The sequence below is a fragment of the Saccostrea echinata genome, unplaced genomic scaffold, assembly GCF_033153115.1.
Source record: "Saccostrea echinata isolate AGI-Se365-2 ecotype Australia unplaced genomic scaffold, CSIRO_AGI_Sech_v1 ptg000051l, whole genome shotgun sequence".
Lineage (NCBI taxonomy): Eukaryota > Metazoa > Mollusca > Bivalvia > Ostreida > Ostreidae > Saccostrea > Saccostrea echinata.
Window position 1 is genome coordinate 244,699 of NW_026889800.1, and position 72,089 is coordinate 316,787.

General features: G+C 34.6%; 1 protein-coding gene and 1 pseudogene across 3 annotated transcripts; both read right to left on the reverse strand.

Moving 5' to 3' along the window:
- Nucleotides 1-10,968: 10,968 nt before the first annotated feature.
- Nucleotides 10,969-25,114, reverse strand: LOC133203753 (collagen alpha-5(IV) chain-like; annotated as a pseudogene).
- Nucleotides 25,115-25,141: 27 nt separating this feature from the next.
- On the reverse strand, nucleotides 25,142-48,687 carry LOC133203647 (uncharacterized). 3 transcript variants are annotated; one of them, XM_061339419.1, is made up of 10 exons: nucleotides 48,174-48,687; nucleotides 47,398-47,438; nucleotides 44,434-44,589; nucleotides 33,521-33,584; nucleotides 33,016-33,095; nucleotides 31,405-31,479; nucleotides 28,735-28,797; nucleotides 26,591-26,672; nucleotides 26,119-26,276; nucleotides 25,142-25,282 (listed from the first exon to the last, which is right to left on the reverse strand). In XM_061339419.1, exons 5-9 carry the CDS (start codon nucleotides 33,069-33,071, stop codon nucleotides 26,178-26,180), a joined length of 375 nt encoding a protein of 124 aa, XP_061195403.1. In that variant the 5' UTR covers nucleotides 33,072-33,095; nucleotides 33,521-33,584; nucleotides 44,434-44,589; nucleotides 47,398-47,438; nucleotides 48,174-48,687; the 3' UTR covers nucleotides 25,142-25,282; nucleotides 26,119-26,177. The 3 variants fall into 3 exon arrangements, with proteins under 3 accessions (XP_061195403.1, XP_061195404.1, XP_061195405.1); XM_061339420.1 differs by lacking the exon at nucleotides 47,398-47,438; XM_061339421.1 differs by lacking the exon at nucleotides 44,434-44,589.
- Between the last annotated feature and the right edge of the window lie 23,402 nt (nucleotides 48,688-72,089).

A 72,089-nucleotide genomic window follows, 5' to 3' on the forward strand; every position in this document is an offset into this window, starting at 1 on the left:
TTATACAGAGGAATGTAACGACGAATTGTCTGTCTTTTTGTTTTTAATTTGTAGATTGTTTTCTATGAAAGGATTCCATGTTTAATTAGAACACTTTGCCCTCCTTCAAGTAAAATTAGGAAAAAGTTAGCTCTTGGCGGCAATTTAAGTGCTGCAAAGGAATCCGAATATCCAACGAAAATTATTTAGCTATAGATCCAAAAAGTTTCTCTGTTTTTGCAGTATGTAACAATTCAGCCAAGCGTAAATAAGTGATATTCAAATCAGTCAGTTTCAGTTGAAATAATATCAAAGCTACAATTAATTGGAATTGGAATAATATCATGAATATCACAGCTACAATTAATCGGAAAGTGTTAACGGAGCACAGAGACAGATGGAGAATTTGTTCATAAACAAAGAGAAAAAGAACTTAACAAAGTAGAACACACGTTCTTTTCCCCTTCGCTCTCCTCTTTTTATTTAAAACATGATTGTGACGTAAACCTTTTGTTTGTGTTGTCCATTCCATAGCTCAATGTTGAGCTAACTCCTCAAACAATCCATTAAGTTACCTGTAAGTGTCCATTCTTTTTGAAAAACTGTCCATTCTTTTAAGAATGGACAGTTTTTTTCAAAAAGAATGGACAGTTAAAACAAACAGAATGGAGAGTTACAGGTAAACTTTGGAATGTGTTCAAGAGGAAAACAAAAACAAATACATTAAATACTTTTTAATTTACATAACAAAAAGAGCGCGGAGATTAAAGTTAATCCAGAACACAATGTCTGCACAGCATCCACTCGATTTTACTCTTTTAAATCCATGAATGATGCACATTATTTCAATACCCAAAACTTGATTTTCATAAAACTTGAATTCAAATGACACAAATTCACATTTGATTTAAATTTCGGAAAAATCATTCCCTCGAGGAGAATTCATTTTCAGATAGAAATACGTCTAATATTAAATCCTCCACCCAGAAAACAGTTTGCAACATGAACACTACACTGCCGCAGTTAATATTTCGGTAGAAAATAAATAAAAATGAAACATTTCCAGATTTCATTTGAAAAACATTTCAGGTAGAAGATTAGCTCATGGCTAATCCAACACTCAGAACATAATTTGCATCTCACCAATACACTGCTGCAGTTAATATATCCTCAAAAATAGAATTCAATTAAAACATTTCCAGGTTTGATTTGAATTTGATCATCTGTATATGTCGTCGAAGTTCATTTTTGGGTCAAAATTTGGCTAATATTTCTTTTACTTTTCTGTTTCCTGATCCAAATATCACTAATTTTGTGCATATTTTGGTTTATAAGATTTTGATTCTGTCATAAACTCTCTCCATCACAGAAAAACATGTATGCCTTTACAACGCAAACTGTAAACTGATTCTGAAGCATCACATACTTGTATAAATACTAGTATCCCACAAAATCCACCTGTAACTGTCCATTCTTAAGACAAAGACCTTTTGTTATTTGCATCTGGAAACACAATAGCTATTCAACAAATTGCTCTGTATCCCTAAGTAGGAGAAAGGCCTCAAACTGTCCATTCTGTGAGAGAAAGAACTAATCTCGGGCCTACGACCCTCGATTAGTTCTTTCTCTCGCAGAATGGACAGTTTTCGGTCTTTCTCCTTTACATACACGGACTAAATACTATGATTATTGATCAGAAACACTTGTTATGCGAGCGATATTGCGCACGAACTACTTAATTTATCAACAGTTATCAATTTTATGATCATAACGATTATAGATTTTCGTCTTAACAAGATTAAAAATCGAACATTTATTAGGTCTTGCCTTGAATTTGGAGAAGTTTGATAATTTCTTATTAAATGATTTATTTCATAAAAGTACCCATTTGTTTTCAATGATGAAAAAAGAACAAGGTTTAACGAATGCGTCATCCCTCTTGAGTTCTACACTATCACTTTTCTGGATGCCTAGTGATCGCTCGGAGCTTGAAAAAACGTGCCAATTTTAATTATTCAAATAACATATCCCGCGGGTTATGAACACAGTTCAACTGACGGTTAAAGTTTTTCTGCGTTAGAAAATATGAAAATTCTTTTAAAAAAACAGAAATGATAAATAAAAACATTACCATTTTATTATTGAGTATAATTTTTTAGCAAACAATTATAAGAAAATATATACATTTGTAGATTTCACTTATCATGCTCTTCCCACACTGTATTAAATTGGCATCGTCATTATGTCATTCATCAAGGAACAATTCCTGGTGGGTATACATCCAAGGTACTGTGTATTATTTAGTACTCATCCTTACTCCTCACAAAAATATAAACTGATATAAAGGAGAAGCTTCACATACTTTACTGTGATCCAACATGTTTGAGAAGGAGTGTAAATCAAATGTGGATTCGCAAAAACTCCAAAGAACTTTTAGAAAATTTAAAATCACACAATTTTTCAAAAGCCAGTAACATCAAAAAGTTTGACTTTTCAACGTGTTTATATAACCAATCCTCATGATAAATTAAAAACTAGTCTTTTTAATATCAAAGACAACTCCTTCTTTAATAAAATTAGAACTTGGAAATATATTTTTATTTTGTGATTGTTCATCTACAAAATTACTCTATTTGTTGAAAAATCAATCTGATTCTACGCACAAGTGCTCTGAAGTTGAAATTAAAAGGATGATGGAGTTCGTCATTGGCAACATCTATGTAGTCTTTGCAGACCAGGCCTAGGTCTTCCAATAGTCTGTTGGAAATCCAATGGACACTAATTATGCTCCTTTATTCACCAACCTATCTTTATATTCCTATTGTGGCGGTCAGACGAGTTTGATCACCGGTGGCCAGATGGCTCATTTTGTAGAGCTCCGATATCTTGACTAGAGATTCAAGGGGCGCGGGTTCGAACGCCGGTCGATCTGGTCCGTCGCATTTTTCTCTTTTCCGGATACACTATGAAGCATAATTTATTCAAAAACTACATGAGAAAAAAAAGGCTTGCTGTGGCCTTCAACTCGACATTCAGATATATCGACCACGTTTTATTAATTAACTATGGTTACGTTCCATTCATATGTCGATTCAATATATGCCAGTGAACTCGAAATACGTGACACAACCGAGTCTGCCATATTTGTTTCATATTTGGATGTTTTACTGATTATGGTTGTTTTACTGATTATGGTTGTTTTACTGATTATGGATGTTTTACTGATTATGGATGTTTTACTGATTATGGATGTTTTACTGACTAAAGACGATAAACACCATCTTAAACTAGACTGTATGACGAACGAAATCACTTCAGTTTTTCAATCGTCAACTTCCTTATTTATGTAGTAATATTCCACTATCACTTACATATACATATTGTGTTTAACGATACTCAAGGACGTGCTCTGAGTACGATCACCTTTTAAACCGAAGCAGGCTACTGAGAAATAAGTTGTTTAAAGTCAGCATTTCTGAAATTCTATGGTCGTTACATGTATAATAATCTTGTTAGCAAATTCAACCTCCCATCGACCGTTCACGGTAGCTCAGTCGGTAGAGGGCTCGCTCTTGATCGGGAGGTCGTGAGTTCGGATCTCGGCCGCGACTGACCGAAGTCGATAAAAAATGGGTAGCAACTGTTCCTTCACCATGCGCTCGGCACTTTGAAGTGAAAGTTGCGGGTCCTACGGATAAAACCTTAAAAATCGAGGTCCCGTGTCACGGCAGGCGTTGGCACGATAAAGATCCCTCACTGCTCAATGGCCCTGAGTGCCGAGTAAAAGTCAAAATTTGAAGCCCTTCATTGGTATATGGTCTCTATATGAGTGAAAAATTCTCGAATGGGACGTAAAAAAACATACAATCAATCAATCAATCAACCTCCCATCTCTCGAATTTTCAGGGGTCCGTGTTTTATACCCTGTTCACAGATTTATATTGTCTGTAGGTTTTTTGAGATCAATCACTCTTTCTTATCTTATCTCTTTCTTATCTTCACTTTTTTCATTAACCTAATTTCCTTTATCGATAGGCAAAATGTTTAAGATTTTAATCATTATAAGTTATAATTGAGGACAAATATAAATTTTAAGTTTGTTTTATGAAATATGCAGTACAATTTCATAGTTACTTGTGAAGCAACACAATCAAACTGATCTTTAAAAAATTTGTAACCTTCAATTGAATGTAACGACAAACTGAAACTTAATGAAATTGGACCATTAACTTTTAAAGAGAAAATTCTGAATAATAAGACATTTTATAGTCTAAGGCCATAAATTTTAGCAAAAATGGATCATAGTGACATGCTACTCTATGTTAATATACAATCCATCCATAGGACATAACATAATTATCTCATCATCTATGTTAATATACAATCCATCCATAGGACATAACATAATTATCTCATCATCTATGTTAATATACAATCCATCCATAGGACATAACATAATTATCTCATCATCTATGTTAATATACAATCCATCCATAGGACATAACATAATTATCTCATCATCTATGTTAATATACAATCCACCATAGGATATATCTTAATTATCTCATCATCTATGTTAATATACAATCCACCATAGGACATATCTTAATTATCTCATCATCTATGTTAATATACAATCCACCATAGGACATATCTTAATTATCTCATCATCTATGTTAATATACAAACCATCCATAGGACATAATTACCTCATCATCTAAAGACACAGCACAAAGGCCAGAAAACGGGGCAAATAATAAACTTTTAAACTCAGACTGTCTTGAAAGTCAAAATTATAAAAATTACCTTTAGGTCATTATTTCCAAAAGGGCAAAAAGTGCAGAAAACGGTAAAATATGACATTTTTTTCGAAGTTTTAGAGGAATTATTTTCGTGAAAATAGGTTAATTGATATGAAACTCAACTTGTTATAATTAGAGATTTAAACCAGAAGTCTCTGACGAGACTGTAGCTCTACTGGTGGTATTTATAAAGGAAGATAAAACTAATAATGTCTTGCAAACAATTTGCCTCATTCTAAATTCGCCCAGTCACAGTTCTGTTTAAAAAAAATAATTATTATACTGTTTTCTTTGAATTTGGCCCGTTTTAAATTCACCCACCTGTGAGTAGGGAGAAAAGGGCGAAAATAGGACGGAGGTAAAAATTTCCCTGTTTACAGTATGAATCAACAAATTAAAATTTTTGTCAAAGATATTGGATTTAATTATTAAGCTACTGAAATCTCTAAACTCCAAGTGTACTTAAAGAAACTATTTTTTTTTATTCATTTATTGTGATTGTGATGGATTGAAATACAGCTGAAATTGTACACAGCAGAAATGATTTGTTACATATACATACAGTTTTTAGGAGACAGTATATGCTTATTGTAGCAAACACGTTCATAATAAATTCATAAATACAGTGAGGCGATTGTCCTTCCACATTGCTTCCACATTGCTTCAAAATATTTTTTTCTTTAACTGTGATCTCATTTTCAGAAGTTTATTGAAAAAAATTAAATTCTTTCAGGTACATATCATATGATTATGAAACCAAAACATAGTTACACTCAACTAGAAGAGACAGAAAAGACCTGTGTTATCTGTTGGAAGATATTTAGTCAAAACAGAAATATAAGGCTTCACATGAAAAGTCATGCAGTTTCCGTCAGGTTTTCTTGTAAATTGTGTAGGAGAAAATTCACTTATCGCCTTTAGCTTAACATCCATAATCAATTACATTACAACCCAGCACTTTTCTGTTATGTCTGTTGTCAGGACTTTGATAAACTTTACCGATTTGTTCTCCACAAGAAAAAGGATCCTAAAATGCACAAAAGGAAATCCTATCCAAAGGGAAAAAAACCTTCACACTATGAATCCTGGAAACCAGACAGCATCTTATAAGTATGTTGTCTGCAAGGAAGAATTTAGGTACAAAAATTGGTTAGACTATCATCAAATGACAACTTTGGACTTGAAGCACAATAGATTTTGCTTTGTGTGTGGAAAAATGTTCAAACTACCACGAATGTTGAGAAAGCACATGAAAACTCACCCAAAAGAACCAGAAAAATTGAGAAAATCTTTCCTTTGCCACATCTGTGGTAAGCTTTTCATACAAAAAATAAACTAGTGTTCCCATATAAAGGCCCACACTGTGAAAGAAATTAAAAACCCTGGAACACAAACGCGGTCCCCAGACAAAAATTCTGTGTATGAGTGCGGTCTCTGTATCAGGGTGTTTTCTAGGAAGAAAGAAATGTTGATGCACAGAAAGGTACACGAAAGACCTGTCAGTCACAAATGTGAAGTTTGCAATGCTGTGTTTGCCAGTCTGTCTGCGTTGAGCCACCACGAGTATAAAGTACATCAGATTGAATTTAAGCGAATTTGATAATCAGCATTGCTTACATAAAAATTGAATTTAGGGGGAAATGTTTTTTATTTAACAGATTCGTACATGTAGATGCTAAATGAGTACATATTAGTATACACTAATGTCAACATATTGATCACTGTTAATTATTATATGAAATATTATATATATATATATATATATATATATATATATATATATATATATATATATATATATATATATATATATATATATATATATATATTACAATACAATATAGTAGAACCATTGACAACTTTTGTTCTTTTAAAATGTATTGAAAATCAAGGTAGTTAGAGAAAAGATTATTGAAGGTTGAAGTTTAAAGCTGAGTTGAACTTGTTACTACAGCAAAGGAGAGTTCAACTTATCACTAGAGCAAAGCAAAAGCGGATCCAGCGCCGGCCCACTAGGAATGCGCCCCCCCCCCCTTTTTTTTTTTTAATTTTTGTTGTTGAAATTTTGTTTGTATAACAAGCATATACCTTCGGTTTAGTCCAGTTTAGTACATAAGTTGATAAAATGATACTACTGGGCCCCGGGCCCGTCCTGGACTTGCCACTGCAAAGGAGAATACATGTATATGGAAGTTTATGAAGGTTAAGGATGATGTTTACTCATGGTTTTAGTTGACAGAAATGGATTGTTATGAAGTACACTTAAATCAAAATTTGCTGTAAATTGAGAAAAAAAAAACAAAATCGATATAAAATTGTATTGCTTATTATTTAACAAAAATATGCAAGAACAATGGTTAATATACTGTGATGCAAAGGAAAATTGGACCAATTTTTTAATCTTCACTATTGCACAATTTTTCTTTTCTTCAGATATTATTCTGTAGGTTACAGTGACCTACATTTTGAATTTTGCAGGTATCAACTGAAAAAGTTTTAGATACTTATGTTGGGTACTGAATTTTAAGATCATCAAATCTTGACAGTTGATGCATCCTAAGGTCTTGGAGTATATCAACCAAAAGTAGGCCACATTGACCTACTTTTGAAATTTCATGGCTATATCTAAATATTTTGGACAAGAGGCTAAGAGAACCAATAAACCTTGTCAATTGAAGCATCTTGGGTCCTTAGAGGATTTCAACCAAAAAGCTGCTATAGGACACAGTGAATTACGTTTGGGATTTCACACTTTCATCTCAATAATTAGAATAAGATGCTTAAAATCATCAAATTTTGTCAGATGATGCATCTTAGGTCAATGGACTGTTTCAACTAAAAAGTAGGTCCTAGTGACCTACTTTTGGAATGCAATACACATGTATTTAGGGTGCTATGTTGAGGCTTCAAATAATCAAACTTTGTAAGTTGGCATATTTGGTTCCCTGTATTGTGTAACCCCCAAAATAAGTCACCATGACCTCATTTTAAAATTTTAAAGATATACTCGTATATCAATATTTTAATTAATACATGTACATGTACGAGGCTAAGAATCACCAACTCAATCACCAATTTTTGTTCATGACGAAATAAGTCATGGTTACAATGTATCTACTTTTGGAATTTTAAGGCTGTATCTAAATATTTTTGGATAAAAAGAGATTTAAAATCTAATTCTTTCAGTTGATACATCTTAGTCAACAGACAGTATCAATTAAATGTAGGCCACAGTAACCTACCCTCTAAATTTCTGGTTGTATCTCAATATTTAAAGTACAAAGAGCCTTAAATCATTAAATTTAGTTAGTTGACTCACTTGGGTCCATGTACTATGTCAACCAAAATGTAGGTAACTTAATTTGACCTACTTTTGGGATTTCATTTTTGTATCTGCATATTTCAGATCATAATTAAGAGGCTTAGAATCAATTAACCTTGCCAGTTGATGCATCTTCACTGGGCTCTTGAGTGTGATATCAATTTGAAAAAGTAAGTGACAGTGAAGTATGTTATAGAATTTCAAGGCTTCAACCAAATAATTTTTATACTGAGTGGCCTAGAATTGAAGTGATAGGGTTGTAAAATTTATCATAAGAGTGATTTTAGGCTCTTGGGCCTCTTACATTTGGAGAGATTTATTGCATCTTTATTTTTTTCTCATTTGTGATGTGGACATCAAGTTTATTAAATACCATATACTGTATACAGGGAAATTTTTGCCCCCATTTTAATTTTCGCCTCTTTTGCCCTACACACAGGTGGGCTAATTTAAAACAGGGCAAATTAAAAAAAAAAAAAACAGTATAATTTGTTAAACAGAATTGTGACTGAGCGAATTTAAAATGGGGCAAAATTGTATGCAAGTGTGAAAAGGCGAAAATAACATGGGGTAAAAATAACCCTGTATATATACAGTAGCAGGAATTTTTAGCAGGGTGCTAATTTTGGCTTATTTTAGCAGTTTTGAAGTAGCCCGCTAATAGTTTAATCACTAAATTTGCATCCTTGCAAATAAGTACTGAATAGTAGAAACATAACTTTGGTCAGTTTGTTGTTAAGCATAATAATTTTCATCTGGTGTTGGTTTTTACTCAAACTCTTGCCCAGATCGGTACCCAAACGTATATTAAACGTACTGGAAACTCGCTAAGAAACAAACTTCCTCTCTTTTACAACGCCACGGAACTGTGTGTCTGCCAAAATTATTAGCATACCTTTGAGCAAACAAAACGCCAAATTTCACACCCGCTGTAGAAACAGGATATAATGTATACAATAAATACAACATCTTGACCTACATTTTGGTTGACACACTCCAAGGACCTTGAATGCATCAATATTAACAAAGTTTGATGATTGATCATGATTCTAAGCCACTTAATATCTGAAATACAAGAGTACTTAAATAATGCATAGCCATGAAAATCCAAAATAAGTCACCGAGACCTACATTTTTGTTGATGTGCTGCAAGACTTAAAAATGCATCAACTAACAATGATTGATAACCCTAGGCTTCACAGTGTCCAAAATATGCATCTAAAACAATCTGAAAATGTATGCCTATAAAATTCAAACAACAAATAACAATTTTAAATCCACACTTCCTCAGGAAGGTCTCACATAAGTTTTTTTTTTCTGGACCAGTGGTTTTAGAGAAGATTTAAGTTTTTCTTTTATATTTCAAATCATAACATTCATTTGCTATTGTGGTCTCATCTTACCTCTGGGGGTTCATGATTGGAACAATTTCTCACATAAGTTGCACATTTTATGGCCCTGTGGTTATTGAGAAGAATTTTTAATAACCCCATCCTATATTTGCCCTTTCTTGATTATCTCCCTTTGGATGTGGATTTGGTCCTTCATTTGAACAATTTTTAAAATCCCCTTTACCAAAGGATACCTTGTGCAAACTTGGTTAAAACTGGCCCCTGTTCTCGAGAAGTCGTTACTGATAAAACTTTATGTACAGAGAGATGACAGAGAGACAGATGGATGCCAGACAAAGAGTGATCAAAAAATCTCATTTGTGCTTTCAGCTCAGGTGAGCTAAAAAGTTTATGCACATTGCACACCTCTCATCCACAAATGGCCACTAGCATAAGCTCTTTGAGCTTTTGGTTCAGAAAAGCTTAATAAAAGGCCCAGGAGCCACATCATTCACCTTAGCACATTGGCTAGGAAAAAGCACAAATCAGTTCAGTATTGAGAAGTTTACATGGGGGGACTTGAATTTTGAACTACCTGAGGATGCTTCCATATCAATTTAATAAATGGTTTTGCTGTTCTTGAGTGGAAAATTTTTAAAGATTCCTGTGAAAAATTTTGATCCCCCATTGTGGCCCAACCTACCCCTGGGGGTCAAGATTTGAACAAACTTGAATCTACATGACTTGAGGATGCTTCCACATCAATATGACTAAATAGGCTTTGCTGTTTTTGAGATTTTTTCCTATGTATTCCTTTGAAAACTTTGACCCCCCATTGTGGTCCTTCATTTGAACAATTTTTAAAATCCCCTTTACCAAAGGATACCTTGTGCAAACTTGGTTAAAACTGACCCCCAGGTGTCATGATTAGAACAAACCTGAATCTACATGACCTGAAAATGCTTCCATATCAATATGACTAATCATGGCTTTGCTGTTCTTGAGAAGAAGATTTTTAAAGATTTTTTCCTATATATTCCAATGTAAAACTTTTACCCCCCATCGTGGCCACACCCTACCACCAGGGGTCATCATTTGTACAAACTTAAATCTACACTATATAAAGAAAGATTCATATAAGTTTCAACATTTTTGCCCCCCTGGTTCTTGAGAAGAAGAATTTTAAAACATGCTTCCAAATTTTCACTATTTCTGAATTATCTTCCCTTGAATGAGGACATGACCCTTCATTTGAACAAATTTGAATCCCCATCACCAAAGGATGCTTTGTGGCAAGTTTTGTTGAAATTGGCCCGGTGGTTCTTTAGAAGAAGTCGAAAATGTGAAAAGTTTACAGGTGGATGGACAGACAGAGGGACAAACAGACTACTGACAAAGTGTGATCAGAAAAGCTCACTTGAACTTTCAGCTTGGGTGAGCCAAAAAACTCACATGCTTTAAGCTCAGGTGAGCTAAAAATCATAACCTTATTTAGCATGGACTCCACTCAATTTACACAACACTAATGCTCCTCTTTATTTTTATTCAATATTATTTTATGCTAAGAAATACAGTATTTAATTTCAATATTTCAACAACCAAAAAGATACAATGGTTAGAAATAATTATACATGGCACAGTTCATCTTGTGGTCACCTTATCTAGAATGTATTCTGCTTTCGTTTGTTTTCAAAAGTCTTCTAGAATATTTCCCTGATTCTGCGCACAATGATTTCTCCAATCATTTTATTTTCTATTTAATATTACACTTTTCATTAACATGTTAATGCACTTATTCACAATGTTTGAGCTGTATTCAAGGTCTTAATAACACAAAAAAGCAAAATGTGTTGCTAATCCTGAAGCAGGTGTAAACTTCCAAGTCTGCAGAGCAAACCAAGATGAAACAGTGTATCCCTAATTTCTTCTTGATCTTTTCTAACAAAGAAGTTGTAAGGCTTTGAGTAGCAGATTACACTTCTCTCATTTTCCACTGAATGACCGTGTGCTAAGTTTGATAAATGCTCTCTGTCCAACTTCAAACATGTGAAAATGATCTGCAATATTGATATAACCATATTATATTTATCTTATACAAGCAAATGTGAAAACAAAAAAACTTTACATGGACTGATTTCAGTATGTTTCATACACTGACATCATAAGTACTTGTTTGTACACTGAGCCTTTCCCATGGCATGACTTATCATGCCATTGCTGTTCTTGAGAATAAGATTTTTAAATATTTTTCCTATGTTTTACTATGTCAACCTTTGATTGCCCATTGATGCCCCACTCTACTACCAAAAAGCTAATTTTTACAAAAGTTTCGTCTTTTCTAGCCCAGTGGTTGTCTTAAATGACCTTAAAGGACACCCATCCTATTCTTGCCTTTTTTAATTATCCCCCCTTGCATGAGGATGTGGCTCTTCAATTGAACAAAGTTCAAAATGTGAAGATGTGAAAAGTAAACAAAAGACATATGGCCAATTGACAAAATTTAATCAGAAAAGTACATTGAGCCTTTCCAGCATTGATATTAATTTAAATTTACTAACCATGTTCTTAACACAAATTATTCCTAAATTTGTATCTTGTAAAGCAGACTTTTTCCATTCCACTAAGAGCTCTCCTCCATGCCACCCTAACAAGCTCTCTAAAGACTGGCCTGTAAACTTCAAGTTTCTGATATTGAAATCAGCGGTAGATTTTTCATCATGTGAAAGTGACCACCTCTTCACCTGAAATTAGATTTTTAATGTGCTTAGTTTTAAAATTTACAAATCTGATTATTAACCAGAAATCTATGATGACACTGCAGCTCTACTTATTTGTAATAAAAATAAATGAAAACAGTTTACAAGCACCTGCACCTAGTTAAATGTACAGAATCATGCAGCCTGATGTTTTTAATCTTGAAACAATTGCAAGTTTTGACATCAAATGAAATGTAGGCATAGCAGTTTGATAGATAATTTCACACAATTTATCCTTTTTTAGCTGGGTTCAATGCTCAGAGAGCATTAACTAGCTACTGTCACTGTGTGTCAACTGGATATGCTGACTACACCACTGCCCAATTAAATTTACAAAATACAGTAAAACCTCATTATATCAAACTTGATGGGATGAGGAAAAAGTTCGAGATATCCAAGGATTAGGATTCGAGATATCGAGGGTAAAATACTGAAAGAATAAGTAGTTGGGACTTCCAAATCACTTCGACATATCCATGACATTCGAGATATCAGTGTTTGAGATACCGAAGTTCAACTGTATTTAAACATTTTAGTACAGCTAGTACTTACCATAATATGTTTACAGTATACATTACTCAAAATTATAATCATTAACAGAGAGCATTTAGAACTTTCATACTTACCTCTCCTACAGTCACTGTCAGTAGAGATGAATTACTTTTAAAACCACTGTGACATTCCCCCTTCAACCTGTATCTCAGATCTGGAACACTAGTTCTAACTACTCCATCAACCATCATTTGCATTGTCGGTAAAGCATCTCCTCTCCTGCAAAATTTGAATTGACTTCCTTACTTCATTTAATAAAAATACCATTTTCTTTTTAGAATTTGATAAATAAGAAATAATATTCAAAAGATGTCTCATAAAATAAAATATGCTTCAAGATATGGTACTGTATGTTTTAAATATTTTTTTTGTAACTCACGATAAAATCATCAAATGTAATTTGTCATAAAATGTTTCAAAAAGAAACAAACTGTTTTGTGATGAAAACAATAAAACACAATCTAATTCGAGAATTTGTGTCCCCCGCTTAGGGATAAAAGAAGAGCATGCGCAGTTCGGGGGGGGGGGGGGGAGGGGGACTCCATCCCTGGATTGTAGAATTATTAAATGAATACATGTATACTGAAGGAAATAGAAAATGCTAATATGGATATAAAGATTTGATTGCTTATTCTTTAATATGTGTATAGAAGATTCTTTTTATATAGAATATTTATCACACAGTAATAATGATTTTATGAGTTTGTGCAAGCCAGACGTCATAACTTTTTCATTTCACATGTTGAATACTATCATTTAGTAAATCCCCCCCCCAAAAAAAAAAATTTAAAAAAAAGGTATCGTCCAAGATTTGACCCCAGTACCTCTCACTTGCTAAGCAAGAATCATTCCCCTAGACCACGGATGCCACTTGATTATACAAGAAATTAAATGCAAACATTAGGTCACATATAATGTTTATTTATATTCAAGTTCGATATTGTCAAATTTTTAGTCAATACATGGTGTCTAATTTAGCCTTCACTAAACAGTTCTAATAGAATATGCAATAACTCTCCACATGCCCCTGTGCTAAAAATAGTCCCCAGGACTTTTAATACAATAAAAAAAAAACGGGGCGGGACACTTTGAGAGGGGCCAGAGAGGCCATAGGGAGTTAAGGTATAAAATTTCATTGCAAAAGCTCAAAAGCTTCTTGAGATATCGCCCGGAAATGAAAGTGTTACACACAGACGGAATGTATGAATTTACGACCTTGAACCTTGACCTTTTGACTTTAAAATCAATAGGAGTCTTCCTTAGGCCACATGGAGTTGTTATGTAAAATTTCATTGCAAAAGCTCAAAGGATTCTCGAGATATTGCGTGGAAATGAAAGTGTTAAAACAGACAGAATTTATGACCTTGACCTTTGATCTTCTGACCTCAAAATCAATACAGTTCTTCTTTAGGCCATAGGGAGTTGCTATGCAAAATTTCATTGCTAAAGCTCTAAGGGTTCTTGAGATATTGCGCAGAAACAAAAGTATTACAGACAGACAAAAATACAGCTGGATGGATGGACTGACAGACAGCTAGACCCAAATTAATATCCCCCACTTTCAGTGAAAGCAGAGGACAAAAAGATAGGAAAACATGCATGCTGTCCTTGAATTTTGTAATTCGAAAGCTGTTCATTTAAACATGCAACAAAGAGGGATTTGCTATTCTAAGCATCTTAACCTTAAAGAGTTCACCTTGACACTGTTATCTACCAGTATAAGGCAAAGCCTCACCTCACACCAAATAAATGTTCTGGTAGTGTTCATCAAGTCTAGTAGTGTGCATCCTTAGATGTATCAATGCATCTCCCATGATAGCTTGTTTATCAAAGGGCTTAATACAATTATTGGGAATGAAACTTGCTACAACTAGAGGTACAATGAGCAAGCTCATAAAATAGTACCACCCCCCCCCCCCTCCCCCCTTGAACCTTGAACTTGCTAAAAAGACCTTGGTTTAAAAAATGACAAATCCTTTGGTCATGAATATTCTTTTAGAATTATGGAATAGTTGTTGACTAGGTGTTTCCTTTATAACCCCCAAATCTTCAATTGCTGGGGATAAAAAAAACTTTATTCATTCAAAAAATGTAGGTCAGATCCAGCTTCAGAAGCAAGCCTAGTAGTGTGCATCCCTAGATGCATCATCCATACATGTTTAGTCACCATAGGGCTTAGTTACTTTGGAATAAGATCTGTTCAAAAACATTAAGCTGTAACCCTTTCACAAAATGTTTAACTGTAAGTCTCATTGTAAGAGACAACTTATTTTGTTTGTGGTCCTTCATTTAAATAAACATGAATCCCACTCACCCAAGGACGCTTTGTGACAAGTTTGGTTTAAGTGGCAAACTTTGACCAACTGACTCCAATTTTTTCTCTCCAGAAACCACTTTAATTCATAAATTGCAAGGAACAATCCTTAATAGTTTCAGAATTGATTGGATGTGTAATAGGAGTAAACTTTAGAACACCATTTTCATTAGTGGTTCTAGAATATTTTTGTATACATTCTCCTATATTTTCATGTTTATTATTTCCCAGGTTCTTATTTTGATTTGAGATTCTGCTTGGTCTTATTTCCGAGCTTATTTGTACCTTATTTCAACACCTCATGTCAATTGTAATGAAAACACCAGCTCCAATAAACAACAAAATTTATTAACCTTTGTATATTTACATCCACTGAATATTTTCTCTTTATTTCTAAAGAAAACCATTGCCGTTTATAGTTCATGAAGAACACTAGGCATATCACCTGTATGGATTTCTTGATCAGTGGCTGTTCCATCAATGAAGCATACTATGACGTACATATCAATAATACAATAATTGATTACGCATTTTTTTCTGCAACAGCTGCGACATTAATTCCCATACTAACAACCAAAGAAACCATTTTATTGTTTAAATAGACAAACCAAAAAAAATTATAGTATAAATAAAAAACAACTGTAAATTCCTGCCTTGTAGAAAAATCCTAACAACCGTATAAAAATCACCCCCCAACCTAGCCGAGGGAAAAGGCCTAGGCAAATTTAGAAACAAAAGGATCATGGGCCACAATGAGTAATTTTGGCCTTGCTGTTTTTCACCTGATTTCTCCCCCCCCCCCTTAGTACTTATTGTGGCCCTGCCCTACCCCCCTGGGTCATGATTAGAACAATTTAAAATCTACACTACCCCAGGATCCTTCCGCATAAGTTTCAGCTTTTCTGGCCCAGTGGTTCTTGAGAAGAAGATTTTTAAAGATTTTTTTCTACATATTTCAATGTAAAACTTGGATTCCCTATTGTGACCCCACCCTACCCCCAGGGGACATCATTTGAACAATTTAGAATCTACACTACCCCAGGATGCTTCCATATAAGTTTCAGCTTTTCTGGCCCAGTGGTTCTTGAGAAGGAGATTTTTTAATGACCCCACCCAATTTTTGTATTTTCTTGATTATCTCCCCTTTGTAGGGGACTTGGCCCTTTATTTTAACAATTTAAAATCCCCTTCACCCAAGAATGCTTTGTACCAAGTTTGGTTAAAATTGGCCCAGTGGTTCTTGAGAAGTAGTTGAAAATGAGAAAAATTTACAGACTGATGGATGGACAGACGGACGGACAGCTGGACGGACGGACGACGGACAACGGGTGATCAGAAAAGCTCACTTGAGCTTTCAGCTCAGGTGAGCTAAAAAAAGAAATCTTTTAAAAAACAATTCCTGTCATTTGTACATTAAAATACGAAACTAATGGCAAGAAGCAACATGCAATTTTCCAAATGTGAGCATTTGAAAGTGTATTTGTGAATTTTCATTTGTTTATGTATGTTATCATCTTATAGAATTTAAAAACAAAATGACTTGCTTTCACTCCTTACTTATTCTATATACTGCCTCAGTAAAAAGGCTCTACCTTTTAATCTAGGGGGGCCCTCATAACCAGTCCAGGAAATCCCTTAGGTCCAGCACATCCAACTTCTCCAGGAATGGAATCTCCAAATTCACCAGGCAGACCATCTTCCCCTTGTAGTCCAGGCAAACCATCCAAGCCCTTTAGTCCTGGGTCTCCAACAATACCCTGGAAATATCAAAAATATTTATATATTCAAACCATAAAATTTCTTTCCATAATGCCATCTCCTTATTCTATCTTTATCCTCATTCATGATGACATGATTTCAATTTCAATTTTGTGATTTACTGGATAAGAGTACAATAGACATAGCATAGATTAAGTAGATTTGTAATCTTTTTAGTATCTTTTTAAAAATAAACAGTTTCCTGTAAATTTTCAGGCAATTATTGCTAGAACTATTGACATTATATCATCCATTCATCATTTATTTTAAAAATTACATCTTTTTAAACAAAGCCCAACAGATTGTTAATTACAGTGTATCTAAAATGGTTGTATACCACTTTATGATTTCTTTTAACTAGAAGAGAAAGGTGTCAGTAAATACAAAACTCATTAATACTATCCACAATGTACTTTTTCTCATTCATTTATTCTGTGCATTATCTATACATGTTTCTCCATATCATTCTAGATCCATACAGTTGAAAAAACGTAAAGCAAGAAGAACTTGGAAGAAATTGTCAGACAACAAAGTCTCACCATTTAAGTCCTACTTCTCAAAAGCTAACAGACAATGAAACAAAATTTGATTTTTCTCTTATTTGAAGTAGTGACTTTTACCCTTTCTCCAGGTATCCCAGAGAAACCTGGGGGTCTGTGGGGGCCACCAGATCCTGGTGATCCTGCTCTGCCAACTGGTCCCCTTGGTCCCTGCTCGCCAGGCTTCCCCTTCATTCTTAGAGTGAAGGGGACTTCCAAATCCCCAGGCTCACCTTTAGGTCCAACCCTTCCAACTTCTCTAGGAAAACCATCTGAACCCTGCAAGTTTTATCCAACTTCAGTGCAGTTTCCAAAAAAACAAAATTATGATAAACCCTTATACAGGTAAAAAATTAAATCAGCTCATCTGAGGTCATGAATTGAACAAATTTGAATCTACATCATCTGAGGATGCTTCCATTTAAATATAACCAATCATGGCTTTGCTGTTCTTGAATAGAAGATTTTTAAAGATTTAACCTATGTATTCCTATGTAAAACTTTGATCGCCCATTGTGGCCCCACCCGACCCCCGGTGGCTTGAATCTACACTATCTGAGGATGCTTCCATGTAAATACGACCAATCATGGCTTTGCTGTTCTTGAGAAGAAATTTTTAAAAGACCTTTCCTATATTTTCCAATGTAAAACTTTGATCGCCCATTGTGGCCCCACCCAACCCCCGGGGGTCATGATTTGAACAAACTTGAATCTACACTATCTGAGGATGCAACCATATAAATATGACCAATCAAGGCTTTGCTGTTCTTGAGAAGAAGATTTTTAAAGATTATTCCTACATATTCCTATGTAAAACTTTGATCGACCATTGTGGCCCCACCCGACCCCCAGGGGTCATGATTTGAACAAACTTGAATCTACACTACCTGAGGATGCTTCCATGTAAATATGACCAATCATGGCTTTGCTGTTCTTAAGAAGAAGATTTTTAAAGATTTTTCCTATATATTCCTATGTTAAACTTTGATCGCCCTTTGTGGCCCCACCCGACCCCCCGGGGGTCATAATTGAACAAACTTGAATCTACACTACCTGAGGATGCTTCCATGTAAATATGACCAATCATGGCTTTGCTGTTCTTGAGAAGAAGATTTTTAAAGATTTTTCCTAATATTCCTATGTAAAACTTTGATCGCCCATTGTGGCCCCACCCGACCCCCGGGGGTCATGATTTGAACAAACTTGAATCTACACTACCTGAGGATGCTACCATATAAATATGACCAATCATGGCTTTGCTGTTCTTGAGAAGATTTTTAAAGATTTTTCCTATATATTCCTATGTAAAACTTTGATCGCCCATTGTGCCCCACCCGACACCCAGGGGTCATGATTTGAATAAACTTGAATCTACACTACCTGAGGATGCTTCCACATAAGTTCCATATTTTCAAGAACAGTGGTTCTTGAGAAGAAGATTTTTTAATGATGCCATTAATTTTTCACGAATTCTTAATTATCTCCCCTTGGAAGAAGGCGTGGCCCTTCATTTGAACAAACTTGAATCCCCTTTACCCAAGGATACTTTGTGGCAAGTTTTGTTGAAATTGGCCCAGTGGTTCTTGAGAAGAAGATGAAAATGTGAAAAGTTTACAACAACAATGACAACGACAACAACGACGACAGACAATGGACAAATTTTGATCAGAAAAGCTCACTTGAGCCTTTGGCTCAGGTGAGCTAAAAAAAATCAAATGCTGAGGGGAGCATTCCAACAATTTTGTTATTGAACTGTAAACCGGTCCAATCTTTAAAATTTTTAAACTTCTTACATTACATCTACAGTAAATTCTCAATAAACCACCACCTTTTGTAATTTAGAATTCAATGTGGTATAACAAATTTGGGATGAATTGAATTTCCCATCTTTAGGGAAACATGAAGTAGAGTTACCATTCTTGAAAATAAAAAATTTAGTGTTTATTTTCTTTGTAGTATTTATTATAATATAAAAACACATTTCAATTTAAATTAAGAAAATGCTTGAAATAAGTTTTTATGTATGATAACTTTGTTTTTAAAAAATACAGTGAGGATTGTCCTGTTCTATTGCCAATAATATGTAATCCTGTAAATACATTTGTTCAAGGCATTGTCGTTGCTGAAACTTTCACAATTAATACTGTATCACTGTTTTTAAAGCAAACTTTGCATCGTTTGAAGTAGGGTTTGTCAAACCAATATAGTCATTGGAGAACTTTAGCCATAACGATATCATTTTTATTAAACAGAAAGCAAATTTTTAATTACAGTTAATGTTTAATAAAATTTATTGTTTATTTAATTCTCTAATTACCTTGTCTGTTTTTACAATGGTGATCTGGATAGCGACAACCAATTAAACGCTTCACTGACTACATGCACCTGTGGTAGTATATTGGGTGTGTTCCCGTTTTGCACACATTTGATAATTAGGTATAGAACAATAGGTGTTAAATATGTTTTGATAGCAATTATAGTCTGATCCCCGTCTGGGATTTACCTTGAGTTACCAATATTTCACCAATGCATCATAATAAATATTTAAAAGAATAAAGTTTGAAAATTTAACATGTCCAATCCAACTGAAATTGATAAATCGGGTCTACAAATATAATTATTGCAGTCCCCCCTTTTCTTAATTTCATGAAGATAATATGAATGAGTTAATGAATTCAATCTTAATAAAAAAAATTAATTTGCCCAGTTAGTATCATATGAATGTACATTACAATAAATTATTATAGTTTTGATTAGTATTTATGAAATTTTTTTATGTTTTGAAATATTTTTTTCTTATTATGAAATTACAGAAATAAATCAAAATAGAAAAATAATTAATGCAAAATTAATCAATTTTCTTCATATACTTGCAATAGATTCTTTTTCTCCAAATTCACAACTATGATATAGACAATATCAATTAAGTAGTTATCTTACCTGGACAAATTCCCGTTTTGCACACATTTTTTCAATACCTGAAATTCAAATGTGTGCAAAATGGGAACAAACCATATATTGAGATAACTGACACTTTGGAATGGACGTTTATTGTGAAAACAGGGTGGCGGATGGTGGTATGTGAATTTGGCATTATAAAGAGAATTTTACAAAGCAGGAAAAATGTTCCTGAAAAATCATGGCATTATTGTGAGGATGGCATGAATCAAATGGCAATATTTCAAGAATTGACTGTATTTTATCGTCATTAATTTGCTTACAGCATTTTCAAAGTACTGAATGTGAATGGGAACAAATTATCCTCTTATATAAAGATGGCATCCAAATGGTCAAGCTATGGGTATGTGTAAGTTTATTAAAAACAAAAGAGTTATCGATGAGATTTGAGCAACATATATTTTATTGAAGAGTATTCCTAGCAACTACAGGTAACTGAAGCTTGTAATACTTTTAAAATCCAAGACACTGGATAGAAATGTTTTTCATCTGGTTTCACTTACTGGTATGCCCTTTTGACCAGGTATTCCAGGTATGCCCGGTTCTCCTGGTTGTCCTGGGAAACCTGGTTGACCTGGTTGTCCAGGAAGTCCATCAAAACTGGGATCGTCTGGATCTCCCCTAAAACCAGGCTCACCCCCAGGACAAACCCCACAGTCGTCACCTCTTCTACCTGAAATTGAACAGATAGGGAAATAAGAGGCCCATGGGCCACATCGCTCACCTGAGCACATTGGCTGGGCAAAAGCACAAATCAGTTCAGTATTGAAAAGATTCCTGGGAAGGGGGGGGGGGGGCTTGAATTTTAAACTACCTGATGATGCTTCCATGTCAATATAACAAATGGCTTTGTTGTTCTTGAGAAGATTTTAAAAAAAAATTCCCATATATTCCTTTGTAAAAATTTGATCCCCCATTGTGGCTCCTCCCTATCCCAGGGGTCATCATTTGAACTTGAATCTACACTACCTGAGGATGCTTCCATATCAGTATGACTAAACATAGCTTTCCTGTTCTTGGGAAGAAAATATTTTTTCTATATGTTTCCATATCAAAATGACTAATCATGGTTTGCAGTTCTTCAGAAGATATTTTCCTTTACATTTCTATTTAAAACTTTGATCCTCCATTTTGGCCCCATCCTACCCATGGGGGCCATGATTTGAATAAAATAGAATCTACACTACCTGAGGATGCTTCCACATAATAATACATCAATCAGGGCTTTGCTGTTCCTGAGAAGAAGATTTTTAAAATTTTTCCTATATATTTCTATGTAAAACTTTGATCCTTCATTGTGGCCCCACCCTACCCCCGGGGGTCATGATTTGAATAAATTTGAATCTACACTACCTGTGGATGCTTCCATATAAATATATACCATGTGGGCTTTGCTGTTCCTGAGAAGAAGATTTTTCCTATATATTTCTATGTACAACTTTGATAGTCCATTGCAGCCCCGCCCTACCCCCGGGGGTCATGATTTGAACAAACTTGAATCTACACTACCTGAGGATGCTTCCATATAAATATGGCTCATCATGGCTTTGCTGTTCTTGAGAAGAAGATTTTTAGGGATTTTTCCTATATATTTCTATGTAAAACTTTGATCCTCCATTGTGGCCCTGCCCTACCCCCTGGGGTCATGATTTGAATAAACTTGAATCTACACTACCTGAGGATGCTTCCATTTAAATATGACTCATCATGACTTTGTTGTTCTTGAGAAGAAGATTTTTAAAGATTTTTCCTATATATTTCTATGTAAAACTTTGATCCTCCATTGTGGCCCTGCCCTACCCCCTGGGGTCATGATTTGAACAAACTTGAATCTACACTACCTGAGGATGCTTCCATATAAATATGACTCATCATGACTTTGTTGTTCTTGAGAAGAAGATTTTTAAAGATTTTTCCTATATATTTCTATGTAAAACTTTGATCCTCCATTGCGGCCCTGCCCTACCCCCAGGGGTCATGGTTTGAACAAATTTGAATCTACACTACCTGAGGATGCTTCCATATAAATATGCCTCATCATGGCTTTGCTGTTCTTGAGAAGAAGATTTTTAAAGATTTTTCCTATATATTTCTATGTAAAACTTTGATCCTCCATTGTGGCCCCGCCCTACCCCCGGGGGTCATGATTTGAACAAACTTGAATCTACACTACCTGAGGATGCTTCCATATAAATATGGCTCATCATGGCTTTGCTGTTCTTGAGAAGAAGATTTTTAAAGATTTTTCCTATATATTTCTATGTAAAACTTTGATCCTCCATTGTGGCCCTGCCCTACCCCCGGGGGTCATGATTTGAACAAACTTGAATCTAAACTACCTGAGGATGCTTCCACATGAGTTTCATCTTTCCTGGCCCTACGGTTCTTGAGAAGAAGATTTTTAAATGATGCCATTATTTTTTCACTAAACCCTAATTATCTCCCCTTGAAAGAGGGCGTGGCCCTTCATTTGAACAAACTTGAATCCCCTTTACCCAAGGATACTTTGTGGCAAGTTTGGTAGAAATTGGCCCTGTGGTTCTTGAGAAGAAGTCGAAAATGTGAAAAGTTTACAGACAGACAGACGGACAGACAGACGGACGCCGGACAAAATGTGATCAGAAAAGCTCACTTGAGCTTTCAGCTCAGGTGAGCTAAAAATTGCATGAAGAAAAAAGACACTGGCTTTACAACAAAGCTAGTTAATTCATGGTGAAAAGGGAAAACCTTGATAGGTGCACATGTAATTGAATAAAAGGTTTATGATCCCCACAATGCCTATTATCACCATACACCCCAGTGACACAGCTTTTTAACATTAAGTCAATCCTTTTTAGTGTCCTAAGATATCCACAAACATGACAATGCTATCATTTGGTTTAGATCTGCTCTGATTTTACACAAGCCTACTAGTCAATGAATGATCAGAGGATAAGAACCAGCTGACTAGCCTTCACAAAGCACAGAATAGTCAGCTGTCCAACATAGGATAAGAACCAGCTGACTAGCCTTCACAAAGCACAGAATAGTCAGCTGTCTAACAGGTAACAGCATTCAAATTCAGATTTGGAATAACAATTCTTTTAAGTTGGTGCTAAAGTATTAAAGCTCATTATTATTTAAATTCAACATTTTCTTTCAAACTATCTATTAATATACTGAAAAGAAAAAAGACATACCTCTTTCTCCTGGGATTCCATCACGCCCATCCTCTCCAGGGATTCCTGGATCTCCCTCCTCTCCGTGAAATCCTGAAGGACCTCTTGGACCAGTAACATCCAGACCATCTCCACGGATACCAGGAAATCCCTCAGGACCAGGTTCTCCCCTAGTACATGTACCAGGAAGTCCATCAAGACCAGGTCTTCCTACTCGGCCCTGTTCACCAGTGTATCCTTGAACCGTTTCTCCAGGTGGTCCCAAATCTCCTGGCACGCCTTTTAATCCAGGTATTCCAGGCAATCCAGGCACTCCATCAAGACCAAAGCCACCTGGAATAAAATAAGTAATCATTGCTTGAGCTTAGAAAATGTTAATTAGGGATTGAGAAAATGCAAACAAGTGCACAATGCTATGATTATTCAAAGAAAAAAAGAAATAAAAAAACCTAAATTTTTGTACTTTGTGCAAATCAACATAATAATCCTAAAAAAAATACCTTGGTCTCCCTTGTCTCCTGGATAGGAGAATCCAACAGGTCCTCTCCTCCCAGGTATCCCAAAAGGCCCCGGTAGGCCAGGGGGACCATCACGTCCCATTTGACCATCTAGACCGTCATTTCCTGTGCAGTATACAAATTATAAGATCAATCATCTGACAGCATTTCTAAATATTAATTCTCACATCTATTTATACCAAGTAATTATTAATTGAATTCCTAAACCTTACCCGGGAATCCTGGAAGACCTTGTGGGCCAGGGTCACCAGGTCGACCTCTGGGTCCAGGACGACCTTGACTCGCACCATCTGGATCTCCTTCTGGACCCTGCAATTTCATTTTTTTAAATCATTTACATGTACTTGAATATTTAACTGAATTCTAAACATTAAAATTTAGTAAAATCAAAACTATTTGTTATTCATTAAAAATTTGGAAATAAGTATGGATAATTTTTCTTATATATATTTTGGAAATGACACAAAAAAACTGCTTCCAAATATTCCAAATTTGGAATATTGAAGGATTAAAATCATGTACAATTTCAAAAATTAATCACATGCAAATTTTGAGGAGAAAGGTTCACAAATGGAAACAATTTTGGGTCTGATTCTAGATTTTCCAAATGAGGACTGTACTGAGCAATTAATGTGATGCAAGTAATTCACTACTACTTTTGAAATCTATACATATTAAACAATTTGAATATCATTATAAAGATATTATGTAACATTGCCAAATAATTGTATTGTCATGGCAACCTACCAGATCTCCAAGGTCACCCTCATCCCCTGAAAACCAGGGTCTCCAGTTCTGCCCTAAAAGCAGAGAAACAGCCTTAGGAAAGGTGACAAAAATACAAAATTTACCCGATTGTGACATAAGATCTAATTATAAATTTCTTATTCAGAACTCCATAAATAGTGTAAAATCTGAACTTTCTAGTCTATCAGGTATTGTTTGTTGCCACTCTATTTTACTAAAATCTAAAATAAGCCTTTATGCCTTAGTTAATTTGAGGGGTGGATCTTACTGTTCCTCCTGGTAATCCATCATATCCTTGTCTCCCCTTTTCTCCGTTCTCCTTTCAAACCATAGGGTCCTGGTGGGCCGTCCTTACCTCTCTTGCCCAAAAAAAAGGTCATAGAAACAAAATATCATATTATCACCATACCTAAGACATAAAATTAAAATCGCAATAAAAATAAGGGCAAATAAAGAGTCAAAATGATCCCCCCATCATTGCATTCCCTCATTTCTTGCATTCCAGGCATCCCAAAAGGCCCTTTATCACCTGGCAAACCTGGAAATCCCTAAAAACAAAAATCCAGGTAAAAGTCAATGAAAGCTACATTATAAATCAAATCTATCTCAGTCTATGTTTTTTCAGTTACCGGTACATGTTTTTCAAAAAATTGTTATATAATATGAAATTAAATTTTTCTACTACAACTTATTACAGATTGTCCATGTCTATGGCCTTCAGATAAAGGAATAATAAAAGACAAAGAGCTAGGTTCACTTTTTGCATAAAATGGCCATGCCCTTATATCAATTAATTGACTATCACCCTCTGTCCCATTTCATATATCAAAATAAAGTAGAGACTTAGTGCTTTCATTTCCTATAACAAAATTTCTTTTTGAGAATCCAGGTATTGGAAAACAGGCTTTGAGAAAATGCAATGTTCTTGAATTTTGCAGAAAACATGTGTATTTGACTATCCTCAGCAAAGAAATAAAATATGAGCACAGCCCACGGTCCAAAAATTAAAACATGTTTTGATCTTCAGAAACAGATCTTTCATTATGTAATTGCATATTTTGGATCAGAGGTTGTGCTCTATATGAAATATTGAAAAAATACCTCAACTTTTGGCCATTTTTAAGGGAATTTACAGGATATGGGAAAAATGATGCATTTTATGACGTCATAATGCATTGACTAGAGAGAAAATTACGTCATGTTCAATAGATACACGGTCACCAAGGGTCCAAGTTATAAATTCTGCATTTTCAACCAAAACTGAGCAGTTTCGATTTTTCAAAAATTCTCAGGGCCAAAAAAGGCCCTAAGTGGCTCTTGCTCTTTTCAAGTTAAGTTGGATTGTTATGACAGAGAGAGTAACAGTAGGGAATTTCCCACTAACCGGATCACCACTCATTCCATTAAATCTGGGTCTTCCAGGTCTTCCTCCCTCACCTGGCTCTACCCCTTTTCTTCCATCAGAATCTCGTTCAGTTTGTTTCCTGGTAAAGTTGCGATGGAGCCTTTAGGACCTTTGAGACCAGGTAATCCTACCTCTTCCTGAAAACAAACAGACAATCATGTAAATTATAGGTCAACACAACAGGTCAATTAGCCTGGAATTTTTACACAGTTTTAAAATTTTCTTAATGATAAATTCAATGTTTTACATTTACACTGGTGACCAAAATAAACTTTCTAATGCCTCTTTAGCATTGGTTAAATAATAAAGGATATTTTGCATGAAATATTCTTAGACTATTTACATTACATGTGCTATTCTTCAACAACATTGTGGTGAATGATTATAATGCATGATAAGTGATTTATCTACAGAAGTATACCTGTAACTTCAACTACCAATGAACACTGACCTTTTCACCTTTGGGGGGATTTCTAACCTGGTCTCCCATGCTTCCCTTTGGCCCGGTTACCTCCTGGAATTCCAGTCGGCCCCTAAAAATTTTAAAGAAGTTATATTTAATTAGAAAAGATACATTTTATGATAAATGAAGGTACCACAATATTCAACTGAGCTACAAGAAAATTAAAAAAAACTACATCATATGAATGCCCTAAAATATATTCAATACTACTTGGTATATTTCCTGCTTCCCCTCCCTGTACCCCACTTCTTTGATGGCTTCATTGTTGGAATAATGAAGAGATATCATAAAGATCTAGCAAATTTATGTCAATATATTTTATTTTGAAAATATGACCAAAGAAAACAGACCAAAAAAATTCCTCAACACTGGGACAGGTACATGTACTTATCTTCTTTCATGTTCTTGTATTTCTAGACTTATGTTACAAGATCAAATTTTTAAAAAAATTTATGTAGTTACAGTTGAACTTCGGTATCTCAAACACTAATATCTCAAATACCATGGATATGTCGATGCGATTTGGAAGTCCCACCCACTTATTCTTCTATGTATTTTACCCTCGATATCTCGAATCTTTTTCGAAGTTTTTTCTCGGTCCCATCGAGTTCGAGATAAGGAGGTTTGACTGTATTTTGATCACTTCCTGCAGGAACTAGCAAATAACAATAAATGGTGTACAGAGAGAAAAATTATCTCCCTTATACTGTTTTCATTTATTATATCAAAAATCAATATGGTACTTTTTAAACATTTGTGTTTATATAATAAAAATAGAAATACAGTAAAACATGCTTATAGCGAACACACTTATAATGAATTAATGCCTACAGTGAAGTCATTTTCATTCCCCAGAGTTTTAAACTTATTGTGAAGCTAACAGATATAAAGAATTACATTTATCACAAAGCAAAATCACAAGCATTCATATATAAAGCATGTTTTACTGTATGCTGATGCCATATTTATGAACTGTAATTCGTGAAGCAAAGTAGTTTCATTAAATTTGTCTTAAAATCATTTTACTATAACACATGTATAATCTTGTACAGGTATAGCAAATTATGGAAACAACAAGATGTGTTTGTGAAACACTGATGCCCCCATATGGCAGCTTATGGCGAAGGTTAAAGTTTCTCAAATGCAAGTCAAAATCCAGGCCAAAAGGTATAAAATGTTGGTATCCAAAGAAAGGTCTTGTCTCGAGGAATATACCTGTGAAATTTGAAAGCCCTAGCTGCAACTGTTCAAAAGTTATGGCGAAGGTTATAGTTTTCTAAAAGTAAGTAAAACGTCTAGGTCAAGGTCAAAGTTGTTGTTATCTAAAGGAAGGTCTTGTCACAAGGATTAAATATGTAAAGTATGAAAGCCCTAGCACCAACCATTCAAAGTTATGGCCAAGGTTAAAGTTTTTTGAAAGTAGGTCAAACTCCTATGTCAAGGTCAAAGGGTCAAAGTGGTTGGTATCCAAAGGAAGGTCTTGTCACAAGGATTACATTTGTGAAGTATGAAAGCCATAGCACCAATCATTCAAAAGTTATGGCCAAGGTTAAAGTTTTTCAAAAGTAGGTCAAACTCCTATGTCAAGGTCAAAGGGTCAAAGTGGTTGATATCCAAAGGAAGGTCTTGTCACAAGGAATACACGTGAAGTTTGAAACCCCAAGCACCAACTGTTCAGAAGTTATGGCCAAGGTTAAAGTCTCATAAAATTTTGCAAAAGTGGGTCAAACTCCAAGGTCAAAGTCAAAAGGTCAAATATGATGGTACCCAAGGAAAGGTCTTGTCACAAGGAATACACATGTGAAATATGAAAGTCATAGCTCTAACCAATCAAAAGTTATGGGTTAAAGTTGACAACAGACAGACAGACAAACAGATAGACAGACAGACAGGACAAAAACAATAAATACTTCCACATAAATATGATCAATCAGGGCTTTGCTGTTCTTGAGAAGAAGATTTTTAAAGATTTTTCCTATGTATTTCTATGTAAAACTTTGATCCTCCATTGTGGACCCGCAATGGGCCCCCACAATGGGGGCATAAAAATATCGATTTTTTCCTTGTGAGATCCTGTTGTCTTCTGATAATTGTACATGTGTCATAATAGAAACTGACTGAACATTTCTTACCCTAGGACCTGGAGGGCCAAAAGGCTCAGGGAGTCCAGGTCGACCTGGAATGCCAGGATCACCCTAAAAATAGATATGTCCAAGATTTAATCATTGTCAGACATAAACTGGAACAATTACAGAAATATTTATTATGGAATAAAGCTCTTAAAGGATGATTCTCTATAGGGCCATTTTCTGGCCTACGATAAAATCACTTAAAAATGTGATTTTATGTAACTTTACTCATTATATTTCATGATTTTGATGTTTGTTTTTCAACATCTATCACCTAAGTCGCGTGATTTAAAGATCACAAACGGCCGTCAAGTAAAGAAAAATTGAGGGTAGGTCTATTTACATCAAGTTTTCAGGCATGTTTCTAGATGTAAATGATCAAAAATTGTTTATTTATGTCGGAAACATATCAGACTTAAGTAATAAAAGCAAAGATTGTTTAATTTAAGGCTAAAGATATTTTTTTATGGCAAGAATTTGACGCATTCACATTTTGCATAATTATTTTGAATGTAAATCTTTACAAAATGCACCTCGTACGATGTTGAAAAATGTTCAATTAGCATTTAATTAAAAGTATTATTTCATATATGTTTATATTGTACTTGTGTATTGTTTCTATAGATGTGGTACCTATTTTACGCATAAAATGCCCATGCAAGACATGAGATTTCTAAGTTTCTTTTGAACTATAAAAGTTGTGTATCAAATGTTTAAAGCAATGAATGAATTTTGTTTGTGATTAAATCAAAATTAAGTTGTAATTTATAAAATATAGTCTACATTTGCAAAAAAAATAAAGAATTCATTAATTTACAGGATGAAAATATCAATGCAAGTACATGTTAATAGTCAGTACATAAAACTCAGAACGGCTGTATTAAATATATATATATCGACGTAAAATGAAATAACATCGTAAGAGTTGATTTGATTCAATTTAATTACGCATGTAAAACAATATATTTAATTTAAAATGCTATCTTAACTATAATACACAAATGTATGTATAAAAGTTGAGCCCCCCCCCCCCCACGGCACTCCATAAAATGGAGTAAATTTTCAACAGTTCCTTCCACTACGCATATCAGAAGTTTTAGTATATCCATGGACTAATAGAGTTCTACAACATCCCAGGTACAAATTGGACCGTAAGAGATGACACTCCTTTCGCACTCTTGAAACCTGAGAATCAAATTCTCTTTCCGTGCTGCGTCAAGAACTAAGGTGTTTAACACGGGTAGTGACAGTTCCTTTGCTAAGTCCTCAGCATTAAAAGTAAAAGTCATGGGTCTCTTGGATATTATCTTAAAGAAGGAGGTCCTGTCCCACGGTAGGTGTTGGTCAATACTGAAACCATGCATAAATCACAATTGTGACACTTCACCTTAAGTGGATGATCTCTTTATCTGGGTGAAAAATTCTAAAATGACATAAAGCAACATTCAATTATCAATCACGTGACATTTAGGAACCCCTTTCCTCCTTGGCGTTTTATTTTCGAAGACAGAACTACTGTTCTCATAACTTATATTGATGCTACCAAAGAAGTGTGATGAATAGATTGAGTCCTCTCAACACCCAGTTAACAAAATACATGTATCCTATGTCACTCATACGGAAAAGTGTCCTTCTAAAAGGTCGAGGCGAGAATTTCCATTATGAAACCATCCCAACAGTAATTCTCTATCTATAAAAGTTACATGTGTACCCATAGAAAAATTAAGTTTATAACACAAATAGCAAATGCATCTTCCCGCTACAACAAAAATAGCTTTTATCATTTCTAGAACTAATAACAAATATGCAGTACTCCTAAGGAAATACAAATACAAAGAAGTAGCATAGATAAACTAAACTATCCTTATAAATAATATAATTATAATAAGTAACTTATATTCATGCCTTATAGTCTATAAAAAATTTCTTTATTTCTAGCAGATAGTTCAATGAGACTTGTCTTCACGTAATTTCATAACAACCAGTCATTTCAGTCCTTTGATTTTAGATTTTTTAAGTAAAAAGTTTACCTTTTTTGAGTTAACATGCATGGCTTATATAAATTCTTAGTAAATCAATAGAAACATGTACTCTAAGTGGAAGTTTATAATAAGAAATAATCTACATAAGCTGATATCCTTCATTGTAAGTAGTTAGCTTTTCCTGCAAATATCGTAAAAATGAAGCAAAAAGTTTTTATTTACATGTCATAACCACCTTTAACCAAGTTGATAATTTGGTAGTCACTTTTTATGTTCATAAGAAGTTTACATGCAAATTTTGGTGTTGGTTAAAGGTGGTTATGACATGTATAGGAGTTACCTAACACACCAACCCTCTTGAGTTTTCCCATTACCCTAATGCTAATACCGACCGATAGTACCTTACTTTGTGACCCTATATCATAACAAATACTTTTGTATCATTAACCAATCAACATTTATCATTAAATTGGAACATTAGCCTACTGACTCATGCAGTTTTTATGGGAAAAAATACTATTTGAAAATTTGAAGTCATTGTAGGCCGCAAAACGGCCTTATAGAGAATGATCCTTTACTGAAATTTAATCATAGAACTTAACTTGTTAAAGTTACATTAAGATTTACATTTCATTATATATAGTGTGAGATAACACGTCTGAAATCCAGTTGTTATGGTGTTGATACTTACACTAGGACCCCTTTGTCCAGGATTACCCGGATCACCTTTTGAAACAAATCCATAAAATCCATCTCCAGGATTTCCCTGTGGATTAAAAAATACATTTTATTGCCAGAAGATACATATTAAAGCCGATCTTTTGAATTATCTTATGAACAAAATACAAAATTGTACATTATAAAATCACTAAATCCAATCTGAGACTTGATCAGCCACTTTAGAGACTTGTGCATTATGTGTTTTATGTATGCTTTACAGATTATCATAATTGGATTGGAAGACATGAGTAATTTCTCTGTCTGTCCATCAGTCCATCCATCTGTCTGTCATTCTATCTGTGTATAACACTTTATGTCTGGACAATATCTCAAAGAGCTTTTGAGCTTTTGCAATGAAATGTGCTGGTACCCGGTACTTTTATCCGGCTGATGTTATGAATATACCGGCCAAAATACTCATTGGAGAAAAATTTAATAACTCTCATATTTAATTAAAATCTCTTCCACAAGCTACTTCCTATTTTTGAAAAAGTACCGCCTGTTTCTAACATTTTTGAAAGCCCTGCCCAACTGCCTATGGCATAAGGGAGACCTCTATCAATTTTGAGGTCAAAAGGTCAAGATCAGTAATTCATACATTGCAAGAAATGGTTTCCAGATGGTAAACTTACTTCTCTTTGAACTTTTTCAATGAAGATTTATATCATACCTCCAAGTCACCTAAAGAAAACCCCTGTTGATTTTAAGGTCAAAGATCAAGGTAAGAAATTCATACATTTAAAAAAAAATGATTTTCAGATGATCACTTTAGTTCTCATAAAGCCTTTTCAATTAAAACTTTTTTTTATCATAAGATGATTGCTCTTTGTGACATAAAGACAACCTGTAAAGGTTTTGAGGACAAAAGGTCAAAGTAAGGAATTCAATTATTGCAAAAATTGAATTCCAGATGATAATTTTTGTCTTATTTGAGCTTTTACAATTAAATATTATCATATCATTACTCCCATTGACTTAAAGAAGATCCCTTTTGAATTTTAGGTAAAACGGTCAAGGTCAAAAATTCATATGTTGTGAAAAAAAAATAATGGCTTCCTGGTGTTATATAGAGTTCTCTTTGTTTTGCAATAAAATTTTATACTTTTAGTCAATATGACTTAAAGAGGACTCTTTTGATTTTGAGAAAAGGTCAAAGGCCAAAGTCAGAAAGTTATATATTGCATACATAATTTTCAGATAATAACTTAATTTTCAGTAAGCTTTTGCAATGAAAATTAAGGTCCTGAATTTCTTTAAATCAAGAAAGACCCCTCATGACTTTAAGGCCAAAAGCTAAAGCTCAATGTCAATCTTTTTCTCTTTCACAATCTGCGTTTTTTTTTTCAGGTCTTCCTTGCTCTTCATATAACATGAAGCGGGGGACACAAATTCCCTGAATTAGCTTGTGATACTTTTGACATCAGTTATACTGCCTTGAAATTAATGCCCAATAGGGGTTGCTTGTGGGTGCAAATATAGTTGCCAAAAAAAGAGTAAACAAAATGACAGCACAAGATGTCAATACTTAAAAACATGAAAGATTTTTATATCTTTTTAGAGTGTTGTTTCCATGACACCCTACCTTGGGTCCGGGTAAACCTGATACACCCTGAGGCCCCCGATTTCCTGGCAGTCCATCAACTCCAGGGTTACCTTTTGTCTCTAAAATAAACAAACACAAATCATTTTTATTTTAATATTCTGTAATAACAGACTGCTTTGTGTCATTCATGTTTACAATAAAATTCTAATTAACCTATGGAATTTCACACTACTCCCAACATCATGTTTACTACATCAATTTTTGATATGTAATATTTTGCTGTAAATTTACAATGTCTTAGCATGGAAAACATTGGCTAACATATGCCAATTTTATTAGAAAAAAAAATTGCATTTTGAAATCTATGATAGAATAAATGTTTTTATACCACCCCTCTATTTCTCTCCTTTAATTATTGTTCACTTTGTCTTTCATTATATAAGTACTCAAAGTATTTTTCATAATAATTTCCAATGCATGACAATCATTTATTACATATTAAATGATTACATTACATTTGATACATGATTAAATTATTTCATACCTTTGTCTCATTACATCCAGGGTAACCCTGTGGACCCCACAGGTCCCTCTAAACCTTCATAACCCTAGAACAAGAAAAAAAATTGTTAAAACAATAACATATCACTCTGAAGCTATAAGAATGACAAATATTTACAATTTCATATATACACATGATAAATGTAATAATTTATAAATAATAAAATCCTACTAGGATTAACAGTTGTGACAATGCAGAAAAATTTCATAGTTGGTTATTTAGTTTTTTCTGCAAAGGTTGCAAGTGATAATCTCCATATTAACAAAGAAAGAAATAAATGTTATTGTTTACATGTAAATCTGTATAAATCATTCTATAAAGTAGGGGAAATTATGTTAAATATTGTTTTATTGATCCATACATCACATTGATGAAAGACCCAATTCTTAACGTAGGTCGCGGGTTTGCAGGCCATTCAAAAGTGTCCGAAAACATACCATGAAAATTAGTTATATGAATCCTCTACCTTCATTTTATATTCTCTGAAAATTTTATAAAATTCGTCTGCATCGTTTTTGTGTAATTAAATCCCAAACATGCCATTGTAGGCGTTACATTTTCGACGTTATTCTATTGAATTATATAAGAAAAACGTCGTTTTCGGCTTGTTTTGAGGCAAGATTTTGTTTCAAAAAATATCAGTAACTTTTAAATGGTGCAGACGAAATTGTTTCCCCTTGGTATTTTAACAAAGAATTGATTTGAAATAAATCAATGTGAAAAAATTAATATGTCTTCGGGTTAGTTTTCGATAATTTAAATGTGGATAATTGCTTTTATATCGCAAAATGTTACATTTTATAGAACGACGTCATAAAATATCGCGACGCCATGCTTAACGTCGTGAATATCTATCCGGTATTCAGTGCAGAAAAATAAGCTAAAATAATTTTTATAAAAAAGAAATTCAAGTCTATCTGCTTTCAAGTGACCCGTGAATCGTATCATAATAATTCAATAACAATGAAATGATTATTAGACATGTTTCTTTTCAGATTAGGTTTTTTGTACGTTTTATATTAGTGAAAATTCTCGCAAGGGACGTAAAACAACAATCAATCCTTTAGTTTCTCTCTTTCAATTTACTTTCTTTATGTGTTGTTTTCTTACCGTTTCTTTTCTGTTTGTTTTGTTTTGCTTTTTTTTTGTAGATTAGACGTATCTTTACATTCAGCTGTGTATTTTTCTTTTCAAGTGTGCTGGCGAAAACGGTATCTTTTAATTCAAGTGATTCAAGTATATAAAATGTTTTTATTTAAGACCATTCAGCAAGGCGCTCAAATCTATGAATTTCTGCCAAATATCGTCCCGGCTAAATACAATATATTTTCAGTATATATTAAAACAAAATATTTATTTTTAAATACCACATTTTCAGAGATGTAAATGGGACGAGGATTTAAAAATCAATTTTATCTGACGTAATCAACAGCCAGTTTTTTTTAGAACATTAATTCTACTTGTTGGACATGGAAAGCAAAGTAGCGAATAAAATCTGTATGTAACAGCATTGCAAGCTGTTGCTTAGGGGACGATCATTTCAGGGGACGTACAGATTTTGGAAATAAATAATCTGTCCTCAAAAATGTTGAAAATAAATAATCTGTCCTCGACTGGGCAAGAAAATAAATAATCTGTCCAAAACTAGTTCTAGCCCCCCCCCCCCCTCCCCCAATGGGAGTTTTCAATTTTGTTTTTTTGATTTTGTTTTTGTTTTTTTTTGTTTTTTTTGCTTGTCAGACTTTTTTCAGTGAAGAAGAAATAAATAGTCTGTCCTTGTTTTTTTTTTTTTTTGGAAATAATAATCTGTCCTTCACCAACATGAAAATGAACAATCTGACTCAGTAAAATTTGCCACACACACACCTCTCCCTCAGAATTAAATAGTTGTCCCCTAACAGGAGGTCAGTGCCGCTAAAAAATTGTCTTAATGTTTCATCGTACCTTAGCAGTATTTAATTTATGATAAACTTGTACATCTATATATCAAATATCCTCTTTAAAAATAAAGTTTAATCTTTTGATGTAACAGGTGTATTTGTGATTTATTTAAATATTGGCTTCTTTCTTATTAAAAGAAACTGATAATTCAAATACGATCAAAGGAAAAAAGGTCAGTTGAACCTTGTGTCCATATCGTTTCACGATACCAAGTGAAAACAAATCAATCGCAACTTCTCGGGCCTTTCCGACAAGCCGAGAAACAACCACTTGTTTTTCCAAGCTTGCAGGAAAGGCCCAAAATGATTTTTTTTAATATTTCCTAATATGTCGAACATTTTAAACAATATAACACTAAACTACCAATTCCAAGAAAAGTTATAACTAAATAATGATATACTGAAGAATATCATCGCAGATTTCTTTTTCATTGTGACGTCATAATCAAATGTGCACAAGAAAGTCGCCAAAATCATATAAACTGCGTACCTAGTTTTAACAACCTCAGCAAACCCGCGACCTACTTTATGACATGGCTTAAACTAGAAATATGTCCATAGGACATGAATGCCCCACCGAGGGTATATTAATAATGCAACATTTTAACACAAATTGAGAAAAGTGAGGTCAAGGTCAAAGGAAAGGTCAAGGTAAAAAAAAATTGTTTATGCAGTTGAAAGGTTACATCGGTATGTATTAGCATATGAAGTTTGATAAAAATATTATGAATGGTTTTAAAACTAAGCTAAACACTAATTAAAGAAAAGTGAGGTCAAGGTCAAAGGAAAGGTCAAAGTCAAAAAATATTGATGCAGTTGAATAGCTCTCATCAGTATGTATCAGCATATAAAGTTTGACACTAATTTAAGAAAAGTGAGGTCAAGGTCAAAGGAAAGGTCAAGGTCAAAAAATGTTGATGCAGTTGAATAGCTCTCATCAGTATGTATCAGCATATGAAGTTTGATAACACTATCTTGAATGGTATCTTTAAAACTGAGCTAAAAACTTATTTCAGAAAAGTGAGGTCAAGGTCAAAGGAAAGGTCAAGGTAAAAAAAATATTGATGCAGTTGAATAGCTCTCATCAGTATGTATCAGCATATTAAGTTTGACACTAATTTAAGAAAAGTGAGGTCAAGGTCCAGGGATTTATCAGCCTATTTTGGGAAACACCATTTTTGGGGTATTGGGAAAAAATTATCGGCTTTTTGATGAAATTGGGAAAAATTAAAAATGTTGCTTAAATCAAGTATTCGGTGTAATTCATTTAATATTTCAGCATGAACTCTAATTTGGGCAACCAAACAGACAATTATATATGATCCAACTTCATACAAGATCAATCATGAATAATAGACTAATAAAGTAAAATTGACTTCAATGAGTATAAAGTGTTTATACAACTTAGGGTAGTACATGTGTGTATGAGATTCCAATTTAGGTCATTACAGAATCTGTTTCTGGAAAATATAAACCTCCTGCAAGTATATATTTTCTCAAAGTCCTCTTTTAATATGTATTAATGCATTGAAAATATATTTTTCTATTTGAAATAATGCCTACAGTCCTTACCATTCACTCGTATATCAATTGAGTATGTAGAAATAACTTAACAAATCTATATAATTACACAATATCACCATTTTCAGAAAAACGGAGGAAATTCGGATTAAAAGTTGGCGATGTTTTTACAGTGTTTTTAAACATGTGTCATGACTGTAGCTTTGCTAAATGACTTAAACAGATGAAAATTACAGACAATCTGACAATTTTCCTTGTGTTTTTCCAAGATAATTAAATATAAAAGCATTGTTCACCAATTGGGAAAAATACTGCCAAATTGGGAAAAACTGAACTCATTTTCAGTTGGGAATGGAGCCGAATTTCGGCCCCTGAGAAGGTACTGATAAATCCCTGAGGTCAAAGGAAAGGTCAAGGTCAAAAAATTTTGATGCAGTTGAATAGCTCTCATCAGTATGTATCAGCATATGAAGTTTGATAACACTATCTTGAATGGTATCTTTAAAACTGAGCTAAACACTAATTCAAGAAAAGTGAGGTCAAGGTCAAAGGAAAGGTCAAGGTCAAAAACTGTTGATGCAGTTGCATAGCTCTCATCAATATCTATCAGCATATGAAGTTTGATAAAAATATCTTGGATAGTTTCTTTGAAACTGAGCTTTGAACAGAGCTAAACGCAAAGTGTGACGGAAGGACAGACGGAAGGACAGAAGGATGGAAGGACGGAAGACGGACATGACAAACACTATAAGCCCCGGCCATATTCATGGCGGGGCATAAAAAAACAGATCTAACATGAGTTTAGAGTTAATCAATTGATAAACAGCCATTGTTTTTCATCAGAGAGAAAGGCAAAAATATTCAATGTAAATATTTCATACTATATATAGTTCTATTTTATAATGCTGAAAACAATGCTGTTAATGAAAGAAAAAAAATAAATGTAGTTACCTACTACACTGGTGTTTAAAAACAGCTAGAAAATATTATGTTAAATTGAACCGTTGAAGAAGAAAATGTTACCCAAATGGCCATATTTAAACAAGAATGTGGGTACAATTAAGACTACATACTTTATAATTCAGAGTCAAATATCATACAATCATGATGAAGACAAGAGCGAATTACCAAAACAACGAGAGATGACTTACAACGAGAGATGACTTACAACGAGAGATTACTTACAACGAGAGATGACTTACAAAGAGAGATGACTTACAACAAGAGATGACTTACAACAAGAGATGACTTACAACGAGAGATAACGAGAGATGACTTACAACGACAGATGACTTACAAAGAGAGATGACTTACAATGAGAGATGACTTACAACAAGAGATGACTTACAACAAGAGATGACTTACAATGAGAGATAACGAGAGATGACTTACAACGAGAGATGACTTACAATGAGAGATGACTTACAATGAGAGATGACTTATAATGAGAGATGACTTACATCAAGATATGACTTACAACAAGAGATGACTTACAATGTGTCACATCAGCAAGAACGAAGGGAGGTAATGTACTTGATATGAAAGGGAGCTAACTTCGTTCAGCTTAAACAATAACAAGAGTTATAGGTTATTTAAATTAGAACATTGTTTTGAAAAATATTTGATTTATCTTCCAAAGGATTTAAGACAAGAGGCCCAGAGGCCACATTGCTCACCTGAGCACTGTGGCTAGGAAAAAAGGAAAAATCAGTTTAGTATTGAAAAGCTTAAATGCAGAAGTGGTCCCAACCTACCCCTAAAGGGAGTGGGGATTATGATTTGAACAAAATTAAATCTACACTAACTAAGGATGTTTACATAATTTTTTGACTAACTGTGACTTTTTTCTCTACAAGTTTGAACGTTCATTGTGGCCCCACCCTACCCCTGGAGGTCGTGATTTGAACAAACTTGAATCTACACTATCTGAGGATGCTTCCATATACCAGGTAAATATGACAAACTGTGGCTTTGCTGTTCTTGAGAAGATTTTTAAAGATTTTTCCTGTATATTCCTATGTAAAACTTTGATCGTCCATTGTGGCCCCACCCCTACCCCTGGGGGTCATGATTTGAACAAACTTGAATTTACACCACCTGAGGATGCTTCCACATAAATATGACCAATCATAGCTTTGCTGTTCTTGAAAAGAAGATTTTTGAAGATTTTTCATACATACTCTATGAAAACTTTGATCGTCCATTGTGGCCCCACCCTACCCCTGGGTGTCATGATTTGAACAAATTTGAATCTACACCACCTACAGATGCTTCCATATAAATATGACCAATCATAGCTTTGCTGTTCTTGAGAAGAAGATTCTTGACGATTTTTCCTATAAACACCTATGTTAAACTTTGATCGCCCATTGTGGCCCCACCCTACCCCTGGGGGTCATGATTTGAAGAAACTTGAATTTACACTACCTGACAATAATTCCACATGAGTTTCATCTTTCCTGGCCCATTAGTTCTTGAGAAGAAGATTTTTTAATAATAATGCCATTAATTTTTTGCTATTTCATAATTATCTCCCCTTGGAGAAGGGTGTGGCCCTTCATTTGAACAAATTTAAATCCCCTTCACCCAAGGATACTTTGTGCTAAGTTTGATTGAAATCGGCCTAGTAGTTCTGGAGAAGAAGATGAAAATGTGAAAAGTTTACAACAATGACAGAAAACAGACAAATTTCGATCAGAAAAGCTCACTTGAGCCTTCGGCTCAGATGAGCTAAAAACCCCTTATTTATATAGAAATATCCTAACTAACATATACCTAATAAACCTTTATTAAAGTGAGAGAACTTACAGCAAATTAATGCTTTTCAAGCTTCCCCACGTGTCTAACAGTTACACAGGTTTATATACTCTTAGGAAACAATAGAAACTTTAACTTAAGGTCAAGATCTAGTAAACGAAAGGTGCCTACAGATTTCTCAAATTTAAGAAATAAATTCCTTTAATGGTGCTTTATAACTTTAGCTTGGTCAAATAAGGTGTTTCGGGGCATAATTTGTAGATGAACAAGACGAAAAATCATATTTCAAACTGTCATTTTCAGTGAAAAATTAAGAAAATCAGTCATGAATATGGGAGTTTTTTTTCCATATCAGACAAAGAAATGCATCCAGATTGCCTACAGTCTCTCAGAAAACGATAATTTGTATGTTCTTGGCCTCTTCTTTAAAATAATATCAAATTGAATATAGGTATCGGGATTACTTTTCACATGATTTCAAATTGAATTCCGTGAAAGTACTTTATTTTCTACAAAATTCTACTACAGCTGTAAACTACGGGAAAAAGAAAGTTGTAAATTGATTATGACGTCATAATGGATCTAGCACCAAAAAGTTAGTCTAAAGTCATTTACTAGATCTTGACCTTAAAATCTAGTGAATACAGCCCAAGGGTATGAACTTTGACTGAAATTAGTAACACCCAAAAGGTTAACTTCCGTATTGATAGCCAATGAGAATTTAGATCATCAAACGTAAACATTTACCCATTAGATTTGATGGAAGCAACACGTGCTATTATCTGAGAAGGTTTGTAAATATAAACAAATGATATGGGGAATAAGGCAGTATACAAATATATGTATGAAAACATTTATAACAACATTACATTTAAAATACAAGGCATAAATTTATATAACAAAATTCATTCCTGCTACAGATGAGTATTTACTCAATACTGAGAAACAAGAGACCAAAGGGCCTTAATGGTCGCTTGAGTACAATACAACAATGTAAATGGTCCATAGTATGAATACAACAAAATAAACTGATAGATGAAGATATTTTGTCCAGAAGAAATAGGATGATCAGGGATCAACAAAATAGTTATTTAAGTATTCAGTTACATATAAAGTAGATTTATTTACCTGCCCTTACTTGTCAAAGCTTTTGCACTCCCATTTATCACTATCACCATGCAGTCTAAACAAAACAATTGTGCTTGAGCACCTAAACCCATCACACATCCCTTCACATTGGCCTCTCTTGGTCATTGAAGATCATTTATTGTACAAGATGTGGTATTTTTTGTCTCATTTTCAGCGATTCATTTTGTTGTGCATCCTGGGTAAATTATGCACTAATTTTGCAGAGGATGCATGAGTTCAATAAATGTACATCCCGATGAATGCAATAAAATAAGAAAGAATGTATTGTTTTCAATATTTTTGGGGCGTACCAAATTATTGATTATGGCAATTTCTGGACATATTCTGGTACACAATGTACCATATACAGTAAAACATGCTTATAACGAAGTGCCAGGAATGGATGATTTTGCTTCATTATAAATGTAATTCATTATATTCTTTAAGTTCAAAAAATATTTTTAAAAAAACACAGCGAATGAAAATCGCTTTGCTGTAAACGTCAATTCATTATAAGCGTGTTCACTATAAGCGAGTTTTACTGTATCTGGTATACGGCTACCTGGCCAACAATATAGGTCAGGTTTCACAACGCACTGTTATCATGGTTATTGCAGTTAGCAAGCAATTATCAGAAAACTCCAATCAGTACAGTTTAATTATGTCTACTGTAAAAAAAATTTAGTTTCATCAGATCACTAAATAATCAACAGAGTGCTGGCCTAACTCCAGAACCCCTGACTCAGTGGTCATGAAATACACAAATTTGGAAGAGACAACTTTAATCATAACCATGCACTGGTTTGCTTACCCAGAAGCAAAGAAAAATATTTTCAAAGAAATAAAATACAGTTTTACTATATGATTAATAGAGCCCCGCCTTATAACCAGAACCACTGACCCAGGAGCCATAAAATTTTGCAAGAGGCACTTGCACATCTCAACCAGGTACTTACATTATCTGTTCAATATACCATGATATACAGGGAAACAAAGAGAAGCTTTTTAAAGAAATTATGGATTTTCAATATATGATCAATAGAGCCCATCCAACTCTAATACCCCTAACTCATGAATTTCACAATGCTTATTACTGTACAATCATGTTAACAGTATGACTGCTTGATGTCAAGTAATGAAGACATTTTTTTTAAGATAGAATTAATTTTGATGGTTTTAGCCTCAGGTCTCTGGAGAAAGAAGACCATGAAAATCACAATTTTTAAGTTTCCCTTTACCCATAGATGCTATATGCCAAGAATGGATGAAAATGGTTCAGGGTCCCAGAAAAGAAGCTAAAAATGTTCATTATGTTAACGTACATTAGATGATCGAGGATGCACAGCAATGGAGGAAAACAGATAGCACTAGAAACTCATTGCGAGCAATGAGAGGTCTTCCGTCCGATTCTGAAAATGAAAACGTAAATTGAAGCTGAAAAGGTGACAAAAGAAATTCAGACACTCTGGAGATTTAACCCTGGTTGTCAGCGTGAAAATCAAACGTGCCAACCAATAACCATTCACTTTTTTTTCATCATTTCCTGTCACGACCGGAAGTAACGGCGATATGATTTCCTGGCGATTCAAATAAACTGATGACTGACTATCAGTTCTGAAAGTTTTAGACTTCAGTCGTTTACTGTTGCCGAGCAATATTATGAGAACAAATTCTAATTCTGAGGACAGGTAAACAGGCGACCGGAAGTGATTTTATAAAAAAAAATCTCTGACGTTTCTCTAGACATTTGCAGTATCTACAAAATGAATAAAATCATTTCAAGTACTTTATCGATAAGCAATATTTCTGAGAAAGTTAAATATCAAAATAACGTAGTTTATCACCTAAAACCGAAAGTTGACGTTTTTGTTTCCGGTGGAATCTAACATATTTCAAAACAGCGAAAGAGATGCAATTAAGTGATGCAAACTTTAATTTAAAAAAGAAAACTTAAATTTTTTTATTTCTTTGATCACTTCCTGTGACGACCGGAAGTTACGGCAGACGCGTTTAACCAAAATGGTTTTGCCTACTCCTCAAGGTCTGCTACTCATAAAAATTTGGTGTTTTAATCTTTTACCTGTTTTTTGAGATCTCGCTCAGACAATTTTTCATTTTGAGGACAGAAAAACACGCAACCGGAAGTGAGTTTTTGAAAGATATTAGAGGTTACTCTAGACCTTTGCAGTCTGAATAACATATTTAAAATTCATTTCCAATACGTTATCTATAAAGAATATTTATAGGAAAGTAAAATACTCAAATTTTGTAGTTTTTCTCTTATAACCGGAAGTTGTCGTTTTTGTTTCCGGTGGGACCAACATCTTTCGAATCTGCGAAAACGATGCAATAAAGTGATGCATTTTTTAAATAAAAAAAGAAAAGTTGAAATTTTCGATTTCTTTGATCACTTCCTGTGACGACCGGAAGTGACGGCTGACGCTCTGAACCCAAGTGGTTATGGCTACATCTTAAGGTCTGTTGCTCATATAAGTCTGGTGTCTTAATCTCTTACCGTTTCAGAGATCTTGCTCAGAAAACTTCTCATTTTTAGGACAGAAAAACACGCGACCGGAAGTGAATTTTTGAAAGATATTTAAGGTTACTCTAGACATTTGCTGTCTGAATAACATATTTTAAAATCATTCCAAATACTTTATCTACAAAAGATATTAATGGGAAAGAAAAATACTCAAATTATGTAGTTTTTCTCTTATAACCGGAAGTTGACGTTTCTGTTTCCGGTGGGACCAACATATTTCAGAACTACAAAAGAGATGCAATAATGTGATGTAAGAATTGATTTAAAAAAGGAAAGTTGAAATTTAATGATTTCTTTGATCACTTCCGTAGGCGACCGGAAGTGCCGACGACGAACGAAAAGGTGCCCTCTCCAATCTAGAAATCATGTTCTATCATCTCTAACAAGTCTCCAGTTAATATCTTAAGCCATTCTTGAGAACACTCAAGGACAAAATTTCATTTTAAAATCAGAAAATTGTCCATAACTTGGCACTGGAACCGAATTTACCAAAAAACGGAATTTTATATAAAATTCATATAAACACCTTTTATCCCTGAAAATTTCAAGGAAATTCATTGAATAGTTTTCGAGAAATCGCGTGCACAAAATTTTGTCTAAAAAAAAAAGAATAATAATAATAATAATAATAAGAAACAATAGAATCACTATAAGGTCTTCCGTGGAGACGGAAGACCTTAATTAAGTTAATTACCTGAGTCACTCAAAATTTTGGGGGAAAAAGCAAATTTCAATTGGGGCAGGGTCCTTTTACTGAACCTGGATGCAAGGGTTATTATTATTATGCCCTGCTTTTCACCCAAGTTTGGTTGAAAATGGCCCAGTGGTTCTTGAGAAGAAGTTAAAAATGTGAAAAATTTACAGATGGACACCAAAAAATCTGATCAGAAAAGGTCACTAGCGATTTCAATACAGGTGAGCTAAAAAGAAACATACATATACAAGATATATGCCTCAAAAGTGTTTAACTAAATTTTGAATTTGTTTCAAGCATTACACAAACTCACATAGCATTCAACAGGAATATCTTGCTGAAGAATATTAGAAGCTGACTGAATTCCCCTTCCACTCCACATCTTCCACGAAACCTCAATTCTTTTATTAGGTCAGAATAATACTCAACGTACTCCAAAATTCCAGTATGCCAAATGCTAAAAATGTGCCTGTAAAAATAAAAATCATTTTACATTACCGTTAAGTCACGAATAAAGTATATGAAAATATAGTATGAACATGATGAAATGCAAGATTCAATGAATTTTTTTTAGGTTGATATTGAAATGAGGATAGATATTAGTTTTCTATTAGTCTGCTTTTCTTCTGGGATGACTATCTTTCAGGTGGCAGAGGATTACAGTTTTTTTTTGGCAATCAAAACGTTTGACTGACAGTTTCCTTAATATTGAGCTGCTTTTCAAATGTCCATTGAAAAATTTTAAATTCTCTCTACATGTAATAATAGTATGGTCCAGTCCCTTTAGGAATTTGAAGCTTTTAGGAATAAAACATGTACAACTTACACAATGAGCCCTAATGATGGCACAGGGACAATCTCAAAATTTCATGTAAATTAAGCCTATTTTCACTATTTCGCCGGATCCGCAACTGCTTCCAGGCCCGTGCTAATGCCGTAAGCTACCACACAAATTGCAGACCAACACTTGTACATAGTAACCATTGAACAGCAAGAGATAATGGCTCAACCACCTCGTTTTCAAGCTACAATTCATCCTATGAACCCACCCCACTTTTCTGGTGAAATACCGGAAGAGTGATTTTTGATCTTAGTTTCATATTTCTAGTCCATATCCCATTAACAGTAGTAGTGACACTAAAGTGTCATATATCATTAGAATATACAAGGCCACCAATTCCCTCCAAATGCACACATAAAATATTCTAGCAATAAAATTACCTATTAATAATATACATTCAAACCTAAGGTTCCTCTATTTTTTCTAATTTTTGACTGGTACTTAATCCGATACTATCCTCTGCCACCTTCATGTAAAAAGACACTAAAATTATATTAGACTGTGGTGAAACTCTTGACCACTAATGATAAATTATATAACTGTAACAGTTATTGTACACTAAAACTTGGTCACAGCGAAGTCGTGGGGACTTGTGAATTTACTTCACTATTTCCCTAATTCCTTATTATCATATAATGAATTCCTAGGCTTATTAAAGTAAATATATTCAATATTCGCAATATGCATTTTTTCTTCAAGTATGACTACCAATATGTTCTCAGGAGTATTAATTAAATTACAAAACTTACCTTGGATTACTAATGTTTTCCTATATTAGTAAGGCTGGGATGATACAACTTTTTCTGTATCGATACGTACCACAATATTTGAGCCACGATACGATATGTATCACGATATGTTGAATTGGTAATAAAATCTTTTCTTTATTGAATTGATCAACTTGATATATTTCTGTAGACAGTCAGTAACAAACCTAATAAGTAATTTATTTTCTTGAGGATCATAGTGTGAGGGAGTCATCAACACAAGACAGGCCTGTAGCAACATTTATCAAACGGGGTAAGGGGCAGCCACCAAAAAAAAAATGATAAGCCAGGAAAAAAAACATTGACTGTTAAAACTCAGGAGGGGTTAGAAAATTCCTCTAAATTGTTTGGAAATTTTTAATGCAATACATGGCACTCTTTCCACTCTACTCATTATGCCATCTGACAACAAGTTTGCAACAAGCGAGTTTATTGGTCTGTAGAGACGACTATAAATGGTGGTGGATAAAATATACAGTTTGGTTATAGAATATGTCTAGAAAATGCGCAGAAAATTTTGCGCTGTAAATTACACTTTATTTACATTATGGGATCTGTAGCATTATGGTCAAAGACTAAAATATAAAACCATAATGCTACAGTTCTGTATGGAACGCCATAGCTGCCTTATGTGGTTATTTCATGAAAAGGTGGTGCTTTTTTATGTTATGCTGTGGTTATTTTATATGAAAGTGGTGCTTTTTTATGTGGTTATTTCATGTGAAGGTGGTTTTTTAATTTGATGGTGGTTTTTTATGTGATGGTGGTTTTCCATGTGAAGGTGTTTTTTCATGTGATGGTTTTTCATGTGGTTTTTTATGTTTAATGTGAAGGTGATCACTCGTAACTCCTAATACTTTTGAAGACTGAGTTCACATGTAACACTGAGTTTAACTGCAGCTATTATCTTGAAATTTTGAAAGTGAAACAAATGATCAATATTATTAAAATCATTTTAATATGCCATTGCAAGTTCCTCTTTTTTCCATAGGCGCTTGGTTTCAGGATGGTGTATTCTGTGTATTATGGGTTTTTTTTCTAGCTGTATCTGAACAAACTCGATAACATAAGAATAAAAAAAAAATCTCTGAAATAAGAAAGTTTTAAAAATGTCATATTACTACATAAAAAAGGAGTGAAGGTACGACAGTTGCAATCTTCGATTTAACGTGGTGCCCGGCTTGGTTCACACTTGAAGATGAAGGTTTTTCAAGTGAAAAATATGCAGTAAACTGAGAGTGACACCCTAATCACATAAACAATGGACACATGGCATGATCACGGCATGACCAAAAGAAATAAATCATTAAAAAAAAAACAGCAGTCCTTTGAGTTTTTGTAGCATAATAATTTGTAAATAACAGGTATATATCTATGAGAAAACGTTTTAGTTCATTTACACTTTCAGGCTAATCAATCTGTTGTGATATCATCAACAAAGTCTGTTGTGAAAGTTGTTATTTTTGCAGACTGATTTGTGCATTTCAGTAATACCTATCTCATTATGTGTTCAGAAATATTGATAGTGTGCATTTCTAGTTATGCTCACTGATATAGAGATGTTCAGAGTTGCAAATAATGTGTAACACGAGTATGCTCACTGATATAGAGATGTTCAGAGTTGCAAATAATGTGTAACACGAGTATGATGACATGTGTGTAAACTTACCAAAGTTTTTAAGTTCTATAAATGTAACAGGAAAGATAAATCTGAAAAAGAACATTTTTGAAAATGATTTTTCTACATCAATAAAATTGATTTTTATTTGATTTCTTGTAGTAATTTAATTCATTAATGTTTCTTCTATACCATGTATACTACCAGGAATCTTCCCTAATTTTTCATGCATGTATTTTAGAGAAAATGAGTAATACATGTATTGATTTTTTTAGAACTTTTATTAATTTCTTTAAAAAAAAATGTTGATTGATAAAATGAAGTTCTCATGGTTGTTTTGTGAGCTTAAAAATATCTGCCACGAAAAAAAAAACAAAATTTGTTGTGCTATTTATCAAAACTTGATGGGAAAAAAAATCTTAAAACTTAAAAAATTAAACTAAAAAAAAATCAGTATAAATTAAATTAATTATACTTCAATTCCTAGCCAGTTTTATAGGTTGATAAATATGCTTGTTAAAAGTAATGCTCAGAAATATGAGAATATAAACTGGGTGTATGTGGAGGACCCTTGAAGACTCTCTGTCCTTATAAAGAAAAGAAAATTGTGAGATGGGAATGCTGTTGAAAACAATAAAGGGCAATTTAGTGCAATTATTTATTTTCCTTTCAGTGCATGTAACTGGTCTGACAAAACTTCACACAGTACGATTAACTTTGTCAGAACAAATGTCAATTTAAAAATTTCAATAATAAATAACCCCCCCTTTCAGTGAAATATAGAATACAGAACAAAGAGTAAAAGACTATTATAAATGAAATCATACCAGGAGAGATAATCCACTGATGATGTAGATCCTTTTGTTGACATTTCCTCTTTAATTTTTGCTATTGCTTGTAAACATTTTTCGCTTTCTTTTACAACAACAAATAGACCCATTGAATCAAGTTCAGAAAATTCTTCATCGATGTCTAAGCTCTGCAAGCAATTTTTCGTTGATTCCACCAGAAATTCCAGATTAGACCACAATGCAGCATGATCTTTGATACCTAGATAGAACGTTCTATCGTTAAAATGATATTGTCCTACGGACTCGGTTTAACTTTGATACCTAGGTACCAAATACAAGTCTTTCAGGGCTAATTCATATAACTCAGACAATTCTGTTGCTTTTCCAACATAAAAGATTCCAAAAGATTCTAATCTACAAATATCCCATTCTGAAACATAGTCTTCAGCAAAACCTCCCACATTTCACTCCGGACGTGTAACTGTCTTCGCCTGAGCTTGATCTTAATGATCTTCCCCTTTTCCGCATTAGTTCTGATGCTGAAGGGGATGAGCATGGTGACAAAATGGAGTTTGAAGAATTAGATGAATCATCCATTAAAATTTTTGGCGAATTATTCTCATGGAATTTTCGGAATCTCGATCCCGAGTGCTACTATTTTCACGAATTACGTCTTCAGGACGTGTTTGCGTGAAAATATCAAAAAATCCTGTCCCACTCGTGAAATAAATTCCATATCCAACTACAAAACATTGAATTTTCTATTTATTACATTTTCGATGATTTTCCCTTTGCCTCTGTCTTTGCTTTTAAAACACAATGTAATAGGCTGTGACGTCATAGTTGAGCATTTGAGACGTCAAGGCTTAGCAGTTGTGAGATGAAAAACATTGTAATATGGATTTTAGCAACATATTTTGGAAGAAATTGGCAGTTTTAATCTCTATCAAGATGGTTTAGTTACTATCTCTATCTTATTACAGGCCAGAAATTATATTTTACTTACTTTGATATCCTTTGATCACACTGTAAGAAAATATCACTCTGGTATCCTTTCACACTGTAAGAGAATATCACTTTGATATCCTTTGATCACACTGTAAGAGAATATCACTTTGATATCCTTTCACACTGTAAGAGAATATCACTTTGATATCCTATCACTTTGATATCCTTTCACACTGTAAGAGAATATCACTTTGGTATCCTTTCACACTGTAAGAGAATATCACTTTGATATCCTTTCACACTGTAAGAGAATATCACTTTGATATCCTTTCACACTGTGAGAGAATATCACTTTGGTATCCTTTCACACTGTGAGAGAATATCACTTTTATTCAATAAATGAATCCCACTATTTCACTGTTGAAAATGTAATAAATCACAACATTCCATAGAGTGGACTTTATTTTCCATATACAAAGAATACCTTTTGTAATTAGAAAAATTTCATATTCTGTCATTTTTCAGAATATTTCTATACCTCTCTTATTCTATTTCCACATAATGACTGCATTCTTTAAGTAATTGGTTATCCTCAATGTCAACTTGCACCTCTAGATCTTACACGTTCAAAATACTTCGAACATTAATTGCTCATCCAGACACACATAGATTATTAGTCGCTCTTTGGGGACATTCGGGATAACTCTGCCAAGGGGACATTAAATTCCCGATGGATATATTCACCAAAGACGCTCTTAACATATATATATATATATATATATATATATATATATATATATATATATATATATATATATATATATATATACTTAAAAAACACGAAAAACCTCAGTAAAGCACGAAAAACCTCAGTAAAGCTTTAGGCCTTTCATTCCATCTTCAGAAGCTTTACAAAATAAACAACAGTAGTTACATAGTAACGTTACACAATGATACGCGGAGTATATGACGTCGTAATTGTGAAGTCAAATGTACTATGACATCATAGTCAATTGCTCTTTGCGTTCAGGTAAAAAGTTCGGGAAAACTTCAATAAAAATACAGATATACATATGCATGCATCATTAAATTGATATATATACTAAATCAGATTGTTTAGCTTTGGTTTCAACGTACAAATAAAATAGTACTTCAAAATAATATGTTTGCCTTTGGTAATAGTCATTTTTTACAAACTAAAGGAACTGCCATGGGAACAAAAGTTGCACCAACATACGCAACACTTACCCTAGGTTACCTAGAATACAAACTAACCAACAACTCATAACCTTATGGGGAGAAGATATAGCCAGCAGCCTTAAATCTAAATGGAAAAGATTCCTGGATGACTGCTTTATTTTATGGGATGAAAGTGTCGAAAAATTAGAAGTCTTCCATAAAATATTAAATGAATTGAATGCCAACATCAAATTTACTATAGATACCAGTGAAAATCAATTACCATTCCTAGATGTTCTCCTTATTAAAAAGGACAAAAGGATCATTACTGATATATATTACAAAGTGACGGATACACACCAATACTTACATTTTGGTTCTTGTCATCCACATCATACCAAAACATCCATTCCTTATAACCTCGCCAGACGTATATGCGCCATTGTCAGTGAAAAAGATACAAGGGACATTCGTTTATGTGAACTTAAAACCTATCTTTTAAAACAGAAATACCCAGTCCAACTTATAGACAATGGAATACTTAAAGCCAAGGAACATGAAAGATCAGAATAACTATTAACCAAAGAACGTGAGGATAACGAGAATATTATTCCCTTTGTACATACTCATAATCCTCAGAATCAGAACATCAACTCCATTGTTAACCAACTGAACACCATTCTCAAAGAGGACCAAACAACAAAGCCAATTTATGAAAACGTACAATTTATCTCAAGTAGACGTCAACCAAAGAACCTGAAAAGACTACTATGTAACTCTAATTTTGAAGAAAACTATTCAGTGACTAAATGTAAAAATCCTCGATGTGGAACCTGCGACCATCTAACTGAAGGAACTTGTTATAACTTTAACGGCCAAAGATTTACAGTGAACGCCAATATGTCGTGTGATACTCAAAATGTTTTATATGTTATAACCTGTCCAGGGTGTAGTGAATATTATATTGGCGAGACCAGTAACACGCTCCGTACTCGGGTTCATATTCATAAACAGCATATCAACAAGCCAGAATACAGACAGATACCACTTAGTGAACATTTAGAAGTGTGTGGACAAAAGAAATTTAAGATATTTCCTTGTTATAAAGTAACAGGAGGAAATGATATTTGTAGACGTCAAAAAGAAAAACATTTTATTTGTACGTTGAAACCAAAGCTAAACAATCTGATTTAGTATATATATCAATTTAATGATGCATGCATATGTATATCTGTATTTTTATTGAAGTTTTCCCGAACTTTTTACCTGAACGCAAAGAGCAATTGACTATGATGTCATAGTACATTTGACTTCACAATTACGACATCATATACTCCGCGTATCATTGTGTAACGTTACTATGTAACTACTGTTGTTTATTTTGTAAAGCTTCTGAAGATAGAATGAAAGGCCTAAAGCTTTACTGAGGTTTTTTGTGTTTTTCTTCTTTATGTTAAGTATTTTATTCTGACCACTGAGACTTTTTATTGGATAATCTATATACATATATATATATATATATATATATATATATATATATATATATATATATATATATATATATATATATATATATTGTAATATTCATTAAATAATAGTCTCCATATTTATTCTCTGTATAGAAAAACAGGCAACATAATTAATACAAGTTCCTCCAAAAATATTGACAGTCATTTAATTCATGTATAGTACAAAATATCTGTGAAATCAATTTTAAGTCATCTCTTCTAAAACACGCCAGAAAAAATGACTAAAATTACTCTAATGTTAATAATCAATTATCTTTGGTATTATTAATATTATTTATTGACCAATTACACCTACCAGTGACCAATGGTAGATTTATGTGATTAATGAACATTAAAGACATGAAAAAAAAATTATAAATTTTGTAAGCTCTTTATTTTATCACATAACGCTTTAAAATACACTGTTTCGCTCTGTTAGAGTTCATCAGGCCGCCTAGCAGACGACGACAGTGTTTTTTTTGGGGGGGAGGGGGGTCTTTTTGACACAAACTTTCAGTATTTACACATTTGTTAAAGCTCACTTCTTTTTTATTTTGACAATGTTTTGCTGAGCCATTTTCCTTTGGAAACTTTCTTGATACCTGGACAAACACCAACAAATGTTTTCCCATAGACTTCCATACAAATTCCAATCACTGTCACTTATTTTTATAATCAATATTCAAAAAATCAGTCACTGTGAAGCAAAGTTCAACACCTCTTCTTCGAAATTCCACCACAAAAAATATATCATGCCATTGTGTTTATCCTTTAAATTTTGGCCTGTTTACAACTGGTATAGATTCGCACTGAATGAAATTGTCCAGCAAAATATCACCCCTCATCTCAAGTCTTCCTTTATAAGTCCTATATCTTTTTTTACACATTCTGTTAAGTCACATATAATTTTTATCACTTATATTTCACTGTCGAATTCCACCACAAAGATTTTCTGTTAATGACCAATCAGGACTCCTGTCAGCTTTTCTTCTCCGCACAACTTTGGGTGTCCAAAATGGCGGCCCCCTCTACCTAGGCAATTCTGGTGTTCTTCCTATAACCAAATGGATAACAAAGTGAAAAAGTGCCCAATTTGACATTTTCAGATAACATGTATATAGTACATTTAAAATATGTAACATGAAGAAATTACATGTAAAAACATGTAAATTATGACTATCTATTCAATGTAACCCCCCTACACAAAACGAACGCAACCGTGATATGAAGATGTATTGAAAGTTAACTTCATATTGACTTTTTAAAGTGACTATTGAAATAAAATATGTAATTAACTGACTAACAATGTTATTTCTTATGTTTTCAAGAGGATTTGAGGGATTACATGTAATTTTCACATTCAGAGTATATTGTACCCGATTTTAAAAAAAATAGCCAAAAAAACTCAAATTATTGAGAAAAAATGTTTTTAACATGTATTTAATTTTACAATTCAAAATGAAATCACTAAGCAGCTGACAGCCAATTAAGAGAAGGTTTTCAAAAGAGATGAGAAATAATTTGATCTAGTAGTGTTGTTTTTTCTCTGTAGCAGTAAAACTGTCATTACCCCCTTCAATACACCTACATTTTGCAGCGAGGGTTGCTGGCTAATTCCTATCATGATAACAAATTATTGCATGATAACACCTTAACTTGACATGATGCTGATGGAGCAATGGAAAAAGCACATCACAAGTGAATTTCACTTCAGACACATACAGTATCCATAGTAAATTTTTCAGTCAAGTTTCAAAGATCGGAAAATTCATAAAGAGGATAATTAAGGTTTTAAACCCAAATATGAGTGCCTCACAACAAGGGAAAATTACTTCATAAAGAAGAAGAAAACTCACCTGCACCATTCACAAGAGTAGACCGGGAAACCTGGAACTGGTGAGGCATCCACCCTCTGTGTGTGAGGAACAGGAAATGATGCTGTGACATGGGTGCCATCGGTTGCTGCAGCCAAGACCTCTGAAAAAGAAAGAGAATCCTGAGGCTTTGATGCAGGCTGAACCCTTGGGGTAATAACTACAGTTCTTTAAAATTTAATAAATAATGAAATTAAACCTCTATAATTAATAAATAATTTTTCTAATTATTAAAATAGGCCCATATAAGGCCAATTTGCCTGAAATAAGGGGTATACCTAAGATCCTGTCAAATTAATCAGCTTAATTTAACTCATAAAAGGGGTGGGTATCGGCAAAAATTTCATATCGTGATATATCATGATTTTCCCCAAAAAATATCACGATAAATCGTGATATTTTTACACACAATTTTTACTACAATTTCAAATGAATTTCCGTAATAGTTCTTAAAAATATGCTATAAAAACATAACTCTACTTTTAACTTTTTATTTCTTTAATATAAAGCATGTTTGGATGCCGTTGTTTAACTGTTTTCAACATTTTTTTTTTACATTTCCTGTAATTGTCATTCAATAGTTTGAACAAATAAATGAACAATTTCCGGAATTATGGTAATGTGAAAAATACCGGTATTTTAGTCTCCGTATCACGATACGTATCACACAGTAAAGAATTGCGATATACTGGTATACCGATAAAATCACACATCCCTAACTCATAATTAATTATATCTCTAAATTATAGTAACATTTTTAAAATTGATCATTTCTTTGAGGAAAAAAGTTACAAAACCAGTTTCTCTAGACCGTGATGAGTCTTTTGTCTCAATTCTGAAAACAAGTATAGTCTAAGGGGAGTAACTCTAATTTCTGAAAATGAACTTACCTGGATAGGAAGTGATCAGATATAAAACTGGTTTCGGCAGGTGTGATACAGACTCCCAAAGACTGCTCCATCTTCAAAAGACAAGTGGGATGTTCAATACAGCCTTCAAAAAACATGGGAAGACCAATCCAGGATGTGATGGCAACCTGACCTGGGACATGGACTCTGAGGAGAGGCGTGGCCTGGGTACTCGACTACAGCTGAAATGCAGCAGGTGCCCTTACATTTCAGAAATGCACAACCTCTATGTGGAAGTGCAATCCAAATCAAGGGGAAGGAAAGCAGCAACAATAAACTATGTCCTACAAGTAGGTCTAAGTCAAACCCCCATTGGCAGTTCATCTGTACACAAAATTTTTATGGCCACCAACACTCCGCCTCCGGCCGAGTCTTCACTACAAAAAACAAGTAACACCATCATGCAAAAAGTAGTTACCCTAAATAAGAAAAAAGATGATATGAAAAAAAGATGTAAGAAATTAGTTCATATTAATAAATTGCAGGGGGCCCCAAACCCAAACAATATAGGAATTCAGTGCGATGGAATGTATGATAACTCCCTCTACTCTGGGGTGGGGGAAACACCCTTCCAGTCTGCTACACAGACCGTCTTCTTAATTGCAGAAGATGTGACCAGTAGTCACGAGATAATATCTTTAGTGACCAAAAACAAAATATGTCCTGAGCGACAGCACCTCAAGAACAATCCAAGCCATGTGTGCACTGAGCAGACCTGGGGCAAATATACCCATGACCAAAAACATTGGTGACGAATTCACCTGGGCCAAAGAGGGCATAGAAGACCTTCTCGAGAATGATTTAAATGTCAAGGACATTACATCAGACCCTGACAGTACAATATTCAAGGCCGCTGAGTCTTTGTATGCCGAGGGCAAACTATCAGACGAACTGTGACGTTTTGTCGACACTCGGCATCTTGCTGAAAATGCCAGAAAGGCCATCAAGAAAGATGAATCTTTACAGAAAATTATGCCCAAAAATACCAAAGCTGTAAGAATCAAACTGCTAAATAACTTTGCTATAGATTTTACAGACAGATGAAAAGTTTACATAAGGGGGGTGGGGATGGATTTTAAACTACCTGAGGATGCTTCCATATCAATAAAACAAATGGCTTTTCTGTTCTTCAGAAGATTTTTAAAGATTTTTTTCCTATAAATTCCTTTGTAAGAATTTGATCCCCTATTGTGGCTCCTCCCTACCCTAAGGGATCATCATTTGAACAAACTTGAATCTACAATACCTGAGGATGCTTCCATGTCAATATGACTAAACATCTAGAGAAGAAGATTTTTTTCTATATATATTCCTATATAAAACTTTGATCCCCTGTTGTGGCCCCACCCTACCCCTGGGGGTCATCATTGAACAAACTTAAATCTATACTATGTAAAGAAGGTTTTCTTTAAGTTTCAACTTTTTTTGCCCTGTGGTTCTTGAGAACATTTTTAAAGCATGCCACCAAATTTTCACTATTTCTGAATTACCTCCCCTTGCAGGGATCGACAATAACTTTTAAAACCATAGTCACCCTCATACTCAGCAATTTGTTCGGTTGAGGTCATGTATACACGTGATTCAAATAACCCAAACTGTAGGGGACCACAAATGCAGTATTTTTTTTTTTAATATTGAGGTGTTGTCAAAAACAATAAATGCTCATGGAAGCTTTCAAAATTGCCGTTCTATCAATCTGTCAATTCCTAATGCATCGTGTTTCACCCACCAACAATGCTATGACATGGATGAGGAAAACCATGCAACGTTTTCAACACAAATATTTCTTCCATAAGGATAATTTAAATCAATTAAATTGCTAATTTTTTAATTAACACATGATGTTTATCTCTATTTTTTTGTATCTGATAAGTCTTTTGATAACTGGTTGGTCGTCACACCTACCTGTGTCGTGTGTCGTGCAATGTACAGCGATAAGTTTAGTTACCGAGAATCGCGAAACACGGGGTGATTCGGAAAGTAACAAAATCAGGACTTTTGCGTTTTTAAATTAATTTTTACATGCTTCGAGCGAGTGTTTGGTAATAAATTGCAGTAGGCTAGGCTAGTCCTAGGCTAGCGGGCTACTGTTAGTGTCGAACCCTGCCTTGAATGAGGGCGTGGCCCTTCATTTGAATAAACTTGAATCCCCTTTACAATGTACCAAAGGATGTTTTGTGGCAAGTTTGGTTGAAATTGGTCCAGTGTTCCTGGAGAAGAAGTTAAAAATATGAAAATTTTATAGACAGACTGACAGACTACAGACAAAATGTGATCAGAAAAGCTCACTTGAGCTTTTAGCCCAGGTGAGCTAAAAAGTCACTACTTTTCTACAGATAACACATTTTATGAGTCATTCATATTTATATTATATTATACTTTCATGTAAATAAGTTGAATCTAATTCGTTGAGAAACATTTTTTAAACAAGAGGCCCATGGGCCACATCACTAGGCAAAAACACAAATCAGTTCAGTATTGAAAAGACTACCGAGGGGGGGGGGGGGCATGAATTTAAAGTACTTGATGATGCTTCCATGTCAATATAACAAATGGCTTTGTTGTACTTGAGAAGATTTTAAAAAAAATTTCCCATATATTCCTTTGTAAAAATTTGATCCCCCATTGTAGCTCCTCCCTATCTCAGTGGTCATCATTTGAACAAACTTGAATCTACACTACCTGAGGATGCTTTCATATCAATATGATTAAACATAGCTTTTCTGTTCTTGAGAAGAAATATTTTTTCTATGTTCTTACGTAAAACTTTCGATCCCCCATTGGGCCCCACCCTACCCCTGGGGTCATCATTTGAACGAAATTGAATTTACACTACCTGAGGATGCTTCCATATCAAAATGACTAAACATGATTTTCAGTTCTTAAGAAGAAGATCTCTTCCTATATGTTCCTATGTAAAATTTTCGATCCCCCATTGTGGCCCGACCCTATCCCCAGGGGTCATGATTTGAACAAAATAGAATCTACACTACCTGAGGATGCTTCCATATCAAAATGACTAATCATGGCTTTGCAGTTCTTCATCAGAAGATATTTTCATATATATTTCTATTTAAGACTTTGATCCTCCATTGTGGCCCCACCCTACATCTGGGGGTCAACAAAATAGAATCTACACTACCTGAGAATGCTTCCACATAAATATGATCAATCAGGGCTTTGCTGTTCTTGAAAAGATTTCTAAAAAATTTTCCTATATATTTCTATGTAAAACTTTGATCCTCCATAGTGGCCCCACCGTACCCCCGGGGTCATGTTTGAATAAATTTGAATCTACACTACCTGAGGATGCTTCCATATAAATATGACTCATCATGGCTTTGCTGTTCTTGAGAAGAAGATTTTTAAAGGTTTTCCTATATATATTTCTATGTAAAACTTTGATCCTCCATTGTGGCCCCCCCCCCCTACCCCCGGGGGTCATGATTTGAACAAAATTGAATCTACACTACCTGAGGATGCTTCCACATGAGTTTCATCTTTCCTGGCCCTGCGGTTCTTGAGAAGAAGATTTATAAAAGATGCTATTAATTTTTCACTAATTCTTTATTATCTCCCTTTGAAAGAAGGCGTGTCCCTTCATTTGAACAAACTTGAATCCCCTTCATGCAAGGATACTTTGTGGCAAATTTGGTTGAAATTGGCCCAGTGGTTCTTGAGAAGACGTCGAAAATGTTAAAAGTTTACAGACAGACAGACGCCTGATAAAATTTAAAGTGATCAGAAAAGCTTACTTGAGCCTTCAGCTAAAAACACCATTACCCGCTGAATGATGAAGCCACGCCCTCCAGCGTAGCAACTGTCAACATTGCTTGATGACGGGTGATATTCCAAAAAAACAGTGACTGCGCAGAATTTATGCGCGCACGGTTCACTGTTATATGATTGTATTAAATTTTGTATAAAACATTCAGTATAATATAATAAATATTGCATGTAGTTGAGTGTAACATTGAAAATTTTTACCCCAAGAAAACCACTGTAAACTTCCGCTGCGCCTCGGTTGACAATGGTTTTCCATGGGAGAAAATTTTCAATGTTACACTCAACTACATGCAATATTTATATAATATATAATATAATAATATATGTGTTATTTGAATGTACAATGCTGAAATAGTAGTCAGGGTTTGACACATTATGCACGAGCCAGAAATCAGAGTGCATTATGTGTCAAACCCTGACTACTATTTCAGCAAAGTACATCTAAATAATAACACTAATTTGATTATAATGCTGACTGTTGTTTGTATATGACAATTTAATAAAAATTCTCAATCCCAAAGCTGTTTGCGGATGTTAAATCTAAATGAAAATTTTCTTGAACATGCATTAAATTCTTTCAACAAGTGTTATATCTAAAAGCATTTTTAATTAATGACTCCTGTTACATTGCAATTTTGAATATTGATACATTAATTTAAGTATTTATTTGATATTTTTTTTCAAGATCCTTGTCAGTGATATCATTATTTTGATTTTTTATTTTTTATTTTTTTTTGGTGTCAAATGTCACTATGAAAACTATGTATATATACTAGCTATAAATACATTTGGTTAATGATAGGTTTTTGTGGCGTAATGGTAATGCGTGGGACAGACAATCTCATAATCGCAAGTTCGACACCCAACTTGGTGCTTTACACATTTCCTTTCAAAAAGACAGCTGTGAACTATTTTGGCATAGTATGCTTACGCTATATAAATCCTTAGAACACTGCAAAAATAGTTAGGTATTGATTACATAGACAAACTGACAGGAAACATTCTAATAATAAAATATGATGAAAAACATAAAAGCAATATGTACATACCTGCCATACACTTGCAATGTCCTGGTGACATCATACCTTGTTGTAAACAAGGTATTTTACAATGTTAGGGTAGATGACTTTAGGCCAGTTCATCATGTCTTTTGTCCATTCACCCTTTTCCTTCTCCTAAGGATCTTTATCTTCAAATGCTCATAGCTTTTCCACAAACCTGGTCCATGCGGTAGTATCCAAGGTGTCCAGACAATGCACTTTTGCCCTGGAGTCTGATATTTTGCTGTTTAACTTAATCAACATAAGTTTCATTGACATCTCTAGTTTTTGCCCTACAAGATGGTGCAACGTGCAGAGGATTATGGGTATAGTAAAGTCATAAATGGAAAATGGTTTCATTGCATATTTAACTACTTAACTATGTTCAAGTATCTATCACTGTTATTCACATGTATTCATTATATTAATTTCTCAGAAGTTTTTTTTGTGAATTGGTCTGGCCATCACTTAAAGAATAATTTAAATTATTGACATCACTGTTTTTCAGAAATATGTTGACTTTGTTATTCACAAATATCCATCATTTTTATCGACGAAAGGAAGTACACAATCACTATCCATGATGAAATATCTCCATTTCCAATGGAGTCAAAATGTCACATTTATCAAAACTTCAGCATAAGTTCCTGTCCAAAATCCTGGTCATAATAATGTCACACACCTCTCAGAACTTAGTAAAACTGGTCCTTTACGGGATGGTCTGAAAAATACAGAGGAGAAAACTTAACATTCCTGTAAATAGTTTTTTATTTAAATTAAACCTTTGCCATACATGGAAATTGTTTTATTAAATTTGGAAAATTTAAATTTGTTTACAGTCGAACCTCATTATCTCAAACTTGATGGCACCGAGAAAAATCTCTGAGATAACTGAGGTTATTGAACATATAGAGAAAGTGTTTGGGACTTTTAACACTTTGACATATCCGTGATATTGGTGATATTAGTGTTCGAGATATCAAAGTTAAGATGTGTTCTGTTTTTGAGCAATGTCTTTGTTATACTGATTTATCGAATTATTTCATTTTAGGACTCACACAAGGAAATAATTTCACTGTATGTTTCTTGCTATATAGCCTTAATTAAATTAATTATTAAACTAGAAACTCACCATATAATCAATGAAAGAGAAGATAAAGACTTTTATCATTCAGAATAATACTGTCAATCTGATTGGTTTAGAGCAAATCACATGAAGGGAGACAATTCATGAAGTCTCTCTCACATGCAGGGTGCCAACTGTGTTGTTGCCCTTCAGAGGACGAAATAGTGCAAGCAGGCATACAGGGTGACAACTGTATTGTCTCCCTTTAGATGAAAATAAAATGTCGTATATCTCATTTATATACAAAATTGATATATATGCAGGATTGGTAAACAATACAAGATGTGTCGTTAATGCCACGAATGCCCCGTGCAGGCAGCCAAAATTTCAAATTGCACATTTGTAGCCAAAATAATGATTAGAAATTGTGAATTTTTACATCTTTTCCAAATTCAAGAGAGATAACTCTGTCAAAAATCATCAGACCACAACTTAATTCAATCTTGACCTGTATTTTCTGGTAAAATCCATGCATATGCAATTTCAACCTAATACAAGTTGGAGAGCAGGAACTGAAAATTTCTTATTTTTTTCTAAGTTCAAGAGAGGTAACTCTGTCAAATATTATCAGACCATGACCAAATATGAACTTCACACCTGTCTATACCTATGACATATCCATATGTCAAATTTGATTTGAATGTATGCATCTGTTGCTGAGATAACGAATGGAAGGTCAATGATGATGGAATGATGGAACAGGGTAACACTATTTTATGGCGGGGCGGGGCATAAAAATCTAACAGTGGTGTCAAATTGTGTGGAGTTGAAGCAGTGGGTAGGAGAGGGCAAGAGGCTGACTGATATTTTCTTCTCTATGAAATTAAGATTCTTTAGGATAGTTTAGTGATTTGTTTAGGAGATATAAAAATTTATCAGGTCTGGGTAGGAATGTGCTCTCGTGTCCTCAGGTGCCAACCCTACTCAAACCTGATAATTTGTGTTGTCTCACTTCAAACTTTCAAATTCTCTTCAATTCAGTAGGTCAATTCAACAGAGATTTTTACATAAGCACTGAATTCTCATGTCCTGCTGAAAAATTGATTACTGTGTGTTAGTGTGGTATGATAATTCATTGGATACTGCGTGTTAGTGTGGTGTGATAATTCATTGGATACTGCATGTTAGTGTGGTATGATAATTCATTGGATACTGCGTGTTTGTGTGGTATGATAATTCATTGAATACTGCATGTTAGATTGGTATGATAATTCACTGAATACTGCGTGTTAGTGTGGTATGATAATTCATTGAATACTGCATGTTAGTGTGGTATGATAATTCACTGAATACTGCATGTTAGTGTGGTATGATAATTCATTGAATACTGCGTGTTAGTGTGGTATGATAATTCATTTAATACTGTGTGTTAGTGTGGTATGATAATTCACTGGCACTTAAGGTGCTGTTATGATATTGGACCGACAACATTCAAAAATAAGATGTGTTTGTGAAACACTATGCCCCCGATGGTAACACATTTCTGTAGTGGGACGTAGACTACAGTGCAATAGTTATTGCCAATGTTAGAAGTTTCTCAAATGTAGGTCAAAGGTACAGTTGGGATCATATGATCAAAAATTTCTGTACCAGTGGAAAGATCTTGTCATAATGAACACTCATGTCAAATATTAAAGACTTATCCTTGACAGCACAATAGTTATGGGCTAGGTTAAAGTTGACAACAGACAGACAGACAAACAGACAGAGAGGACAAAAACAATATACCCCCAGGATCTTTCAATCTGGGGGCATAAAAACAAAGCAACACATTTGAGAACTATAAAAGGAAAAATGTGGACTTTTGACATCTATCAGAGAGGAAGCTAGGTAACATGGACTTCTGACATCTATCAGAGAGGAAGGAGATAAAATATATGTAACACACAGGAAAAGGAAGTTACCTGTCCAGGACATAAAGACTGTACTGCAACCATTCCTCCAGAGACCATAATGGGGATGAATAGAAATGGGCTGCAAAATGTAATATCATACTTTCATGTAAATTAGCTGAATCTGATTCATCAAGAAACATTTGTTAAACAAGATCTGTTTGTGAGACACTGATGCCCCCATATGGCAGCTTATGGCAAAGGTTAAAGTTTCTCAAATGCAAGTCAAAATCCAGGCCAAAAGATAAAAAATGTTGGTACCCAAAGAAAGGTCTTGTCTCAAGTAGTATACCTGTGAAATTTGAAACCCCTAGCTGCAACTGTTCAAAAGTTATGGCGAAGGTTAAAGTTTTTTTAAAAGTAAGTAAAACGTCAAGTTCAGGGTCAAAGTTGTTGGTATCCAAAGGAAGGTCTTGTCACAAGGATTACATATGTGAAGAATGAAAGCCCTAGCACCAACAATTCAAAAGTTATGGCCAAGGTTAAAGTTTTTCAAAAGTAGGTCAAATTCCTAGGTCTAGGTAAAAAGGTCAAAGTGGTTGGTATCGAAAGGAAGGTGTTGTCACAAGGATTACACATGTGAACTATGAAAGCCCTAGCTCCAACAGTTCAAAAGTTATGGCCAAGGTTAAAGTTTTTCAAAAGAAGATCAAACTCCAAGCTCAAGGTCAAAAGGTCAAAGTTCTTGGTATCCAAAGAAAGGCCTTGTCACAAGGAATACACATGTGAAATATGAAAGTCATAGCTCCAACCAATCAAAAGTTTTGGGCAAACTTAAAGTTGATAACGGACAGACAGTCAGGGCAAAAATGAAACACCCCCGGGATCTTTCAATCCAGGGGCATAAAAATACTATTACTCGCTGAATGATGAAGTCACGCCCTCCAGCGTAGCAACAGTCAATACTGCTTAATGACGGGTGATATTCCAAAAAATAGTGACTGCGAAGAATTTATGCGCGCAAGGTTCACTGTTATATGTATTCGTATAAAACATTAAGTATAATATAATAAATATTGCATGTAGTTGAGTGTAACACCGAAAATTTTTACCCCTCGAAAACCATTGTCAACCCCGGCTGTGCCTTGGTTGACAATGGTTTTCTTATAAAGTAATGACCGTCTACTAGTCATTCCCCATTTCAACAGTGATGGAGATAAGGCCATTGCATCTGAAAAAAACAGAAGTCTCTGATGAGACTGTAGCTCTACTGGTCTGTTTGTATAACAAAAGAAAAGTAGCACTTGGATTTGAAACATTGCAACATGCAACAATAAATAGAATTATGTATCTTAATGTAGTCTACTTCTGTGCCAAGTTATATTGAAATCAAATGAAAACTGTAGGAGGAGTAGTGTTTTGAAAGTATTTCACAGAAATTTCTATTTTTAGTAACCATGACAACACCATTCACCCAAATAAAAAAAAACAGAAATACATATTATGTATCGTAGTGTATTCTAACTGTGTGCCAAATTAGATTGAAATCAGAACAAAATTGTAGGAGGAGTAACGTTTAATGGGAATTTCACAAAAATTTCTATTTTAAGTAACCATGGCAACACTGTTCATCGAATTCAAAAACCAATGCAATAAATTATGTATCTTAATATAGTCTTCTTGTATGCCTAATTATATTAGAAGCAGACTAAAACTGTAGCAGGAGTAGTGTTTTAAAGGAATTTCACAGAAATTTCTATTTTAGTAACCATGGCAACACCGTCCATTGAAATCAAAAACCGATGCACTAAATTATTTATCTAAGTGTAGTCTACTTGTCTGCCAAGTTATATTGAAATCGGACCAAAACTGTAGGAGGAGTAGTGTTTTAAAGGAATTCACAGAAATTTCTATTTTTAGTAACCATGGCAACACCATCCATCAAAATCAAAAACTGATGCATTATATTATGTATCTTAGTGTAGTCTACTTGTGTGCCAAGTTATATTGAAATCGGACCAAAACTGTAGGAGGAGTAGCGTTTTAAAGGAATTTCACAGAAATTTCTATTTTTAGTAACCATGGCAACACCATCCATCAAAATCAAAAACCGATGCACTAAATTATGTATCTTAGTGTAGTCTACTTGTGTGCCAAGTTATATTGAAATCGGACCAAAACTGTAGGAGGAGTAGCGTTTTAAAGGAATTTCACAGAAATTTCTATTTTTAGTAACCATGGCAACACCGTCCATCGAAATCAAACACCGATGCACTATATTATGTATCTCAGTGTAGTCTACTTGTGTGCCAAGTTATATTGAAATCAGACCAAAACTGTAGGAGGAGTAGCGTTTTAAAGGAATTTCACAGAAATTTCTATTTTTAGTAACCATGGCAACACCGTCCATCGAAATCAAAAACCGATGCACTATATTATGCATCTTAGTGTAGTCTACCTGTGTGCCAAGTTATATTGAAATCGGACCAAAACTGTAGGAGGAGTAGCGTTTTAAAGGAATTTCACAGAAATTTCTATTTTTAGTAACCATGGCAACACCATCCATCAAAATCAAAAACCGATGCACTAAATTATGTATCTTAGTGTAGTCTACTTGTGTGCCAAGTTATATTGAAATCGGACCAAAACTGCAGGAGGAGTAGCGTTTTGAAAAATTGTTTACAGACAGACGGACAGACAGACAGACAGACAGACGGACGGACGGACGATGGACACCTTACTATCGCATAAGCTCTTCTGGTCTCTGACCAGTAGAGCTAACAAGGACATGTCATTGAAAACCTTTAAAGACTTGCCTCACTTCTTTGATTCTCAAAGAAACAGACTGCTAAAGCTCCATTCAGCAGTCATGTTTCCAGGAAGAACTAAAGACATAAGAGAATCCATGCAGAGAAGATTTGCCTTGGACCTAAAGCTTCGATGAAGGACAGAGGACGAGAATTGCTACAAACACTACTGTGAAGACTTACCTTTGATGAAGCTCGCTATGCATACTGCATTCTGTTCATCATAAGCTGCTACCTGGGACAGCGTGGAAAGTCCAGTCAACTTTATTCTTTTTCCCAGGGACTGAAAAGCAGTAAATGGATATCTTCAGTGTTGCCTACTGACTCTGACTTAAACATGACAGAAGACAAATGTTTGTTGAAAGACTGTATAATTTTGACTTTATGACTAAATTAAATATCACTCGTGCAAAAAATCTGAATAATGTGAAATATGCAGCATTTAAAATCCAATCTAAAATGTATTACAAATAATAGACATTTTGAAAGTAGAATACATAAAGTAGTGCACTCATTGAATAGCGGTCATGGAAAACTGAACACTGGAACTTTGTGAATCTGTAATGGCACCTGTTGTAAAAGGAAGTAGAGTGGTCCATCATCTAAAACAACAACAAAATAGGCAAAATTACTATTTTAACCTGCAATAAAAACTGTTAAAATATAAATCTCAAAGAAAATACTGTAGATTCAAAAGATATTAGCTATATGCTAAAGAAAACCTTAATTAAGCTACCCTCACAGTAAATCAGTAACAGATCCAAAACTTAAAACTTTTTTTAAAGTTGTGTGAAAAATACAGGGGGCGTTGATGCTGTGTATGGAAAAGCATGTGTCTCTACAGAACCCACAACAGGTGCGTTAACAGAGATGTGTTCCCAAGATGACAGGGCAATATGTACCCAGCATCTCAAGGACCACTACACTCCTCCCTATTTTAAGAAAAGGCATCCCAGTCCGTTACAACAGGACAAACTATAATATACATAAAATAATAAAATTAAGCTCCTAGTCGTGCTTACCATACATTACCAATTACACATATATGTTCATAATAAATACACAGGAAAATATAAACGTTCATAATAAATACACAGGAAAATATCACAATTAATATCATACTCACACATCACATCACTCCAACATGCGAGTTATCTCGGTATACACCAGGAAGTCCATCCAACATGCGAGTGGTCTCGATACCCTAGGAAGTCCATCCAACACGTGAGTCATCTCGGTACACCAGGAAGTCCATCCAACACGTGAGTCATCTCGGTACACCAGGAAGTCCATCCAACACGTGAGTCATCTCGGTACACCAGGAAGTCCATTCAACACATGAGTGGTCTCGGTACACCAGGAAGTCCATTGTTGTGTCATTCTCCTGTTGTCTACCATGAGGTCTATCGATGACATCCATTCACGCATCTGAACATGTACAAATACCCAACACAGAGATGATGCTTAGACACCACAATCACAACTGCCACAGAAACACTCCATCCTGCAAGGTAAGCTCTACATACATTTTTAATGGTGCAACCATTAAACAGATTAAGTAAAACATGATTAATTTTGGGGACCTGTTTATTCCATACTAATAGGTAAGTAAATATTCTGCATGAACCTCTTCAACTGAGATTCAAAGAATCCTTTAAAGTTTTAGTATTTCCACAGGTTTGTTGTCTTCTTCACCACTAATTGCCGACACTTTCTGCTACTCAGCACTGATGCCTCAGGCCCATGGGATACTCAACACCACATGGTTGGCTGGGACTCTCTGACTCTACAAGTACGGAGTCAGATAGAATGGCTTGTACTTCTGCCAAATGCACCTTGGACATCCCTGAGATTTTGCCAGTAACATCAAACACAGGTCAGCCTGAATCAATCCATAACTGGACCTGCTCTGGCCCTCCAAAATAAATAATCTAACTTAATCCCCCTCAAATTCACCCAGTTGCTGCACCGACAATTTCCGACTACCCTTACATGCACGGCTCCTGGAGAAATTCCTTTTGCTGACACAAAGATTACCATCATTAGTGTACATGACATATCCTATGATTAGGCTGATCAGCATATCAACAGGATAAATGTCTATCCTGCTGAACTAACATGTTCACATACTGTCCCCTTAATCCTAGCATTTCCTCAGGTACTAAAGATAGGCCTGCAGTGGGGGAACTCCCTCATCTTGTGACCATGAAGGGCACGGCCCTCCCCAGTTAGTACCTTCCCCCTCTGGCATAAACTGATCTACTGATTCCCTCCAGTTCCAGCCTCTCTCTGACACTCGGCAAAGTGTCAGAAACTACAATGACTTAACTAGACACCTCTAAAACATAATCTGGGAGCAATTCCTCCTCCCATGAGTCTCCAATATCTGACGAGACAGCTCAGTATGGCATTATGCCCTGCATGAAATCTGCTCCATTGAGCAGGACTGCTTATTACCTTGTTTGTACCAATATAGTGACATTAGGTATCTCAACCATCTTCATAGTTGTATTTGTAGTTTGAAAGGAGTAAAAATACCTAACGTGCTGAAAAATGGTCCATCATCTCTTTAATAGAGGCTAAAACCCCCTATTTAACTTGACCCATCCATCTGGCTACCCATATGTGGATTTCCTCTAATATCATGCCTGGATCTGCAACTTCCAGAACTAAATACAATACTCTTGTGATCTCATTGAGAAACTTGAAGAATTTGCTCAGGTCATATACCCCTTCTTTTGACCTTTCCAGACATAGGTCAACTTAGGGTCACTCCTGAAAACTTCTCCCTGTCACCTGCACAAGGTACACTTTCCCCAACCTCAAGACCCTACTCCATGCATTCTGCCCCCCCCTCCCCCTTGCACCTGCAGGGCTGAGAAGCAGCTTCATTTCATCAGAATACTTACTCTACCCACCATTATGGTAGCAGAGTATTTGAACTCGTTGTCACAAGAAAACTCTCCTTGGTTTTTTTTAGCTTTTGTAATTTAACTAACTCCAACAAGGATGATTCCAGCTTCATTGAAACATCTCTAGCAGCAGAAAGTAGTCCCCTGATCCTTCTGGGGATTCCAGTGACCTGACCTTGACCTCCAGCAGCTGTTGGTCCACTAGCACAGAAACATCCGACATCAAATACATAATGTACAAATTCATCTATTTCCTTAGCCTCCTTCCTTATTGCTCAATCATTAATGATATAAATCATCATCATTTGTCATCTAACAAAATAAGTATTTATAAAAATTATTTAAATCAAAAGCACCCTTTTTTTAAAAAAAAAGAGGCAGATAAAGAATTCAAGGGGAGTCCAAGATAAGTAGAGTTTGTTGATATATTATTTCATTGTAATATTTGTATAGCACTGGTCAGCTGTTCCTAATGACTTGACACTTACATACCATACATGTCAAAAAGTTTGTTTCTTTGTCAGTGGATGTCAATACATTGAATGGAGGTACTGATTTTTATAAATGATACATCACAGATTCCATCTAACTTTGATGAATACATCCTGATATGAATTAATCTACATCTAAAAATAACACCAACTCAAACTAGAAAATCTGAATTGCATGCCCATATTTTGCAGAGTGCGCCGCAAAGCGCAGCACACCACTATTGCATTGCTCCATTTTGTGGCAGTATGAGCACATATCACTGCACCTTCCCATGCCTGGGGGCTATACTCAGGGCACGTATTATTAGTTACATAGTTTTGTAGTGACAGGGTACGGGATGATACCTGGTTAGTAAATTTCATACCTGGCGAGGCGAAGCCGAGCAAGGTATGAAATTTACTAACCAGGTATCATCCCGTACCCTGTCACTACAAAACTATGTAACGAATTTACCCCACCGATGAAATGTTTGTGGTCTGTGGTTTGTAAAATTGTTTTTCTCCGCTATATGTTTCATCACTCATACAATGCCTATTATGACGTCACGGTGTGTTACGTAATGTTGTTTTGCCAGTGTTTCATAACGTACTGACAGTTTCCAAGACTTTAAGTAAAGTGAGAAAAAGGTTCCATCTCGTTACTTACGTTGATTAACTTTTTACTTATCAACAGACACCCTCAAACCTCATGAACTCGAGTTGTTTGAAGTGTTACAAAAGAACGATAACTCCGCATCAACCATGTATTGATTTTCAAGCGACTAGGTATAAGTAATACACCCCCTTCACATGACAAACTTCAACCAATCGGAAGCCAGGATTTCATAAAAAAATCATCAGAGGTGGGGTAATATTAGTTTAGCCTCATCAGGTATAAAATTTATTAACCAGCTCTCATCCCATACCCGGTCTCTCCAAAACTATATATAATGAATTTACCCCACTGATGAAATATTTATATAGTCAGTTGTTTTTTAGTTTGTAAAATTGATTCTTGAAGTTCCCGCTCTATATGTTTCATCACTCCCATACACTGCTTATTATAACGTCACATTGTGTTACGTAATATTGTTTTGTGATTGTTTCGTGCTGTAATAACTTACTGACAGTTTCGAAAACTTCCAAAAAGGGAGAAATAGGTTCCATAATTTGTTCTCATTACTTACGTTAGTTTACTTTAATTTTACTTGTCTACAGACACTCAGCAAACCTCATGACAATTGAGGAACTCGGGTTGTTCTAAGTGTTACAAAAAAATTATATCCACTGTGTATTGATTTTCAAGTGACAGTGTATAATTATTACACCCCCTTCACATGAGAGACTTCAACCAATCATAAGCCAGGATTTCATCAAAAAATCACAAGAGCTGGGGGTAAACTGGGATACTGACATAGTCCTCACTTAAATCTACTCACATCAAATGAAACCAATCCCAACAACTATCACATTAATATTTTGAAGCTAGTTTTATTTAATATGGAAACACAGCATTGTTTTGATTTAGTCCCTCTCAGTAGCTTAATGGATCTTTTAGAGGTAACTGGTATATCAGGCTAACTCAAATCTTCCCAGACCCATTTTTAGGTACACTTGTAAGAACCTACTGCATTCTACTGTACTCAACGGTGTTTCTTTTATGCCTTTGTCTTGGTCTACCATGTTAAAAGGGTTAAGATTCCCTAATTACTGAGCAGTCATACCTGCCACCTCAGCTAATCTGACATTGGTATCTCAGCATGACTATCTCGGGTTGGGGCCTCAGTGATTTATAACTCCCCCCTGAGATAATGGTTATCTCAGCTGCTGTGTCTATAGTAGCCTTACTCAGCTGGCCTTCTATCTGTACTGGGATACGCCACACTACTGAGCTATTGATATTGTGGAAATATAGACAAAATCATGACCATTAATCTTCAATGTTTGTATGACATAATGATATAAGACTTCAAGCAATATGTGTATCAATATTGATTCATGATTGTTATGAATATATTACAGTAAATAAATAAGGATGAACACAGGAGATTAGAGGTTATACTAAGTGTTAGTTTTTTAGTTTTAATGTAGGCTTAGTGTTATGGCTAGGGTTTAGGTTAGGGTAAGGTTTTGGGTTAGGATAAGGGTGAGGGTTAGATAGTAAAGGAAATAATGTTCCAAGAGTTATTACTGTTAGGTACTGAAAAATCATGATTCAATATGGATAGAACATTTGACATTCATTGGGATCTCTATCTTGGACCAGGGCCTCAGTGATTTATAACTTCCCCTGAGATAATGGAAATGTCAGCTGCTGTATCTATTCCTCTGACTATCTCGGACCAGGGCCTCAGTGATTTATAACTTCCCCTGAGATAATGGAAATGTCAGCTGCTGTATCTATTCCTCTGACTATCTCTGACCAGGGCCTCAGTGATTTATAACTTCCCCTGAGATAATGGAAATGTCAGCTGCTGTATCTATTCCTCTGACTATCTGGGACCAGGGTCTCAGTGATTTATAACTTCCCCTGAGATAATGGAAATGTCAGCTGCTGTATCTATTCCTCTGACTATCTCGGACCAGGGTCTCAGTGATTTATAACTTCCTTTCAAGATAATGAAAATGTCAGCTGCTGTATCTATTCCTCTGACTATCTCAGACCAGGGTCTCAGTGATTTATAACTTCCCCGGAGATAATGGAAATGTCAGCTGCTGTGTCTATTCCTCTGACTGATAATGGTAATGTCAGCTGCTGCATCTATACATCTGAATATCTCAGGTTGGGGCCTAGGTGACTTATAACTTCTACTAAAATGATAGTTATGTCAGCTGCTGTGTCTATATCTCTGCTTATCTCAGACCAGGGCCTCAGTGATTTTATAACTTCCTGTGAGATAATAATAGTGAATAATTGTACTTTCTATTTTTAGACCTATGTCTCTGTACCAGGCATTGCTCTGAACTAAATAAAGCGCCATTCTCTCTGCTCGGCATTTTTCCTTTTCTTGTGCCTCAGTATAAGACCTTACCTGAGTCTCACAGTCCCCCGACTGTTTACCGTTACCTTGAGGAAAGAGTGAAATTCTGCGCTCCTCCCACATATCCCCAGAAAGTGATTTTACTGCTTGCAGACAATGGGCCATAGCTCTTTGACTCTATGACTCAAGTGTTAGGTTTTTTACTTGTTTGATTGCCCCCTCTTATGTTTTCAGGGGATAATTTATCAACTGCTGCTCAGCCTTTCCATCTTTACATCTGCTAGCTATAGCAACCTAACAATCAACTGATCCTGGAATATCCTGAAATATTAGATCCGGCCACTAGAAGCTTTCTGAACAGTGTCCATTACTCTATTCCCCAACTATCCAATAGCCTCATCCACTTGCTGGGATATAGAGCTGAACTCAAGCTGTGAGGTGGTCCTGAGGGAGGTTAAACCAAACATCTCCTGCATCTAGACAACTTCACAGAAACTCAGCAGGGCACCCCTACATCTCAGGATATCAAACAACTTAAGTAATGCCTCCACTAGAGTAAAACAATTGGGATCATTCCACTG

Coding starts and splice junctions, on each gene's coding strand:
- LOC133203647 (XM_061339420.1), bottom strand. CDS start 33,071: ATGGACTGCCAGGAAATCGGGGGCCTCAGGGTGTATCAGGTTTACCCG. Junction 31,480..33,015: donor CAGGTTTACCCGGACCCAAG/GTAGGGTGTCAT, acceptor TTTAATCCACAG/GGAAATCCTGGAGATGGATT. Junction 28,798..31,404: donor CTGGACAAAGGGGTCCTAGT/GTAAGTATCAAC, acceptor ATCTATTTTTAG/GGTGATCCTGGCATTCCAGG.